At 38.8% G+C, this 60948-nt stretch overlaps 6 protein-coding genes across 6 annotated transcripts; 2 read left to right on the forward strand and 4 right to left on the reverse strand.

Annotated features, from left to right (window-relative positions):
* The first annotated feature begins 21353 nt into the window (after window positions 1–21353).
* On the forward strand, window positions 21354–22637 carry LOC128197828 (uncharacterized). Its single transcript, XM_052880649.1, has 3 exons — window positions 21354–21467; window positions 21798–21932; window positions 22026–22637. Exons 1-3 carry the CDS (start codon window positions 21354–21356, stop codon window positions 22635–22637), a joined length of 861 nt encoding a protein of 286 aa, XP_052736609.1.
* Window positions 22638–30993: 8356 nt separating this feature from the next.
* Window positions 30994–31758, reverse strand: LOC128197829 (protein FAR-RED IMPAIRED RESPONSE 1-like). Its single transcript, XM_052880650.1, has one exon. The coding sequence runs from the start codon at window positions 31756–31758 to the stop codon at window positions 30994–30996; it is 765 nt and encodes a 254-aa protein (XP_052736610.1).
* Window positions 31759–31764: 6 nt separating this feature from the next.
* Window positions 31765–32916, reverse strand: LOC108344614 (protein FAR1-RELATED SEQUENCE 5-like). Its single transcript, XM_017583044.2, has one exon. It carries the CDS (start codon window positions 32914–32916, stop codon window positions 31765–31767), a length of 1152 nt encoding a protein of 383 aa, XP_017438533.2.
* Window positions 32917–42607: 9691 nt separating this feature from the next.
* On the reverse strand, window positions 42608–43009 carry LOC108330217 (uncharacterized). The gene has a single exon (XM_017564718.1). It carries the CDS (start codon window positions 43007–43009, stop codon window positions 42608–42610), a length of 402 nt encoding a protein of 133 aa, XP_017420207.1.
* Window positions 43010–48518: 5509 nt separating this feature from the next.
* Window positions 48519–49253, reverse strand: LOC108330224 (uncharacterized). Its single transcript, XM_017564727.2, has one exon. The coding sequence runs from the start codon at window positions 49251–49253 to the stop codon at window positions 48519–48521; it is 735 nt and encodes a 244-aa protein (XP_017420216.2).
* An 11056-nt stretch (window positions 49254–60309) lies between these two features.
* LOC108330231 (nifU-like protein 2, chloroplastic) lies at window positions 60310–60699 on the forward strand (the record flags this gene model as incomplete). The annotated part of the gene is made up of 1 exon (XM_017564732.2): window positions 60310–60699. A coding segment is annotated over one exon (375 nt), but the record flags the coding sequence as incomplete, so codon positions are not given.
* Window positions 60700–60948: the final 249 nt, after the last annotated feature.

Genomic DNA, 60948 nt, shown 5'->3' on the forward strand with positions numbered 1-60948 from the left:
CCGACCGGACAAAAATAAACTTAAAAGGAAACAAAAACACATAAAGAAAACACTGAAAAAACCTTTTGTTTTATGCTTTTGTTATGTTTTTGTTCTTTTTATTTTTTATTATTTTTTGTTTTAGAAAACTTAGAGAAGAAAAATGAACGAGATGGAGATGGAGAGGTACACCAGTCAGCGGTGGAGACCTACTGACGATCAGGTCAAGATGATGACCAGAATCTACAACTTTGGGGTCACACACCCAAGCAGAGCGCAAGTTGTCGAGATCGCGTCTCGACTAAGGACCTTCGCAGATGCCAGCGAATACAACGTGCACTGCTGGTTCAACAATCACGGCAATCGGGTCAGGCGCTGGCAAGCGGAGATAGACCCCACTGGCACTCAGTTTTCACAACTGCCGTTATACATGTATGGTAAGCATCCCGATCACCTCCACCCCCTTTTTTTTTGAAAATTTTCTCCTCATCTTATTATTGACATTTTTGTTTTTTTTTTTTGTTTTATTTTTGGAAAGAATACGACTGGGTGATCATGAGGGCGCCGAGGCTGCTGGACTTGTTCCCCGTTCCGATCATCATTGACGACGACAGGGACACACGACAAATCCCTCCACCCATGCTTCTCACATTCCGGACCCGAGCTCCCTCGACGGAGCTCTCCCTCAGACCACCGCAACCAGCTCGGGAATTTTTTCGCTGAATTGTTGTTGTTTTTTTTTTTTTAATGGTTTGTAATATTAACGATCACCAGTGATCGAACCCTGAACACTGTTTATTTGCTTTTGTTATCTGCTTTATTTGCCTTTTTTTTTGTTTTTATTGTTTTTATTTGAAATTGTGACTTTGCACTTTTTTTTGTTATATCTGCTTTTTCTTTTTTTTTTTGGATTTTTATCTTATTTATCAAATGTTAAGATCGTTTCAGTATATTCAGAATGATGTCTTTGTTCAAAATCAACTCTCCGACCTTACTGTAAATCTTGCTCTGATGATGAAATAAAATTAGATTTTTATGGTTTTTCTTTTTATTTGGTTTCAGTCTAAACAAAATTTCTAATCTAAACAAAATGATGGAAAACTGGGTTCCAAAAGAAAATAAAATATTTACAAAGAAAAAAAAAACGGAAAAAAGACTTCGAAAGAAATGAAAACCAAAGCGAACGCCATGAGCATGAAAAACAAAATTTTGAAATCATTATGCATATGAGACAATACAGAAATGGGAAGAGAGGAACAATGAACTTGTAAACAAAATTTGCACAATTTGAGATTTCGACAAAACTCTTTTTTTTTATATCGTCATTTTTTTTGTTTGGCGACACCCTATTAGGACATGATTTCCAGTAAACCTTGGAGATACCAAGTAATGAAAGTTCACATTAAAAGCTCATGGATGAAAGCGTGACATCAATGAGCATAAACCTCATAGGAAGACAAATTAAAGCTCGAGCAAAACAACATCAGTTCCAACATTAGAGTCCTCTTCACTCGTCCATGGCATTTGTAGAGGTGAACTCACGCTTTGCCACAATGCTGGATTAACTTTCTTCAAACTTTAATTATCTTGAATGAATCAAAGTTTGCCTTCGCGCTTGAACCACCAGCACTTTTGGAACGATCAATGGCCACTCCGTGGTAATCACCTTTTGTGTATGTTGTATCATGAGTCTTGAGGTATTGAGGCTTTATAGGCTTCATGTAACAAGTAACGACCAAGCTTTTTATGTAGGAGATTTGGAAGAAACGTTGCATAATTCAGAAGGTTAGGAGTGAAACTCATAAGCCTTTTCTCTTGATCAAACATTTTTCTACCTGACAGCTTGGTGGGAAGTTGAGTTTGGGTCGAGTCCAGTTTTGTCTCAGAGCGGTTTCCAAAGGGTAGGCCAACGGTATTTGAGTAGTGGGATGTGATTGGGCTCTTTCTTCTCTCTTTATCCTAGGCTTAGACCGAACTTGTTAACATTTGCCATCATGGTAGGACCTTGAGCGATCTTTTCAGTCTTCACACAAATCTCAAGTCTTTCTCTGATTATCACCAAGTTTGCAAAGTTTTAGGGAAATACTGCTCACCATGGTCTCACAGAAGGGTGATTACAAAGTATTCAAGAATAGGGCCCGCATCTCCTTATCAGTCATAGGAGGCTTTTCTTGAGCAACAATCTTTTTCCTCTTATAAGCATATTCTTTGAACGAATCTGACTCCTTCTTCACCATGCTCGACAGTTGTAGTCAACCAGGCGCTACATCCAGGTTATATTTATAGTGCTTCCAAATGCCTCTACCAGATCCTCCCAAGACTAGACGTGTGAAGGTTCAAGATAAGCATAATAATCAGTGCCATGCTAGCCAAACTACCTTAGAAGAAATGACTTGACAACTTTTCATCTCATGTGTGCACAACCATTTTCTTGCCATACACCCTGAGATGGCTCCTAGGAGAAACGATTCCCCATGTTTCTCACATCGGGGTAATTTAGACTTTGTGGGACCTGGGACTAAGCATAGTCGTGCGACATTTACACTTGTCGACCTCAACATCCACTGGTGCAACGACATGAGGAGAAGATTTCAACTCGGGTTGCCTTGTCATTGTCTTGCTTATTACACTGGGCTGAATCATTTCTGTAGGGACCATGAAAGTGGTTGCCCTAAGCTTGTTTCTTCCTTCAACTGCGTTATTTTCTGCCTTTTGAGTGCGAAATTGTCTCGAGTCCACTTCCAAGGATGTAGTGTCATTCTAGGGAAGACCATAAGGAGGGAAAGTTTGTGCTCTTGGAACTCTTCGTTGCGCTCATGCACGCGAATCTACACGGCTTTGCAAGGCATTCAGAAGCTCTAGAATTCAACTCATTTGCTCATTCAATTGTTGGACACCTACTTTCATCCCTTCTTGAACCTTTCCTTGGTTCTCCAAGATTCTGTAACTGGTTCAAGTCCTTTAGGGTATCTTGGATGTTTAGCCGCATTTTAGTTTTTTTTTTTAGTTTTTTTTTTTAAAAGAAATTAAAAAAAGGAAAAAAATAAAAAAAAAGAAAAGAACAGACAACGCAGTTCAAAATCTCTAGTCAGAAATTATAAAGCTGTGAAAATAATTGCCCCAGTATAACTTTGGAAATTAACACGAAACAGAGTCAATAAGGTGATTCATCATTCAGAAGTTCCCAAAATGCGAGACATAGGAATTCTTGGTCAACCATCGCAGGCTTTAGTCATCACATTCTTCATTGGTCTGATCAGTTTCTCGCAGCAATTGAGGAATGTTTCAATCCCCTTAGGCGGGTTGATGATTGACATTACAGACCCAGCACCAGCTAATAGCTTAGGAACATTTTCAATGACTTCATTGATGAAGAAAGCTAATTGTGAGTGACTTGTCCTTCTTCAACGACATATTCCTTCATCTGACTCATTCAATCTTTATGTCCCCTTTTAGCTGAATGGCAACATTCCTTCTAATTTTGTCACTGCTGCTTCTATCCACTGCTCATCATTTTGAAATTTCTTTTCGCAATTTGGGTAAGGGAAATTAATGTGAATTACAACTTGATTGTCTTAACCCTTTCTGTGATTCATTGGCTAAGGGAAACTTTCATTAACAGCTCATGATCTTGGGCCTTTCATTGAAGCGAACAACATTGCCCCCAATTGTCTTTAACTTGATGGAGCATTTCAGCGAAAATTCATTCCTCATATGATCTGCAATGTGGCGAGAGATGCAGGTGTTAGCGATCCTCTCAGGATACTCAAATTATTTTTTGCGCTAACACAGGATTGCAATTAATACAACATCTAATACCCATGAGGGGTACATTAGGATACCTCCTGCAATGATATGTAATCTGCAATCTATGCTCCCAAGGGACACACCATTTAACTTGTTCTTCATTTAAACTTGCACAAAGTTGCGCCCATTCATTTACTCTTTTCACATGTGGTTCACAAGGAACAGCCTAAGACAAGCGCAAAAGTGCCTAAAAGTCACTTCTTTTTCCAATGGTGACCCATGTTCACCTGACTGAGTACCTGTGATGGATTTTTTGTACAAAATCCAATTTTCTCTCGGGTAATCGTTTACAATGTCCTTGTAATCGATTACATACTACAATAATTCGTCCATGGGGTACAGGGAATTTAAGGCGTCTTCAGTCTCACGGGAAATGAACCACAAATACACCACTGGTAGACAACATAACATCTTTCCCTCTTTAAGTTCGTAACAACGATTAAGGGTCCCATAAACTTCAGCCAGGATGGCACTGACTAGATTCTCATAGCGCTCTTTGTCTCCCACAAATGCATTCATAGCGGCATAATCGACGAGGTTCCTGACATTTAGGAGAAAGCATGACACCATAGAGGAGAAGAGCTAATACATCCGTAAACATTTCCCAATTTTCCTTTTAAGCCAAACGATGTAGGTATTCCTATAAGTATCTTTGAGGAAGGCCCCTCACTTTGCCCTTGATTGTGAACTCGCTTTCCAACTTCATTGGGTGTACTTTCCTGATCCTCGCTAACTACAAGACAAGGATATACTGCTCAAGGTAGCTGTATGGAGTCTTTTCCATATTTAAGACTTGCTCGAATTCTTCCACTGGTGGCACTAGTTGGAAATCTTGGAAAGTGAAGCACCTTAGTGATGGATCATAGTACTGGGCTAAAGTAGTAATTGCTGATGTTTGGACCTCCACCTCTAACAGACTCAACAAATTCTTATACCCCACCAATATTATCCTCCTTTACTTGACGTGCATCTTTTCGTCAAAATGTATGAACTTGAATACCTCTTGACTCAAAATTCCATGTTAATTCCCCTTTTTTAGCTTAAGGCCTTAATCACAACTTTATAATTTTTGACTAGAATCCACAAAACGTGACAAGACTAAGAAGAAAAACAATGAGCGAAAAAAGGAAAAAGCAAAAGAAAGGAAAAAAGATAAAGAGATATGAGGATATGTACAAGGTGCGTGATTTTTATTAAGCGAACATGAGGGTTATAAGAATACACATTTCTCCCTTTTGTGCCTTATCAAAGGTTGGATGACAAAAGTTCTAAGGCCAAATATATGCACTCACAAGGATAGCTTCCTAATGCTTAAATCAGGCCACCAGAGCTATGGCTCTTTTCACTGTTTCTCCACAACAGTCAGAGTAATCAACTAGATGTGGAGACACAAATGAAAAGAACAGACTCTGGCTGGGGTTCTCACGATAGCCAAACAGGAAGTACATCCCAGAGTGACACCGCTACACAACCCCTCTATTTCTAAGTTGCGCTCAGACCCGGGTATAGGGCCTCACTCATGATATGCATATGATGTGTGTGTGTGAAGGGAGGAAGCAATCGTACACCCCAAACCCTCACCTGCAAAACAACCAGAAAATTCCCAGGCAGATATAACATGTTTTCTATCCTAGGGTTCAATGTAATCAAAACAAACACATATACAATTATGACAAATATCAAACAAAGATAAAGAAAAAGAAAGGAAAGAAAAACACAAAGAAAAACCACATTGAATTCGCACATCTAATTAAATGGCCTGACTCTCTGGTGTCCCCAGTGGAGTCGCCATCTGTCGCAACCGGAATCGCGACGGGACGACGATCCAATAAAAAGATAGAATATTAATTTTGAAAAAGTTTCGAAAAAGAGATTTGGAGTCGCCACCATAGTTTATTCTGGAAAACTACGGAAAAACCATAAAATGACAAGGCATGGTCAAATAGAACCAGATTCTTGGTTCGGGAGTCGATTACGTGTAGGGAAGGTATCAGCACCCTACAACGCCTGCCCTAAGGCAGTACCTTTAACTAAATGCGCGAATGTGGATGTGGTTTTTCAAAGTGTTTAACATTCCCTTGAAAATAAAACTCAAAAGAAACAAACAATATTTTTTAGCTTTTTTGGCCCGACAAGGATTAACCTTGCTCCTACGTATTCTCATGTGAGAAATCAGGGTTACGTAGTTATTTGAAAACTGCTTTGGAAATTTGTTTGAAAATTGTTTGAGAATTTGTTTTGGATAAATTTTGGATTTTTGGGAAAGTGAGCCTGACAAGGACTGGCCTTGCTCCTACGTATCTCCACTTTTAGTGGAGAATCAAGGATCACGTAGATCTGGCAAGGCGATATTGATTGTTATTTGAAAATGTTGATGTTTTTGGTTTTTGAGGATTTTTATATTTTTTTTTGGTATTTTTGAAGAAAGAGAAAAGGTTTTTGGCGCAAGGACGATGCGTGCGATCACACATGTGCCTAAACCTTTAAAACATATTTTTTGGTATTTTTAATTTTAGAAAAGAGAAAAGGTTTTTAGCACAAGGACGATGCGTGCGATCACACATGTGCCTAAACCTTTGAAACATATTTTTTGCGTAATGAGTACTAGGCTGATGCGTACGATCGCACGAGCACTCACACGGCTTTTATTTTTTTTGTTTTGCGTAATGAGTACTAGGCTGATGCGTACGATCGCACGAGCACTCACACGGCTTTTATTTGTTTTATATTTGGGCAATAAGTACTAGGCTGATGCGTACGATCGCACGAGTACTCATACCGAAATTTATTACATTAAATGTTTTTTAAAGTTTTACATATTTTTTTATTATTTTTTTATTTTCCCTTTTTTGAAATAAAATGAAATGAACAAATTCACTAAAACAAAGGGGTGTGGGGTATCTTACAAGGGGATACATCAGTAAAAAAACTAATAACCAAACAAATAATAAAAATAAAGATACAAAAGCGTAAAAATAAAACAAGAGAAACAAAACAGGGATGTAGAGATAAAACCAGGAGTGCCAAGTGAAATTGAAGCTCCTTTGTCTGTCAGGGGTGTAGAGATGAAAAAGGGGTGCATCCTGAAATGTATGCCCAAGTCCAATTCTTTTTTCCTTTTTTTTTTTATTTTTGTTTAGGGTTCGAAGCCCCATTCTAACCTAATTAGAATCGCTTAGGGGTTCTATTCCCTTCTCCATTCCGAACATCCAGTTGCGGACAACTTCTCTTCCAACGAGCCTTGCCTCTTTCTCCAACTTACGCATCCAGCCGCCGCTATCTACAAGCCAAAACGTTGCCCGGCCATGGCCGCCGCTGCTGCCACCTCTTCTTTGTGCGCGAGGCCAAGATGCTCGCCTTCTGCCTATCGCATCACTGCTTCCAGCCGCCGTCGCACACGCACCAATAAGCCGCGAACCAGACCAAACACTGCTGCACACGATTCGGCCACCCAGGGAGGGGTTCGCTTCTGCCACCAGATCCAGACCCCTCCTCCCTTCTCTTCTCTTCGCGCGTGACGGTGTTATTGGCTGCCAGCTGAAGGAACGGCTTCTCCCCCCTTGTTCCTGTACTTTGATTGGGTTTGATTCTTGGGGTTTTTAGTGGTTGATGGGTGAAGTTGGACTGGATGTTGATTTGGCCGTGTGTGAGTGTTACGGAAGAAGATATTGAAACTTTTGGGTGATGGGTTCTTGTGACGTGCGTGATGGAGGGTGATGTTTTACTGTCTAAAAAAAAAAATGAAAATGATTTTGGTTTCTTTGACAATTGAAAGATGAAGTTGAAGTAGGGTGGTTATGGGTATATCCGTGGGTGTGTGAGTTGGAGTTAGGCCGTGGGGAATGAAGATTGATGGAAAGGTATTCCTAATAACCGTTGGCCGTGATAAAGTGTTGGAGATGGTATAAGAATGGAGGTGTGGAATTTCCAGTGAACACAAGTGAGTAGTGTGAGGGGTGGAGAATTGAATTTTCAGAGAAGCTTAGAAGTGAGGGGAATGTGGTTAGGAGTGATGAGTTGAGGAAAGTGAAAGTTGTTGAAGGGGAAGGCCCGTGAGGTAAGGTGAAGATGATGAGGTTGTATGGCCGTGGGATAAGGTTGGTCGTGGCAGTGGGTTTTGGATCAAATGTTGGGGTTGAAAAGGAAGAAGAAAGGGATGTTGGAATGGAGATGAGGGTGGCTTTGGTAGCTGACCCGTAAGGAAAACAGATTTGAAGATGATGATGTTGGTTGATGGAGAGTGGTCAGAGGTGAATGATGAATGAAGATGATAATCTTCGGGTTTTGATTGGAGATGATGGATGTTGAAAGTGAAATGGAATGGTTGTTGGGATGGTTACGGGTGAAGGTCGTGAGAGGCAAAGGCCCTGGTCAGAGGTTGAGAGAGTCAGCCGAAGATGATGGCTTCCCAGTAGCCGTGGTATCCATTGTTGGAGGTGAATCTGAAGAAGAAAGGGATGGAGGTAATGGGTGGGTGAAGATCAAGCGTTGGAGGTGAATGAATAGATGAAGATGATGGGCTGTTGGACATAAAGGCTCCTTCAGAGTTTAAAGTTCGGCTCTGGTCTCATCATCTCAGCTGTCCTCCTCCTTTCCTGATGGTAAGTGTTGGTCATAAAAAATGAATATCAACCCCCTTCCCCCGAGACCTTCATCAAGTGGAATTATTAGTGGAAACCAAGTGGGGATTAGTGGGAATGGAGGTGGAAGCTGTTGGTGGTGGTGAGTGGAGAACAGTAGTGGAAGTTTGTTATGGTGGGGAATAATGGGGAACAGTAGTGGAAGTTTGTTATGGTGGGGAATAATGGGGAACAGTAGTGGAAGTTTGTTATGGTGGGGAATAATGGGGAACAGTAGTGGAAGTTGGTGATGGTGGGGAATAATGGGGAACAGTAGTGGAAGTTGGTGATGGTGGAAGCTGACGATGGCCAGGACGAGCGGCAGAGGATGGGAGTGATTAGGACGAACGCCTTACCACTTTCTTTGACGAATGATGTTTGCTGCTGGGCCGAACGCTAGACGAACGAACGCTGAAGACAAACACATGGAGACCGAACGTTCAAATGAGACCGAGCGTTCAAGTGAAGACCGAACGCTCATTAAACAATATAAACCGAACGCTCAAAATCAAACGTACACCAATAACGAGCCCCCAAAACCGAACGCTAATAATCAATCACACACCAAAAACGAACGTTCAAATGAGTGTAAATAACTTCAAAACCGAACGTTCACTAACACAAAACCGAACGGTAACAAATATGACCGAATGCTTGATGAGGAGGACGAACGTCCAAAATGATAAAACGGCCGAACGGTCGAATAGTGAACGTTTGATGACCGAACGGTTGAAAATGAGGACGAACGTCCTAAAAGAAACGAAATGCCGAACGGTCAAACAGTGCAAAGGACGAACGGTCGAATCAGTGCAAAGGACGAACGGTCGAACAGTGCAAAAAGACGAACGGTCACTGTTCGGACGAACGGCAACAGCAACAAATGGGGAAGGACGAACGGTTACTGTTTGGACGAACGTCCACAGTATCAGAGGACGAACGTCTGAACAACAGTTGGGAAGGACGAACGTTTACTGTTTGGACGAACGGTTGAACAATGGGGAAGGACGAACGGTTCAACAGTGGGCAAGGACGAACGGTTCAACAGTGGGGAAGGACGAACGTCACAACAGTGGGGAAGGACGAACGGTTGAACAATGGGGAAGGACGAACGGTTCAACAGTAGGGAAGGACGAACGTCACAACAGTGGGGAAGGACGAACGTCACAACAGTGGGGAAGGACGAACGGTTCAACAATGGGGAAGGACGAACGTCACAACAGCGGGGAATGAACGAACGGTTCAACAGTTGGGGAAGGACGAACGCTCACTGTTTGGACGAACGTCTGATCTCTTTTTTTTTATTTTATTTTATTTTTTTATTTTTTCATTTATATACTTTTTTTTTCTTTTTATGAGGAGAAAACAACAAAACAAATTATTTAGTCAATCCGGACGAAATTGAGTGTTGACAAAGGGATATTAGTTTTTCTTTCAATACATTCTTAGAAAATTCATATTTTTTATATGTAAAGTTTATAATTATAAGTTAAATATATCTTTATTTCATAAATTTTAATATAAATTTCATTACGTTTTAAATTTTGATATATTTTAATTTTTAAACTTTAAAAATTAATAGATATAATTTTTTAATCCAATCATATTAAATTTTTTTATATTATATTATATTTAAAACTGACATTTTAAAATGGAACATATTAATTATTTTATTTGTATCTTTTATTTGGCTAATTAATTCTAGAAATAACATATTTATTTAATGTTTCATAAAAAAAGTTAATGAAATAAAAAATATATAGACAAATTATATATTAGATAAAAATTGTGGATTTTCTAAAATACATGTTTATATCTTAAAAGAATGAAAAAAATATATTCAATTGAAAGAAAAATGTTTATGTGGATAGTTGTAACTTGTAATATTGAGTTCTTGGACATTTGAAGGCTGAATTGGTCCTAAAATTGCTTCTGACGTGATTGGTTACATTCAAATAAATGAAAAAAAAAAGTTCGAAAACGTGCTTTTAATTACTTTGTTTTTGTTGCTTATAATCCGAATTGGCGCCAGTTAAGACCTGAAGGACTTATTTGGCAGAAATCCATTTGGCATAGGGTGTCATGCAAGACACAACCTTCTTGGAAAGATATGTATTTAATGTACACATCAAAAGTTTATTTGGCCGGATTAGGAAAAGTTTCTTCAGAAACAATCACGGTTGTGGCGTTGACTAAAGTGCTTTTGTGTTTTAGGTTGTGTTCCTTTGCATTGATTTCACTGTTTAAGTGAATTAGCGAGGACTGATTTATAAAGTGATGGTTGTTCTTTTGGATAGATTTGCGTGGATTTGCTCGGACGTAAAAGCGGGGATTTGCGCACTGTTCAACCCATCTCGCCTTAAATGCGCGGATTTGCTATGAAATGCGTTCAAAATACTGATATGCCCTTACGGAATTTCAAAATACCTGTTATAAACCATATTCGGTTATCATTTTGAATAACCGATTACAGAGATATAAATCGTAATAAAAATAAATCCATGCACTGTGCTTTCACGTGAAAAGAAGAAGCCATTTACTTTGGTTTGAATAGTCAACGTGAAAAGAAGCCATTTACTTTGGTTTGAATAGTAAAGTGCACTGTGTACATGTGAAGGCCAGTTTGCAGTGTCCTGAGAAAGCATATTTTCAATTCAAAAATTGCTTTTTGCAGCAGAGATTCCCTGTTTGATTCCCTGGTGGACACTATCATTCACTGCCTTTGACTGCAAAGGAGAGAATCGAGGGGAAGTTGTTTGAATTTGAACACATTAACCATGTACGCCATCGCCATTAATAAGTTGGTTGTTGGTAGATAAACAACCAAGTTTGAAGAGTTCTGCAGATTTCCAGCTTTGGCCGAGTGTGTGTGGTGAAGTATTGAAGTCAAAGCATCTGTGTGGAGGAGAGGTAATGTTTGTTTCCGATTTCATGTGGTTGTTGCAGGTAGAAGCATTGTGGTCTACTTCAAGAGAGAGACAGTGTTGAACGGAAGAGTTTGAATGTTGTTGACGAGGACGAGGAAGATAGTTGTTGATGATGATGAGTGACGGGATGCAGGTCGCAAAGGTGGAAGCAGTGGTTGAAGAGCTGTGGTTGTTCACAGCAGTGTATTGGGAAAGGAGACCAAGCATGCACACCAATGGTTCGTTGTTTGGGCAGGAGAAGCAGACGCAGATTACAGAGTTGGAGGTTGTGCGTATTCGGTTACAGCGAGCGTAACCGGTTACATTTTGATGCAGAAGTTGGCGTTGAGCGTATTCGGTTACAGCTTCTTTGAAAACGTGAGCTAGGTTGCACAGTCTTCTCCGGTTGCATGGACGGTGTGTGCGTGTACGTTGATTTGGGAGTGTCGTGGTTTGAGGTTGATGAAGTTGCGGTATGTGACCTATTTGAGCTTCCGTTCCGGTTGATGAGGTTGCGGTATCGTGGTTGAGGTTGATGGCACCGTTCCGGTTACAAAAAAAAGACATGAACAATGTGAGGAACATGAAGAATGGGAGGAGGGAGAGCAAGGAGATGTGTTACATGGAGAAGAAGATCAAAGTTGGTCCGGTCGAAGACAGGTTGATGGGGATGGAAGTCGACAGAGGACATGGACGTTTGTGTTACAGTTATTTGGCAAAATTTTGAACGTGTACATGCAAAGTTTTGAACGTCTACATGCAGGATAAGCCCGAGAATGAATTTGTTTTTCTTAAGCAACAGCCTAACCATTTAACCATTTGTATGTGTTGCAGGTGTATGTAATTATAAGGTGAAATTGGTCAGCCATACGGAGGTGCATAGGATTGGTAAGTTACGGAGAAGTTTACAGATTGTGTCCACTTTCATGATATTATATCACAGAACGTTGTTTGATTTATATTGTTGTTGTTAGACACTTTCTCTGGCCACAAGAACACCATTTTTCACATCTGGAGAAGTATCAGAGAACGTTTGTTTTGTGGATTGTGTAGCTGTTGATTTTTGAGAGCTGGACACGTATTGGTATAAAGAAATAGTTTGGTTATCTTAATTTCTTTTTCGTTGATGAGGACTACTGTGTCAATGTTTCAAAGTTTTTCTTTGTAATTAATTGCAGGTGTAGTCCGAAAAATCACATGTACCAGAGAGGCTCACCATCTATGATACCTTGAAGGAAAAGTTTGTTGTGTCCATTTGGTATAGGAAAATGATACTCGAACAACCAAATTGGACAACATTTCGACACAGCACACGTGTCAGCGTTTGAGAGGGCCACGTTTTAAATGAAAAAAGCTGCTGCAATCTGAAGAAATCTGATCAACCTGCTTCAAATGTGACGTGGCGAGGACGGGCACGGGCAGTTTAGGGTGTGCGTTTCAAATTTGAATTTTATTTTATCACTTCGTAGAGAGAGAAGAGGCGCGAACAACCAAAACGTTTGGAGAAAAGGGTGCACGAGCGACAGAGAGAGAAGCGGCGCGAAGACGAGAGAGTTGGAGAAAAGGGTGCACGAGCGAGAGAGAGAGAACGAGTCCTAGCCGGATACCGTTCTGCCAGCCAAGCGTTCGACCGTGCGTCCTCGCAGATTGAACGTTCGGATGTTTATTCTCAAACTGAACGTTTGGTCTCATAGTGTTACCGTTCGACATAGGCGGTGCTGTGTTTTAAAATGGTCTGAGGACGCTCCTCCTCATCTACCGCTCGTCCGGCGTTCGGTTTTGAACGATCGGCCAAACAGTAAGTTTTGATTACGATCGTTCCGCTCGTCCTGTTCGTTCCTCCTCATCTACCGCTCGTCCTTCTCTTCAGCCGTTCGTCCTTTGCCTTATTCGACCGTTCGTCCATTCAACCGCTAGGACGTTCGGCTATTCTCAGTTCAAACGTTTGACCCTTCGTCCCCACAGCTTTACCGTTCGGTCATAGTGTTTTGATGAACGTTCGGTCTCCATGATATTTGTCTTCAGCGTTCGTACTATTTGTGCTTATTTTCTCCAGCGTTCGGTTTTGAACGTTCGGCCTATTGTGGTGTTCAGCAAATAGCGTTCGGTCATTTTCTTATGTTAGTTGAACCTTCGGTCTTGATGAGTTTATTCTCCATTGAACGTTCGGTCTTGTTACGTTTTTTCGTGTCCATAGTGAACGGCCGTTCTAGATGTTTTCTAGTACTCGTCATAGGCGTTTGGTGTTTTCGAGGCGTTCGTCCAACAGTGGGGCGTGCGTCTTTTATTTCGTTACACTTTATTTGTTTTAATAAAAAATATATAATAATAAAAATAATAAAAATATATAAAAATAGAAATAATAAAAAAAATAAATAAAAAAACAAAAAAAATCTGGAATCAGGAATATGTCTCCGAATTCCTGGAAAGTTGTCGAAAAAAAAAAAAGGAAAAGAAGAGAAGACAAAACAGATCAGGGAATGTGTTTCAGTGTCGGGAACTCCTAGAAAGCAGTGAGGAGTTGGTTTTTCTTCAAAAGGGTTTTAAACTGCCCGTGCCCGTCCTCGCCACGTCACATTTGAAGCAGGTTTGATCAGATTTCCTCAGATTGCAGCAGCTTTTTTCATTTAAAACGTGACCCTCTCAAACGCTGACACGTGTGCTGTGTCGAAATGTTGTCAAATTTGGTTGTTCGAGTATCATTTTCCTTTGGTATATAGTTGTAGTGTTAAAGACAACTATTAGCTTCTCATAACATGTGTAGGTTATTAATGAACTTCCTCTTATAATTTTATTAGAGAAATTTGCGGTGGAAATAAGTTGGTGGGTGTATGTCAATGCGTACTTGATCTTGGTTGAAGTCTTAAGTGTAGTTGAATATTCTTGGTTTACAGCATCTGAAGTGTCTTCAAGGGGTATGTTTCATATTATTATTGTTTGTTGGTTTAAAGCATCTGAAGTGTCTTGTTTCATATTATTATTTGTTTGTTTAATATGCATGAATTTGGTTTATTCACTGAATAAATATGATGTACTTTGTTTATTTATGATATGAATATTTGTATGTTTTTGAAATATTACATTACTTATTAATGCTATTGTCCTTAACATCAACTCTGCTAGTTTTTTTAATTCTGTTCTTTCTCATCTACAAATTAGATGGACTCTCGAATCATTGATGAAGAACAAAAAAATATTAATCTATCAAGAAGACTATATGCTGTTCTTGAACGACATACACAGGCCATGGAGCGTCGAATATTCCTGGTAAATGCTAGGATTCAATCATCTAATCCAACTACAGAAGAAATTGAAAACTTGTTACGGACTATGAACATTGGAGATCAAAATTTATTCAGACAGTGCTTCGACTTTTTATCTTCACATTCATCCCATACAAGACGTCTAATAGGGATGCCAATACAATATCGTTTCAATGCATTGCAACGATACCTTGCTGAATCAACGTGATGATGAACTATTAAAAGAATATTTGTATGTTCAGTTGTTGCCACTTTTTTTTAGCTCATGTAATATTATAACTTCCTACTTAATTATTTCTTTGTTTAATGTTAATCATTCTCACTTCGGTAACAAATAAATTGAAATCACTTCGTAGTAAATTATATTACAAGCAAATACTACATTTTAAAAATAAATTCATTTTAATACTTTATAAATTTTATAATTTATAAACATTAATTTTATAAATTATTCATAATTTTTTTCTCTTTATAAACATTTTTACAATTAAATATAACATTAAAAAATTACATTTTATATTACTTTTATAACTAGGGGCATTTTGGTAATCTTCAATTTCTACCAATTAAACTAATTTTTAAAATCTATCACATTAATCAAATCTTACACTAATTCTCACAAACTTTACCTCCAAATCCACTCTCAATTACCCACAAATCCACTCAAAATAACAATAAAAAAATTACCCTCAAATCCATTCAAATCATCTCCCCCAAATACAATACCGTAAATGTTGCAAGAAATGCATTAATGGAGTCGCAGCAAATAAAATTGATGGTCTATCACTATCAAAGTATCACAGAATCAAACAAACATCATTCTTGTCTTATCACATCGGTCAGATGAAAAAAACATCATTTAGATATGGATATTTCTATCTATTCTCTTCATTTTGGTATTTTAGTTTTTATTTTAGATATAATATTTTAAATCGTTCAAGGTAAAAGATAAATATTTATTCTATATAAATACACGTATCATAAATAGTTTAATAGAAATTGTATTATAATTCAAACTTGTTATAAAATATGTTGAATACATAAGTTGTATTTTAAATTTAAATTGTAATATGTGAATTAAGTTTTGAACACTTGAAGTTTATTAAAATTCATTTTAGAAATAGATATAAGTTAATAATGATTTACTTCTGTGTTGTAAGAGATAAATATTTATATTTGTATATTTAAAATTATCATTATAAATAGTTTTTAATAATTAAAATTCATCATAAAATATTTTGAATATTTAAGTTATTTTTTATTTTGAATTGTAGGATTTACTTTTCTAACTATTTATTTTATTTTAAATTTGATTTTAGAAATAGAAATAAGAAAGGGCAGTTGGAGATGATCGATATAGATTGCTTTAAATAATATACGAAATGTAATTCTAAAAGAGAAGAAGAAAAATAGGCAGAACATTTAATTGAGAGTATAACTTTGTGAAATTATTATAAAAAAAAAAGTAACTTTCTGTAATTTTACCATCAATGATGATTTTTTTTTAGGTTTAATTATTTACTAAGTCCCTATTTTCGCATGGAATCTCAATTTCGTCCCTTTCTTTCTGAAAATCTTAATTGGGTCCCAATTTTATGAAAATTGCAACAAATCGATCCTTTCCGTTAATTTGGCTGGACGACGTTAAAAAAATTGATGAGTGAATTCTGAGATGACGAACGAGCGCTCGTCCAGCAGCGAACGAGCGCTCGTCCAGCAGCGAACGAACGCTCGTCCAGCAGCGAACGAGCGCTCGACCACCGAACGAACGGTCGTCCAGTGTGGAACGAACGGTTGTCCAGCAGTAAGAGGTCGACGAGCGTCCGTTCTCTGGTGGACAACCGTTCGTTCCACACTGGACGACCGTTCGTTCGGTGGTCGAGCGCTCGTTCGCTGCTGGACGAGCGCTCGTTCGTCATCTCAGAATTCACTCATCAATTTTTTTAATGCCGTTTGACACTATTTAACGGAAAGGATCGATTTGTTGCAATTTTCATAAAATTGGGACCCAATTGAGATTTTCAGAAAAAAAAGGGACGAAATTGAGATTCCATGCGAAAATAGGGACTTAGTGAATGATTAAACCTTTTTTTTACGATATAATAACACATAGGTGAAAGATTAATTTTTTTTAAAGGTGTAAAAGAAAGAAAAAAGAAAGCTGAAAGACAGTAAAACTTGGGAAATATTTATTTGAAATAATGGCAGATTTAGGAACTTAAGTATAATTTAATAAATTTACAACTCAGACTCCTTAAAATTATTGGTTTATAATCAATTTCAATCAATAATAAAAGACTATTACAAAGAAAAAACTCCCGCGATTTTTCAATAAAAAAATGTTAAAATGGATTATTCGTTAATATGATAATTAATTGATATTTAATGTAACAACTATTTTCATTAACTTATGTTGTGTTGCCTTAACTCCTCTAATTATATCACGTTAACTACTAGTATGACTCAGGCCAAACTTAAAGTTTATGATATTTATAATAAAAAATGTCATTTCTTCACTTTTTAATGGTTCAAATAACATTAATTACTCTTTTATCTAGTACACGGTATATTTTGATTATTATGTTTTGTTGGACGAAGAGAATAAAATAAAGTGTGGAAAAGTAAAACAAATTAAAAAGAGATGAAACACAATGAAAATGTATCTGTTAATTAAAAAATCGTGAAAATGAAGAAATGTTAACATTTTAAAAAACAATAAATTAATTAATTAAAACCAAGTAACTATATCTAAATGAAAATAAAAATGTTAGAAATCAAGGAGGAGCAACATCTTTCTCTCACACTTAATTTGTTATGTAAAGGAAAGTTCTTTTCAGATTTTTATATGATTGTTTCTTACTATGATAAAGACAACATAGAAATAATGGTAAATTTGATTATCTTATTTCACAATATGCGTTTCAATATAACTTGATTAATCGACTTTAATGGTATGATCGAGATGTCTCCAACTCAAAACTAATGAAATCGAGAGAGTTACTCACTTGATGGGAAAGGGACCAAATACAATATTTCCAGGTGAGCCAATTTAATGAACTGACTCTTCAGATTTCAAACGAGCCAATTTAATGAATTGACTCTTGAGATTTCAAACCGAACCCGGGTGGACGAACGTCGTAGCTACACATAATTCATACAGTCCAGACACAGTGAGAGTCTAGTATTAAGTTTTACAGGAAAAAGTTAATGATTTTTGGTATGATCATTGACCGTTTGACCACATACAAACCAGAACTAACAGCTAAAAACTGCTATTTAAATTGAATAATTTAAAATATGATTAATGTATGATTAAAAAGATAAATTAAATAAAGACTAGTTTAGATAACTAATTACATGAATAGTCTATTCTAAATTAAAACCCATATATAAAAGAATAAATAACATACTTTACAAGGAAATTGTTAATATTCATTATTATATAATTTACTGTTATATGGTACATGTGACGTACTTGAACATGAGAAGAGTTTGAATACTTATTATTGCTTTTAAATTAAAAATTCATTTTCATACTTATTTTTATATTTAATGATTGAAAATTTCATCTCATTTCTATGTTTGTACTCGCATTCACACGCTCTTATTTGTTTTCAAATACACTAATTATTTTATAAAAGATAAAAAATATTATCAACACCAAAAAAAATAATCAAATATGATAAATGATACTCGTTCCCCGATTATCATATACAAATATCAAATAAAACACTAAAAGACAAATGGATAAATGTCAAATAAAAAAAAATAAATATAAACCTTAGAAATAAGTTGATAAACTAAGAATTAATGAAAAATTAATATAATATTTTAGATGGCTTAAAAAATTTAAAATATTTTAATGATTAAAAAAAGATGAATACAAAGACGAAACATACACAAGGATATGTGAGCACTTTATTTATCACAACAATGATTTTATAATTAAAATTACAAATATTATTCAACTATAAAATGGTTTTTAATCATTAAAATAAAAATTAATATTAAATTATAAATTAAATTTTTATAATTTTATTATTGGTATTATTTTGTTATATAAACATTTTTTTATTATGAGTACTTATTTAATTTTTAAGAAATAATTATTTAAAATAAAAAATAATATATATATATATATATATATATATATATATATATATATATATATATATATATATATATATATATAGGTTTAATCCTTTTCGACATCCCTATTTATGGACGAATGTCTCAATTGGGTCCTCGTTTTTTAAAGTGTATCAAAATGGTCCCTAATTTTGAAAATTGATATCAATTGAGTCCTTTCCGTTAAGTTGGCTGGACGGCGTTAAAAAAAATTAATGAGTGGATGCTGAGATGACGAACGAACGCTCGTCCACCAGCGAACGAACGCTCGTCCACCAGAGAATGAACGCTCGTCCACCAGAGAACGAACGCTCGTCGACCTCTTACTGCTGGACGACCGTTCGTTCTACACTGGACGACCGTTCGTTCGGTGGTCGACGAGCGTTCGTTCGCTGATGGACGAGCGTTCGTTCGCTGGTGGACGAGCGTTCGTTCGTCATCTCAGCATCCACTCATCAATTTTTTTAACGTCGTCCAGCCAACTTAACGGAAAGGACTCAATTGATATCAATTTTCAAAATTAGGGACCATTTTGATACACTTTAGAAAACGAGGACCCAATTGAGACATTCGTACATAAATAGGGATGTCGAAAAGGATTAAACCATATATATATATATATATATATATTTATATATACATCATGGTGTTACTTCGTCAATCAACAATGGAGTGATTAAGATTTTAAATTTTAAAATTTAAAAAAAACGATAATATATAATATTCAAATTTTTTCAACTCTAAGAGATAAAGATTTTGTACATAAGAGAGTAAGTATACGTTTTAGTATCTTTTTATCGAATATACAAAATTATCTACAAGGTATGAGAGTCGTATATATAATTTATATTGTTTGAATAAGGAAAATATAAGACAAATTATTACATATAACTGTTTAAAGGATAATAAAATTGTAGAAACTATAATAAGAGACACTAATCGGGCTTAATGGGTCGTCTCGCGGTCAATTTAGACTGCGTATGTATTACGTTTAATAGTCTTTCGATCATTTACTGAAACAAAAATGATTCTTTGACACGGTTAAAGCAAATTACATTCATTTGACACGCGGTGGGACCCGATAATTGTCAACATCATGAAGGATAGCTTGGTCATTTCAGTTTATGGGCTGGTGCTGAGTTGGCTTATAAAAAAGTAAATGAAACGTTGTGTTTCACTTGCTGCGTTAGGATCGTGTGTGGGATTTGAAATTTTGAAAGTTGGAGCTAGGGTTAGGATTGAGAGAGAACGAGAGATAACGAGAGAACGAGAGAGATCGAGGGAGAAAAAAAAAGGAGAACTCCATTGCTGCCACCGGAGGTTGGACGTGATCGGAAAAGTGAGTACCAGCGAAGGTGAAGCCGAAGGAAAAGTTCGTACCGGACGTCATCGATGTGGAGCGCGGAAGGTTTGTCCCCTTTCTAATTTCTCCCCTTTGTACCGTTTGAAGAATATAAAGTATGAGTTTCTTCTTCCTTTCTTCTTTTCTCATAATTTGTCTATCTTTCTTTATATTTTTGGTTTATTTTCGGAAACCCTAGACTAAAGGGGGAAATGTCGTGAGAGATAAAATTCTGGATTGGGTAAACCTGTAGGATTATTTACTGTCCTTAGTGTTTTTGGGCTTGCTTTGCTTATTTGCAAAAGGGAATATTGCAATAAATGGATAAAGTGTGAGATGATTAGAAGAAATGGAAAAAGGGTAGTGGCGATGGAGAGCTAGAGAGTGAAAAAGTTGCAAAATGGCACCCACCCAGCACGGTTTAACTGCTCAGCAGCAGCACGAAATGCAACGCAAACGTTTCTAACTACTCAGTGATAAATTTGCTTTGGAATCCATCACATATATTTTATTTCTATCACTACTAGGTTGCCCTTTCTTGGTCGGTTGTATTAGCATTGTGCATTGTGCCCTCTTTGCCCCTAGATATATTGCGTGATTAATTGTTTTGCATGTATTACCGTATGACAATTGATGCAGGAGTTAGATTTGACAAATGTTCGTGAACTTGAAGATTGCATGTATTACCCTATGACAAATGTATGTATTCCCTTCCAGAGAGTATTTAATGCTTTCCTACTATCCACACAATCATTATTACCACTATTTTATTTTTTATCTTGTGTTTTTGTAGAATGTTTGATATAATTACGTTAATAAATTGGTTGGTTGAAAAGATATTTGATGAATGACAGAGAAGATTTTTAATTTTCTAGCTTTTATGGCTTGAAGTCTAACTTGTTTATTTGATGGACATTCAGTACAAACCACAGAGATAGTTGGAAGAGTCATTATGGAGAAACATGTTTGAATACACATGATGATTTATTATGTTTTTAAAATTAATTTGGTGAAATGCTTTGTCTGACTTATTCAATTGTATACTTTGATGTATAGGTTTATGTACGACATTCATGCAGGACAAAATACTTGGCACATGTGAACACATTATTAACAAATGTGCAAAAGACATTGATACAAACAACTCCTTTTGCATGGCTATTGTCCATTGATGTGGATGCCAAAATGAGTAGGACACTACTTTTAGAATTGTGTAGTAGATGGTCAGAGAGGAGGGGCGGGTTTGAAGTTAGGTCTGTCTTTATTCCATTCACCAAGTTAGACCTTTGTTTAGGTTTAGGGGTTAGGGTTAATGGCGTTGTTTAAAGATGAAGTTGATTGTCATACTAGGAGATTGTTTGACACAATTGATGTAAGTGTTCATAATGTTTATGAAGAAATTCAAAAGCATATAAAAGGGGATGAAGTAAGTGATGTTTGTAGATTATATTTATTGTTAGGGTTGAGTGAGTTTTTCTTCCCAAATAGAGGTGGAAAAGTTCACTTAGGTTTATTTGAATTATTAGATGATTTATCCTGTATTGGAAAATATAACTGGGGGCGTGTTATTTATGAGTATTTGGTTTCTAGTTTGTGTGATGCTGCATTGTGTGTGGGAAAGAGACAAAACAGATCACACTGTCATGTGGTTGGTTGTGTATTTGCATTACAGGTATATTTTGATGTTAGTTACAAAAGTTATTGTGTTATAACTTACAATTGTAACTTTTTTGAAATTGAAGTTTGTATGTAACAGATCTGGGCAATGGAACATGTTTTATTTGGTCAGAAGAAGTTGGTTAAAACAAATAGTTGTTTACCTAGAATCCTTCATTGGATACATGTTAAAGTTGGTGAAGCAGAAATTGAGAAAGCCTTCCTGTGTAATGAAGTGAGATTAAATTAATATGTGTTATACCAATTGGATGTTTTGTAATTTGTATTGATTTTAATATGTTTTTTGTGGTTATTTTGTTTTGTATAGGTGATTACCGAGGTATATGTAAGCAATGAAGAGATGTGTACTGAAATAGTCAAAGAAGGCTTAGATGGTCATCATAATGCTGGATTGAAGGAGAACTTGCAAAGGCGATCTATGGCTGATATTGTGGCAGAAAATGAAGCTTTGGTTGCTATCATTGTTGACCAAGAGGCATCCATTGGCAAGCTGGAGAAAATGGTTGACAACCTGTCAATGTTTGTTGCACAAAAGCGGCAACATGTTGATGATGTTACGAATTCAAATTCGAATAAAAAGTGTGACATGTTAGTTCATGAATTTGGGACCAGTAGTTCACAGGAACATTATGAGGTAGTAGTATCATCTATTGGGAAGTCAAATTCAAAGAAAGAGTCAGAGATTGAAGGTGATCGTGTGGAGAAGTCCAATTCTGAGAATGTTTTTGATGTTACACCTGCTGTTGGAAAAAGTTTCAATGAAAATGGTGGTGATGTTTTAGGTCATGCAGAGATGGATATTGAAAAATCTGACATGTACACGCGTTTAAAAGCTCAACCTAGGAAGCGTGTTAGAAGTGTTCTTCTGAAAACCCCTTGGACAAGATTAGATAGGACAAATCATAGGCGCATTGTATAGTTTATGAACTTGTTTATGTTACAATATTAGGTTGAAATGATAAATATTGTTACCAAACTGAAATGTTATTTTGAATTATGTTAACTGTTGTATTTTTTGATGAATAGATGTTGAATATATGAAGCATTTGTAATTGTTATTGAGATGTTATTTTTCCTGGTTGATTGAATTTGATTTGGGAATACATAACTTTTTATGTTGTTTTTGTTGATAAGGGCAATTGAATTAACCATGTGCTTCATTAGAGATAAGCAATAACTCAAACAGTTTTGTAGTCAACACTGTAGATTAGTAGATTTTTTGCTGCAGTACGTGGTTATTTGTTTGAAAAGTTGTGGTTGGTTGTAACAGATATTATGTACAAGAATAAAATGATATCAATGATTTCAAGTGGTTTGATAGCAACAGTTGACTAAGAAGTTAATGTGGTTCCCAATATTTTGGTACCAGGAATGGTATTATGCAGAATAATAATTTGGTCATTTTAAATGGTCAGCCTTTTTGCAGCAGTTAGTGGTTATTTGTTTGAAAAGTTGTGGTTGGTTGTAACAGATATTATGTACAAGAATAAAATGATATCACTGATTTCAAGGGGTTTGATAGCAACAGTTGACTAAGAAGTTAATGTGGTTCCCAATATTTTGGTACCAGGAATGGTATTATGCAGAATAATAATTTGGTCATTTTAAATGGTCAGCCTTTTTGCAGCAGTTAGTGGTTATTTGATTGAAAACTTGTGGTTGGTCCTCACACATATTTCGTTCAACAATAAATTTATCAACCTCATTTCAATGCGTTTGATATTAAGGTTTGATGAAGTAGTTAATGTGCATCGCGTCATATGGTCAAATGGAGTGGTATTTGGCAGAATAGTTATTTGATCATTTTAACTGGTTTGATTATTTTGGTTCAGTAAGTGGTTATTGACGTACAATTTTCTGGTTAGTTTTCTCAGACATTTTGTACAAAAGCAGAATACTTGAAATCGATATCACTAGCAAAGTATAAATAGAACATTTGTGTGCAATGATTGTAAATATGTTGTTCACCACATATTTCAAATGACATCACCCAAAAAATGTAACAACATACATGTCAGGAATTGAATCGTAAATGTGAATATTGTATTTCAAAATACATTGTCAATATTAGTTGTGGACGACTGTGTGTTTTGCATGTCATTGTGTAATGATGTCAGCAGTGACATGAACCCAGTGGATTGCACACCTGATACCTGCATGACAGAACAAGAGTATAAAATGCCATCTAAATATATGCAGGACTTACTAAATGTGAAATCAATAAATTATAAAATCAGAATTGAATCTTACCGGTCCAATTGAGTTGGATGTTGTGTAATGTGTGTTGACTGTGACATCACTGTTGTTTCTCAATGTTGTATATGGTACGTCCGTCATTGTGTCCTTTATGAGTAGTCGATATGAAGTTAGTTTAACTTGCATTAGTTTGGGAATTTTTACATAACAAAATGATTATTGCAACTAAACACAGTAAAAATTAATAACATAATTACTTACACCAATAGCATTGGATGTTTGATTAGTGCCTTTTGTTGATGGTTTCTTTCTTTTGATTGTCTCAGTTGTTGACTTCAACCTTCTTGTCTTAGGTCGACCCTTTCGCTTCACACTTTTGGGGCTTTGGATTTGAGTAGTGTTTGTAGTGGTGTCTACATCATGGACTATGTTACTATCATACAGGTGTTCTTCTTGTATGTGGCTATTGTTGTCGACGTATGGTGAAGATGAAATTTGTAGGTTGATGACCCAAAACTTGTTAGCCGTTGCTAGGACTCGGGTTCAATCCCCAAATCCCCGGCAACGGCGCCAAAAACTTGTTAGTCCAAAAACTTGTTGGGCTCGATTTCGGCAAGCGTACCGAATCGTTCAAGTAATAAACCGGTAAGACCGGGTATCGTTTTCCCAAGAGACTCGTAATACTAGAGAATTGTGCGATTAACAACTCATATAGACTCAAGAACATAACATCAATTTACAGAACAAGTGCAGAAACATAAATTCACACATAATTACAAGGTTGGACTTTGGTATTGAAGGCACTTGGAAATGAAAAAGACTAGAAATGGTAAGAAATGACATTGCTAAGGCTAGTTTTCACCAATGCACTCTTGTGTATAACCAATTTTATCTCCTCTCTATCAATTTACTAAAGTCAATCCACTAAAACACTCTAGCCCTAATTCCTTAGGTGAAAGGCCTAGGTTTTCCTTATCAAACCCCAATTCCTTGGCAATCTAACAAGCAAAACCCGCATTAAAGAGCTGGGATCTAAGACAACATGTGAATCATCTTCCATTCCTAGAATCAATGACCCACAAGGATTCTTATTTCAGTTCAAGATTTCATCTTACGTTCGCATAATCCATAAAACCCCAAAATCAAGTCATGAACGTTCCCATTACATGCAAGCTTTAAGATCGGAAACAAGAATACTAGCAATTGATAGAAAAGGCATATATATATTCAAATCATTCAACAATTACACAAGAATTCAAAGGCTACAACTAATCCCAACAAGATGGGTTTGGTTCTCCAATTCCATGGAGAACCCTAAAGCTTACAAAATGGCCATGGAAGAAGATGAAGAACCTAAGAGGAAGAAGGGAGTGTTCCCACAAACCCTAGCAGCCCTCCAAGCTCTCTTCTGAGTGAAATCGCGCCTCCAAAGAACCAAAGACCGTTTCCCCTTCGCGTTTTAGGGTTAAATAGACTTTGTATGCCACATTAGTAAAAATCGCGCCCGGCGCCCTCTGTCAGTCGCGCCCGGGCGCGAGGCTCTCGCAAAAAGTCGAAAACTCGCGAAAAGTCGCGCCCGGCGCCCTCTCTGTTTCGCGCCCGGGCGCGAGCCTCTCGCAAAAAGTCGCGCCCGGCGCCCCGTCACGCCCGGCGCGGACCATCTGGAAAAATTAAAATCTGACGAGCGTCCTCTTCTCTGGCCTGGACGAGCGTCCTATATCTTGGACGAGCGTCTATATCTTGGACGAGCGTCCTCTTAGGACGAGCGTCCTCTTAGCTCCTCGACGAGCGTCCACTCTGCTAGCTGGACGAACGTCCAATTCTGCTCTGGACGAGCGTCCTCTGCTCTCTTCGCTGGACGAGCGTCCTGCCTGGCTGGACGAGCGTCCACTGCGTGTCTCCACTTTGGACGAGCGTCCGCTCTTCTGCCTTCTGGACGAGCGTCCGCTCTTCTGCCTTCTGGACGAGCGTCCGCTCTTCTGCCTTCTGGACGAGCGTCCGCTCTTCCTGGGACGAGCGTTCTCTATCCTGGCTTTTGGACGAGCGTCCTAGTCTTGTCTGGACGAACGTCCTCCATGAGCTCCTGGCCGAGCGTGCTCTTAGCTGCTGATGGCATTTCTGCGTGCTAACTTCTTGGTTCAGTTCTATACATTGTTGGAGACTCTTCCAAGCTCATTTTTAGCTACAAAATAAGGGATTATTATGAAAGTATATCAAAGTAGCCAAAAACACAATTATTCAGAAAACAAGACAAAAGAAGAGGATTTAACAAGTTATAAGTTAGAAAGGAGTTGATTTTGCCACTAAAATGATGCTTAAAATATGGTAAAATTTAGCATTATCAAATACCCCCAAATTACAACTTTGCTTGTCCTCAAGCAAAAGTACTTCTCCTAGCAAACAATTCAATCACAATGGTCTAGCAACTCAAGCATAGTTTCAATCAAATAAACAAAATCAATCATGCTTGCTCAACTTATAAATCACATTCAAGAGACAATATAGTCTTAGCAAGCTAAACTTCAATCATGGTGCTAACAGTTCAAAATCACATGATAGATGCAATTGATAGATCAACAAACATGGCAAGTTGTTTTCAATGAGTGCATGGAACCAATCCTCACCAAAGAAAGTGTTTCACTCAAGCACAATGGTGTATAAGGATGGATGTCTAACTCTCAAATATCACAATGTTACACAAATCAACTTTGCCTTTTGTTTCAACAATATCAAACACATTAACAAGCAAGTTACATCACAAGGACTTTTTGAAGCTTGTATTGTGGCTGGGCTAAGAAGAAAAATTGGTTTTTCTGGACAACAAAGTACCTTGAGCCAAGAGATCAAACACTTTGATTCATGATGTATCATAGTCTCTTTTTTTTGCTCCAAAATTGAATAAACCACTCTCAACTTATTTCCCAACTCTTTTTCATTGAATTCATGTTTTTGTCTTTCTTCTTCTTTCTTCTTTTTCTTTCTTTTTAACTCTACTTATTGTTTTCTCAATGCTCTCCTTTTGATAAGAACTCCCCCAAACTTAGACCATTCTCCTCACTCTAACATATATGTTCATCTCAACTCAAGGTAAGGAGGTTAGGGATTTTTCAATAAGCTTAAGGTTTCAGGAATGAGAAAGTTTTCGTTTTAAGGTTCAAAGGTTTAGCATTGGCTTTTAGGCTCAAAATGTAGAAGAGGTGGAAGAACAAGATGGCCTTGATCATTTGTAACATGCAAGTAACTAGTTCAAATAGAGAAACTTAGGCAAAATCAACTGTGATTCCAAAGTAATAACATTCAGCAATAAACTCTGAGGCACAACATCTCACAGGTTTACACAGGGTTCCAAAATTTGATAAACATCATGCCAAGAATATTGATCACAATTAAAAACAAGCATCTATCTAAACAGATACAAGCAACCACAATTTTTGTTCAACAAGCTCAACCACATAATCTCAATCAGATTTTCAAAACAATTCTCATGGATAAAGAGCAAGCACAACAGATTTGTATTCAATTCAAGCATAACAAATGATTCACTCAAATCACCAGACCAATTGCACAAGAACTATCCACAAGGCAAGTCAAAAAAGAAATCAAAAACACAAATACTAAAAGTAAATAAAACTTGAAATTAAAACGGAAAAACCGATTAAAATGGACTCTTTGCATCTCCAGCAGTGTAGGACACTAGCTTCACTTTCATCTGAAACATCTTCCTCCAACAGTAGAGTATACTCCGCAACTGCTCCACCTCCCCCATCAGTAGGGGCCTGACCCCCAGGCCATGCTACACGAGCATCAAAATCTTCAAGTCACAGGGTGTTCAACTCACGCATGCCTCAAAGGATGACCACTGGTGATTTTAACTCTTTAATTCCTAAGGAAGATCTTATCCTGTAACAGGAAAGCTCAAAGCAAACTTAGTATCCCATAGTCAATTGAAGAGAAAGAATCCATAAACACACTAAAAGAAATCTGCAAAAGAAAGCAGCAAAACAATCAAAAACAAAAAAAAAACAAGCAAAAAATTTTTGTGCTTAAACCAGTGCTGCTGGGGCCGGGCGCCTACCGAGCAGGAGGCGCCGGGCGTGAACCGAGCCAGGTGCTACTTGAGCCGGGCACCTGCTGAGCAGAGGTCTGCTTGAGCCGGGCGCCAACTAAGCCAGGTGCTGCTTGCGCCGGGCGCCTATTGATCAGGAGGCGCCGGGCGTGAATTATGCAGAAAACTGCAGAATTCTGCAGTTTTCGAAATTAAGCTTCCCAACTTGTGATTTTTGGTATATGACCCTTATTCACACTCAAATCAATCCAGAATATCATGTTTTCATCATTGAAACTTGTCTAAACTATAAGGAATGAAATTGAATGCATGAATGGGTGAATTGAATGCCATTTCCAAAGCTTTTTACTCTACAACTCAAAACTGCACTTATGCATCCAAATCATATTTAAGCACTTAAGATCACACCAAAACATCCTAGAGCAACCTGTAACATGTCATAACAGATTTAAGCACTTGAAAACACACCAAACAAACCACAAAAACACATTACAACTCAAAAATCACAACAATTCAAAACTACACAAACATGCAAAACATAAGCTACTAATGCACATAACACAAAAATCATACAAACACAAGTAAAAAGGGTAAGAAAACTGGGTTGCCTCCCAAAAGCGCTTGTTTAATGTCATTAGCTTGACGGATTACTCAATGAAGTGCAAACTTTGTTGTTGGTGTGCTCCTTTCACCAACTCCTCTTGAACCACATTCTAGCCACCAAATCAACTCTCACAGCCTGAATTCTTCTTTTTAGCCCTTCCGCTACCTTGACATCTTTAAATACTCAATCCTCTTGATCAACTTTGGCTTGCTAGGCTTGAGTTCCTTGTCTCTCATCAAAGGGTGGTGGTGACTAGTCTTTCTCTTTTCCTTCTCCCTTTCTTCTTCATCTTTCACTTACCACTTGGAGCATCTTCAAGGGAGAAGAATTTGGGGCAGCTTGTGATGCTCAACATAGTTGTCTCCATGTGTCCTATAATTTCCTTCAATCTCAGGGTCTTCATGATGCTTTTGAGGCTTCAGTCCTCCATGTATGAACATCTCCCTGCATATACACTTAGACACAACTAGGCTAAAGCCACAAATTAGCCCAAGTAAAATTGAAAATCTATTTACAACAAAAAAGTTAGTTCTATATACAAAATCAAGTCTACATAAGTTAGAAACCTCACAAAAGTCTAGTATTGACACGAGTCCCCGGCAACGGCGCCAAAAACTTGATAGGCGCTGTCGGGACTCGTGTTCGAATCCCCGAATCCCCGGCAACGGCGCCAAAAACTTGTTAGTCCAAAAACTTGTTGGGCTCGATTTCGGCAAGCGTACCGAATCGTTCAAGTAATAAACCGGTAAGACCGGGTATCGTTTTCCCAAGAGACTCGTAATACTAGAGAATTGTGCGATTAACAACTCATATAGACTCAAGAACATAACATCAATTTACAGAACAAGTGCAGAAACATAAATTCACACATAATTACAAGGTTGGACTTTGGTATTGAAGGCACTTGGAAATGAAAAAAGACTAGAAATGGTAAGAAATGACATTGCTAAGGCTAGTTTTCACCAATGCACTCTTGTGTATAACCAATTTTATCTCCTCTCTATCAATTTACTAAAGTCAATCCACTAAAACACTCTAGCCCTAATTCCTTAGGTGAAAGGCCTAGGTTTTCCTTATCAAACCCCAATTCCTTGGCAATCTAACAAGCAAAACCCGCATTAAAGAGCTGGGATCTAAGACAACATGTGAATCATCTTCCATTCCTAGAATCAATGACCCACAAGGATTCTTATTTCAGTTCAAGATTTCATCTTACGTTCGCATAATCCATAAAACCCCAAAATCAAGTCATGAACGTTCCCATTACATGCAAGCTTTAAGATCGGAAACAAGAATACTAGCAATTGATAGAAAAGGCATATATATATTCAAATCATTCAACAATTACACAAGAATTCAAAGGCTACAACTAATCCCAACAAGATGGGTTTGGTTCTCCATTTCCATAGAGAACCCTAAAGCATACAAAATGGCCATGGAAGAAGATGAAGAACCTAAGAGGAAGAAGGGAGTGTTCCCACGAACCCTAGCAGCCCTCCAAGCTCTCCTCTGAGTGAAATCGCGCCTCCAAAGAACCAAAGACCGTTTCCCCTTCGCGTTTTAGGGTTAAATAGACTATGTATGCCACATCAGTAAAAATCGCGCCCGGCGCCCTCTGTCAGTCGCGCCCGGGCGCGAGGCTCTCGCAAAAAGTCGAAAACTCGCGAAAAGTCGCGCCCGGCGCCCCGTCACGCCCGGCGCGGACCATCTGGAAAAATTAAAATCTGACGAGCGTCCTCTTCTCTGGACTGGACGAGCGTCCTCTATCTTGGACGAGCGTCTATATCTTGGACGAGCGTCCTCTTAGCTCCTCGACGAGCGTCCACTCTGCTAGCTGGACGAACGTCCAATTCTGCTCTGGACGAGCGTCCTCTGCTCTCTTCGCTGGACGAGCGTCCTGCCTGGCTGGACGAGCGTCCACTGCGTGTCTCCACTTTGGACGAGCGTCCGCTCTTCTGCCTTCTGGACGAGCGTCCGCTCTTCTGCCTTCTGGACGAGCGTCCGCTCTTCTGCCTTCTGGACGAGCGTCCGCTCTTCCTGGGACGAGCGTTCTCTATCCTGGCTTTTGGACGAGCGTCCTAGTCTTGTCTGGACGAACGTCCTCCATGAGCTCCTGGCCGAGCGTGCTCTTAGCTGCTGATGGCATTTCTGCGTGCTAACTTCTTGGTTCAGTTCTATACATTGTTGGAGACTCTTCCAAGCTCATTTTTAGCTACAAAATAAGGGATTATTGATGAAAGTACATCAAAGTAGCCAAAAACACAATTATTCAGAAAACAAGACAAAAGAAGAGGATTTAACAAGTTATAAGTTAGAAAGGAGTTGATTTTGCCACTAAAATGATGCTTAAAATATGGTAAAATTTAGCATTATCATAGGTCATGCTTGTTTACAAATGAACTAAGGTTGTCAACCAATAATTATGTCATGTACTGAGTCACAAGCAATCTCAGCAATATTTCCAAAAGTCTTCATTAACTCATCATACCGTTCAATATGTGGGTCCTTTTCCTTGTTGTTGTATGTTGCTCTAATATACGTGTGCTTTCTGCGGACACTTTTACACCATCTTGTGAGTATGTACTTAGCTGGAACCTGTATCACTCGCTCTTGGGCCAAAACACAAACACAATGTCTACATATAATGCCCCTAAACTCAAAAAGCAAACAACTACAATTAACATCCATTGTGTCTCGCTGAAATGTAACCATGAATGCCCTCTCTTCCCTTATTTCATTATGAATGAAGTCCTCCATGACCTTGTACAGTGACGAATTATCTTGTACCACAACGCCATCAACGAAACAATTAATTTTACCTCTAAATTCTGACTGTATTTCTGTAAACTTAGCATGTGTGTAATGCTTTTGGAATTGCCGCTCTATGAGTGATTGTGAACCGCATGGAAGAGTTGTGTTTAATGATGTGAAGTCAGCTTGGGTCTCTTTCTCTGTCTTGTGTTGTAGTGCATTGTCATATTGTTTAACAAATTCTTGAAGAGTAGTGCGTGAGTTAATATATCCATCAAAGAATGCATTCATGCTCTCGCTTCTTTGAGTTGTTGACATGCCAGCCCAAAAACTGTTTCTCAAGTAACAAGGAACCCACCTATGACGTTCTTCGTAAAGTGAAGAAAGCCATTCATTCTTGTGAAGTGAAAAGGTTGTTATCATCCTGTCTCATCCATAAACAAAATTATCAACTGAATCAGAATTGTACACAACTTGCTTAAGTTCGCGCTTGATATCTTTGTAAGCTGCATAACTCTGTAACTTCTCAGGTATTTTTTTCATTATATGCCATAAGCACCACCTATGACGAGTGTTAGGAAACACTAAAGAAATGGCTTTCTTCTTTGCTTTGCACTGATCCGTAACAATTCCTTCGGGTGGTCTATTGGACATGCACCGAAGCCATGAATTAAATAGCCAAACAAATGAATTTGTGTCCTCTGAACATAACAAACCACAACCTAACAATATAGATTGGCCATGATGGTTAACACCAACGAAAGGAGCAAATGGCATGTCGTACTTATTCGTTAAGTATGTTGTGTCAAAAGAAATGACATCACCAAAATACTCACAAGCTGCCCTACTTCGTGCATCAGCCCAAAACACATTAAGTATGCAGTTGTCGTCATCCACATCAATGTCGTAAAAAAAATCCTTATTTAATTCTCTCATGGAAGAGAAATGATTTAAGAGTGTCTTAGCATCACCATCTTTTGATAAGGCTCTTCTTTGTTTGGCCACATAATTTCTAACATCGTGTTCGACAAACTCCATGTTCTCATAACCTCCAGTTGCACAAACCAAGGAACGAAAACTCTTGTTAATCCTAACTCCTGCTTCGGCATTCAAGTCTAGAGTTCTTTTGACGTTGAGATTCATTCTTTTATTGCCTCGAAACAATTTGGACTTTGTTGGACTAAGATCATGAGTATGTACATCATCAAATCCTGAAATGTACCATTTATCATCTCTTTTTGATACAATCATTCGAGCTGAACAGTCATTAGCACATGTTGGACGTCCAGTCATTTCATTTTGAATGGCGGAGACATATTTTCCAGCCCTAGAACACACCATCATGAAGTAACATAATTCGTTCTTGTTGTTCTTCCTTGAACTCCTTGTACGAATTCCAAAACCCTTTGATATTGCATATTGTCTATAAAATAACTTCACTTCATTTACAGTTTCAAAAACCATTCCTATTGTTGGAGCGATTGAGAGAGGTTGAACATTGTTCTCATTTAATTCTTCTTGTGTTTGTTCGTGTTGTTCATCAATTTGAATATCATCCAAAGATGTATTTGTATGATCCATGTACCTGATTTTCCTACATTTAATTAATAAAAAAATGATTACTACTCACTGCACTAATTAGTATGGTTCTTCATATTGAAGAAAATGAAATTTTTATATGTACATAACCAGTAGAGGAAATAACCAGATAGAAATGACAAAATAACCATTTACTGCACATTAAATGTTGATCATCAATGTGATTATCATCCAAATATGCATGTATAATGTCCATGGACTTTGTTTAAGCACATTAATTCAGTAAACCTTTTATTGTTCATTATTGGACTACTTAATATCGTCTTCATTAATTTAAGTTAGTACTTTTCTATATGTCCATAACCAGTTTAACAAATAACCACGTACCAATGAGGAAACAACCATTTACTGTAACGTTAAATCTTTTGAAACGTACACTATGCAATGATTTCTGTCACACCGAACATTACACACCATTGTACCATGTCTATGCATTCAAAGGGGTATAAATTCAAAGATGACACTAAGAACAATATCACAAACACAAAGAAAATGACAAATATAATTTCCCAACAATAAAGGCAGTGAACAACCTTCTGGCCAACTGTAAATGTATCTTACTTTGAATGGAAAGTTGTAATAACTTACCTATTCAATAAAACTGCAATGGTTGTTGAGATTAATGCACTTCAATAAATGAGTATGAGCTCTCTCCATTCGGTCATCTCCTCTCCTACCAATATTAGGGTTTACGGTTGGGTTTGAACTTCATTGTGTTGGAAACAACATTGTCTCTACCTTTTATTTCAATCATAAAACGAAAAAAGTGTGTGGGTCATTAAGTTTTGGCAGAGGCATTAAATAGACAGTGATTGCATGACTTCTACCACAAGCAATCACATTTAATGTTTCATAAGGGCATTTATGTAATTGCAGAATTCTCTTATTAAAACCTCTGGTTGGGTAGGAATACGAAACATTTCACTGGAACGGACGCACAATATCTGCGCTTCCTGGTATGCCCAATTTGAAGGTTTCATTTCCGTCACCCCCAACTAATTCTTTGGTTATGGATTATATTTGGTTATGGCCACATCCTTTTCATTTTATAATTTTTAGAAGAACAACACCGACCTTCGTTATTGTCTCCCCGATTTTGAAATTTCCCCCCATTGTTAGGGTTACTTTTGCTGCATACATCCTCTGAAATTGTGTTTTTCTCATGCACACGTCATAGGATTTAGGGAATACATCGTTTTAGTTTGGTGAACTTGATTTTTTTGTTCAATTTTATTTGTGTCAACAGCAACCGAGAGCAATGGAGCCATGGGAAGAACTTGATATTGATGAAAGTGATCTTGATAGTTTTATTCGCCGTTGCAATTCTAATGACACTGTCATCCCGGGCCCTGCTGGTGTCATTGAGGCAGCTATGCTTAACCGACAAGTGAATGAAAACATTCCAACACAAGAATTTTTGAGTGACATAGCTAAAGCTAGTTTTGATCGTGACTTCACTTCCAATGCTTGGTTATGGGCTGAAAAATTCATTGACATCCACGGTAAATACCCTAATTAGGAGTTGATGTTGATAGATTTTTTGTAATTTGCTATTTTAGGAAGATTATCGAAATAGTAATTTCATTTGCAGGATTGTTGATTAAACATGAGGTTGAGCATATCTCAACCCTTGATTCATTGAGAGGAACTTCTAAGTTATCTTTGTTGCAATGTATTGTTAAAGCTTGTGAACATAACGGATTGGGTGACATGAAAATAACAATTCGGGTAGGTTGATGTATATTTACTTTGACGACCATCTTCAAATATTATTGTGATAAATGAACCTCTTTCTTAACAGGATCCAACAGGGACTGTAAAAGCAAGTGTTCACCACAAGGCCATTGATCATCCTGAAATAGGTGTACACTTAAAAGTTGGAAGTGTGATAATCCTACAAGATGTAAGTATATTTCATTTTCATAAACACTTAGCTATTGACCTTATATTCCCACATCAAAATATGGATTCCACCAATAATATTTCTACAGGTTTCAATTTTTTCACCAATACGTGAAACATACTATCTTAACATAACTCTGAGGAATATTGTCAAGGTAAAGATTTTTGTGAACAATTTTCTATTGTACTGTTATATATGTTTGTCAACACTCAATTTCGTCCGGATTGACTAAATAATTTTGTTTTATTGTATTTTCCTCATAAAAAAAAAATAAAAAAAAAATATAAAACAGCGTTCGTCTTAAACTGTAGCTTTAGGACGAGCGTTCGTGATCGTTTTCGAGGATCGTTCGTCCTCTACATGGCGTGACCGATCGTCCTCTGCCCTGACTGACCGTTCGGTTTCTTCAACTATGCAACCGTCCGTCCTCTATTGACGTTCGTCCTCACCTGTTCACACTCGACCGTTCGACCTTCGTTCTTGACCAGATGGTCTCAAGATCATATCCGGACGTTCTGTCACTTACGTATTAGTGGCGTTCGTTCTTGATATGGCTTTGTTCTCGGTTTAGCGAGCGTCCATGGTCACCGTTCGGTCTTTTTTTTTTCGGTTTGAATCTTAAGCGTTCGGTCTTTGTGGTAGTGTCTGTGAGCGCTCGGTTTTCTCAGGTTTACCTTGTGAGCGTTCGGTCTTATTTTGATATGAGTCTTAAGCGTTCGTTCTTGTATGTTTAGTGATCGCAGGCGTTCGTCCTTATTTTGGTTTTCTCGGAAAGTGAGTTTTAACGTTCGATCTTTTTCTGTATTAACAATTGTGAGCGTTCGGTATTCTTTGGTTGACCTTGTGAACGTTCGTTCTTGGCTACTGTTTGCGTTCGGCCTGTATCAGATGTTTCACCTCGTGAGCGCTCGGTCTGAGCGTTCGTTCATGTAATATGAACGGTCGTTCGTTTTCTGTTTGACCGAGCGTCCAAATAGTGGTGGCTGCGTTTTAAATTTGGTCTGAGTTTTCCACCGAGAATTCCCACCTTCATCTGCCGCTGTCCGCCATTAATCATCCGAATAGCTACTGGCAGTATGGGTTCCTGCAAGAAGAGAGTATTTTTTTGGCTGGCTTTCGCTTTTGAAAGATAGATGCATGGCTGGAAGCAGACACAATTGGAGGCACGGGCAGCTGAGTTGAATAATAAAATTGAAGAGAAGCTCATGGCATTTTCAGTTTTCACATGGACAGAGTGGTGGAGCAGAATTTTGGTCAACAAAAACATGATGGGAATGAGTGGAGCAGGAGGTCACGGCATTGATACAAGAAAAACTGGAAGCACATGATGGTGATGAGTGGAGTGTTCAGAGAATATGTTTTGAAATGGAAGTTGTCACACCTCAGAAAATAACGTGCGTAGTGGAGTCCACGTGGCAGCAGCAGGACGAGCCACCTCAGCGATGCACATGGGCGACAGCAGCGCCTGACAGCCACTAACGGACGCCAGGTGCCGCACGTGGAGGTGAGTCAGGAATGTTGGTGGAAAGCTGACTGGCATGGTGCGAACGTGCGTTGCAGAAGGGGCGTCCGGCATGGGCAATCAAGAAGAACGTGCGTCGACGGTAGTGGAAGACGCGTGGCAATTGCAGAGTGGTCGACCGTCCGGCGTGGGCTGTCAGAAGCGTGGTGGAGTGCGCTGGCGGGGAACGTGGCAGCCAGGCTGAGAACGTGCGTCCGACTGGAATGGGAAAGGAAAAGCTGAACTTCAGAAATACTCCAGTCCCTCTGTGCGCACCACTTGGTTTCATTTCTGAAGACTCCTTACTCTCCCTCTCTGCATTCTCTCCTCCTTCTCTCTTCATTCTCTGCACTCTCTCTAGAAACCACTGTTTCATCTCCTCCAATTCTGGGTTCCGGCAGCGTGGAAGGACGCACGACATCCAGGGCTTCCAGAGAGGACGTTCGGTTGGCGAAGCTGGACTGTTGGAGTGACGAGCGTTGACAGTAGGAGAACCAGTGTTTGATAGGTCGTGTCTCTGTGGTTGTGGACGTTCGGTCATTTCCAGGTAAGGGAAGCTTATTTAATTTAACTGGTTTGATGTATGCTATGTGAACGTTCGTTATTTGGCTGCATGAAAGTAATGCATGATGTATGAATGAATGGCATGAACGTCCGTCATTTTTACTGTATGATGTCTCTATGATTGGCTTACGTGGACGTTCGTTATTTGTTGAATGGAAATGATTAAGTTTATGAATGATGTATGAAATATATATGAAATTTGATGATCTGGATCGTATGAAATGTGGAAGTTGATGTTGATATGAACGCTTGAAATAATGAGATTTGCATAATGAGAGATGAACTGGAATGTAAAAGAAACTTGAATATAGAACTCTCCCTATGATCACATACGTTCGTTTGCTGAACGGTCTTAGAACGGGGATCCTCCATTTTGCACACAGCCAAGATCATCACCACCTCTGCATATCCATCTTGAACACCAATACCTTATACACAGCCCACACTCTGGACCCCTCTTCAATTATCTCCAAGACCTGGGGGAACTGACTTCACCTGATCTTCATTTTTCAATCACCAAGACACACTGCTGGAGACCCACGGCCTACACTCCCGACCCTTCATCATTCATCAGCTAACGACACGAAGAAGGAGTACAGGCTATGTTCAGAAAGGAGGATAAGTGAGGAGCATTGACCGACGACTACAAGCGATAGCAGAGTGCGAAATCGGTCCATAGAGATCAATCCAAGGAAGAAAGGGGGAGCGGACTAGGAGAAGGATTATCCATTGTTGGGGGCAAACCTTACAGATCAGTGGAGACCTGATGGGAGAGGCGCATAGAGTTCAACAACAGAGGAAGGAGCTCCAAGAGGTAAGTAACATCCAATTTTCCAATTTACAATCACTGTTGAAATAACTTGCTTTTCTTGTGTGTGCTGTGTTATGCTTGTGTGTGATTTGTTGCTTGAATATTCCAAACCGCGTATGTATGTATCACGGTCATTTTATTGTCTCCACCATGTTTCGACACCTGCAATGAATAAACCATCCACTCATTTTTTCGACTTCAAGAGTTTCTTCCTTTCCCTCATCCAATGCAGCGCTAGATTAAGAAGCAAACTTCCCCCTACTTTCTTTAGCCACCATCAACCGCTCGGATTCTCCACTCCTCTGATCACCGTGAACCACACCAAACCGGGGTCACCTCCAATTCTTCCTTCCTCTTTATTCACCTCTTCACCCAGTGCCACAACCAAGGCCTTCACCTCAGACCATCACACCCATCATCTTCACCCCGTTTTTCTTCTCCATCATCTTGACGTCCACGGCCACCGTTAACACTTCGCGGCCACTACCTATCTTCACCCAATCATCAACCATATTCACTTGCCACCCCTCGGCTCAGCACTCCCAATCACACACCCTGCCAAGGCCATTCTCTTCTCCGTTCATCACCCTCGCCTTCATCCAGATACCATAGGCATTCATCTCCATTAATCTTCCTTCATTCTCATTCACCTCGGACTATCATCTCCACACCTTATACACAGACCTCACAACCATCCCAATCTGCATCCAACACCACCTCCAACAGGGGGACCTTGATCTGGAACAACCGTGACGAACAGGGGCTTTCGCCTCTTTACCCGTAATCACCTCCAACTTCCATTCCTCCATCCATTCTCCTCCACCCCTCGGCTCATCATTCTCAACCACACTCCCCTCACTTCCAACACCATTATCATTCACCCTCACACGGCTCTGAGAATCCAACTCCCCACCTGTGACATCCCAAAAATACAGCCAAAACTATATATTCAGAATATCACATTTAACAATAATCCAAAACAGTTTTTCCAAAAAAAAACAAAATTCCAAAATGAGAACGAACGCTCAAGGACGAACGTCCTTGAGTACAGTTCAATAGTTAAGGACGAGCGCGCAAAGCCGCACGTCCACACAAGGGTTTACAAGATAAAACCGAACGTACAAGAAACCTGACCGAACGGTTTACACAAGACAAATACCGAACGGTCGAAAACAACTTAAACGAAAACAAGGGATGGTCGAACGACCACTCAATTCAACAACTACACTACTGGCCGAGCGGTCTCACTGCTCGGTCTTCACTTCCACATCAACCAGATTCTCTTCTTCCAGCAACTCTTCCAAACGCTCGTCTCCCTCTGCTCACATCCACACGGATGATCATTGCAATGACAAGACGGACATACAAGAACAATGGACAACACAAGGAAAACGAAAGGGTAAGCTTACGTAATTTAACTCATGCATCAATATATAAATTCCAGCAAACAGTTCATTTCACACATACATATCAACGTACGCATTCATCATACATCACATAATTTAACGCATGTACAAAATAAAACTCAACACGACTGATTGTCCGGACTGTATGAATACTGCGTAGTTACAGGCGTTCACGCACCCGGGTGGTGTGGTAACTGGCATTCTCATCAGCTGCCACCCGAGGTTAGTCCGTTCTTACGTTGCCCATGTTAACTTATGGACTAAGGACCTCCTGCCGTTCCCACGCATGACGTGCGTCCTCTACTTGAGAACGAGCACTCACGGAACATCAGGATCGAACAGCCAGCATTAACTATCCACAGTCATACTTTACAACTTTCAACATTCAACCATGAGTCGTTCCTGCCTGGAACGCTCGTTCAATATTCATAACTTTCATACCATCTCAAATACTGTTCATCATTCACTATTCATCAATCCATAATCATTTTCATCATTCATAACAAAATCACCAAAAGCCGAACGTTCTGTCCCCAAAGACCGAGGACGAACGCTGTAAGTGAGACCAAAAGGACGCTCGTTCGAATCAAAGAACGAACGGTTTAAGTTCAGAAATGTCCAAGTCTAATACTGTTCATTGGACGAACGCTATTTAGTGGGAAAAGAGAACGAGCGCTCAAAATAATACCGAGCGTCATTTAGGACGAACGTTCATTTCAAAATCGAGCACTATTAGGACGACCGCTGAGTGTGATACCGAGCACTATTAGGACGAACGCTCAGTTGGAGACCGAGCACTATTAGGATGACCGCTCAGTGTGATACCGAGCACTATTAGGACGAACGCTCAGTTGGAGACCGAGCACTATTAGGACGAACGATCATTTCGAAACCGAGCATTATTAGGACGAACGCTCGACATAAGACCGAACGTCCCTTTGAACGTACGTTCAGTGTAAGACCGAACGCTTCCCAGTACGATCGTCCGGTGTAAGACCGAACGCTATTCTGGACGAACGTCAGGTGTAAGACCGAACGTTCAGTAACTCAGATTGATAAATCTTGAAAATAAACTAAGAGAAGTTTGGAGGAGTAATACGAACGGGAATATGCACTGTTTCATATATATATACAAGTACAAAAAGAAAGAAGTTTATCAAAGGTACAGGATTTAACAGTGTCAAACCGAACGCTCAAACAGAGCATTCTAGGATGAGGACGTTCGTCCTCAACCACAGATTTAGTCAAATGACAGAATCAATATTTCAACCATATCACTAAAGAAAAACCGAACGGTTAATGACCGTCCAGAACGAACGTACAATGTCTCATGGAAGGTTCATTTCTCATCAAAATCATATCATTTCATAAAAACGAACGTTCATATAATCAAGCATAACAACATCATACAATCAACATAACGAACGTTCATGCAAATCAGCCATAGCAACATCATACAATGAAATAACGAACGTTAATACCATCATCATATCATCCATCATGCATTTCCTTATACAGTAAAATAACGAACGTTCACACACACGCATACATCAAAATAGTTAAATTAAGTAAGCTTCCCTTACCTGGAAATGACCGAACGTCCACTGACGCACCACACTCTTCTCCACTATTTTTCCCTTTCCCACGCTCGTAAACGCTCGTTAACCAAACTACAATGAACGAGCCCCAACCAAATCAGATCTAATCAATTCTACGAAGGGCAACGTACGTACACAAAACTGGTTTCGTATACCAGTAAGACGAACGACCGAGAGGGAGAACGAACTTACCAGTTCAGTTTCTCCAGACGAACGTTTCCTCTGGAATCTTTGACGCCGAGCGTCCTTCAACAGTGCCGGAAAAATAGAACGGAGGAGATGAAACAGTGGTATCTTAGAGAGAAAAACAGAGAGTGTAGAGAGAAAGAGGAGAGAATGCAGAGAGCAAGGGAAGAGAAGGAATTCTCAGAAATGAAGCAAAGAGATGCGTGAAGGGAGGAGTGGAGAATAAGTTCAAAAATCTCAGACTTGCTTTCTTCTCCGCCAGCGCACGTCCGCACTCGCCAGCGCACTCCACCACGCCTCTGCCAGCCCATACCGGACGGTCGATCACTCTACAGTTGCCACGCGTCTTCCACTACCGTCGACGCACGTTCTACCTGACTGCCCATGCCGGACGTCCACTCTCAGGCGGACACGTGTACCCCACTACCGTTGGACGCACGTTCACAGTCTGGCAGCCGGCGCTCCACCGATGCTGCTGACTCACCTCCACGTGCGGCAGTCTGGCGTCCGTTAGTGGGGCGTCAGACGCTGCTGTCGCCCATGTGCACGGCTGAGGTGGCGCGTTCTCCGGTTGCCACGTGGACTCCACTATGCATGCTATTTTCTGAGTCCTAACATTCCCCCAACTACAAAATTTTCGTCCTCGAAAATTAGGACTGAGTCTCGAACAGATGGGGATACAAATCCTGCATGGTATCTTCCACTTCCCATGTAGAGTCACCCGTCTTCTCATCCCACACGACTCTCACCAATCTGACTGCTTTCCTCTTGTAGTATTTGGTGTTGCTATCTTCAATGTGTACCGGCTGCATTTCCAGCGTACGGTCTTGACGAAGACGAATATCTTCTAACTCCAATATGTGAGAAGGGTCGGCTACGTACTTTCGGAGTTTGAGAAATGTGAAAGACTGGATGAAGATTGGATAGATGAGGTGGCAAAAACAACTCGTACGCAACTGGTCCGATCTTCCTCAAGACCTGATAATGTCCGATAAACTAGGGAGACAACTTCTTGGGTCGAATAGCTCTCCCTACACCAGTGGTCGATGTAGTCTAAGGAAAACATGATCTCCTGCATCAAACTCCAAGGGTCTTCTCCTCTTGTCAGCGTAAGATTTTTGTCGACTCCTGGACGTCTTCAACCTTTCCTGAATTAACTTCACTTTCTCAGTCGTCTGCTGAATGAGCCCTGGTCTAGTTAACACTTTTTCCCCTTCCTGAAACCAACACAAGGGCGTTCTGCACTTCCTCCCGTACAGAGTTTCAAAAGGAGCCATTCCTATGCTGGCTTGAAAACTGTTGTTGTAGGTGAACTCCACTAAAGGCAAGACTTCATCCCAGACGCCCATGTGATTTAGGACACACGTCCTCAATAAGTCTTCAAGCATCTGAATGGTTCTCTCGGACTGACCGTCTGTCTGAGGATGATAGGCCGAACTCATTTGAAGTTTGCTACCGAGCTCACTTTGTAAAGATCGCCAAAACCGAGAAGTAAACCTCGTGTCTCGGTCTGAAACAATGCTAGACGGAACTCCATGTAGACGAACGATCTCCTTGATGTAAAGCTTAGCCAGGTCGTCATAGACATCTTCAGGTTGACCGCTAGGAAAATGAGCACTCTTCGTCAGTCGACCCATTATTACCCATACGAAATCATAATTCCTGACTGTTCCAGTGTTGAAATGTTTAGATTGATCTGATAAACTACTTATCCATCAACTCTTCAATCTGCTCCTTGAGTTCAGCTAACTCTGTTGGCGACATCCGATAGGGTGCCATAGAGATGGATCCAGTGTTCGACACTAAGTCGATAGTAGATTCCACTTCGCGCGGAGGAGATAATCCAGGCACTTCATCAGGAATTACGTCCAGGAATTCATCCACGACTGATCGTCCTCCATTCAGTTTACTGGACGATCGCTCGTGACTCAAACTTTCAAATCGTTCGTCCGAATGCGTCATGATCAGAAACCAACTAGCGCCATCCACGATGTCTTCCTTTAGTTGACCGAGCGTCACGGATGGTTCTACTTCATACTTGTCCGGGAACACCAATTCCTTTGCCCCACAGTCAATGAGAATGCGATTGGCGGTCAGGTAATCCATTCCTAAGATCACTTCTAATTCCTTTAAGGGTAGACAGATGAGATTCACCTTATAACTGTTACCAATAAGGAGTATTGGTAAATCTTGAAGAAATTTGTTTTGATGATGCTACAAGAAGTTTTAGTTGAAGAAGATATTAGAATTAGTTAAAAGCAATTTGTAGAAATTAAATGTAGTAGGAAATTCTTGTAAACCTTGTAAACTTGCATTTTTAACTGCAATAATCGATTATGGAATGGCAATAATCGATTATCACAAAGTCATACAGGAATAATCAATTATCTCTTCATATAATCGATTATCACATTTTGAAAACCCTGTAACGGACTTGAATAATCGATTATCACTTACAATAATCGATTATTCATGGCAGTTGGGAGCTGACCTTTGGCATTCAGTGTACTTGGCTATATATTTTGATTTGGAGAAATCAGAAAAAAAAGTTGTTGAACAGAAGCTCTTGCAGAATACTGTTTGTCAGAGGAAGTTCTCAGAAGCTATAGTTCAAGTTCCCTTGCTTGGTCTCGTGAACAGGAGAGGCTCGTGTGTCGTGTGTCGATAGTCGGAGCAAGCTCTCTTCGAGTTAGCAAGGTGCTTTGCCTGGTCTCGTGAATAGGAGAAGCTCGCGTTTCGTTTGTCGATAGTCGGAGCGGTTCTCTTCGAGTTGGCAGAGTGTTCTTCTTCCGGTTCGTTCGTCGAAGGAAGGTTTATTTATCTGCTTTATTCACTATTTGTTGTAATCTGTGAAACCATTTTTAGTGAAAAAGGTTAATCACTATTTATAGTGATTAACGACTGGACGTAGAATCTTTTGATTCGAACCAGGATAAAAATTATGTGTTGATCTTCTTATTCCCTACATTCATTTTATTGTACGTACATCAACTGTTTGATAAATTTTCTCTAAGAAAATTGTTTTTCTAAAATGGACCATTAAACTTGATTTGTGACCGTAACACGCTTTCTAAGTATTTTATTCCGCTGCGCGACTCTATAACGGTACCGATTGTTCCAACAATTGGTATCAGAGCTTGCTTTGATATTTTTTCAAATTTTTTTTCGAAAATGGCCGGTCATCAAACTCAAGTATATGCCGAGGGTGCTTCAATCAACAGACCACCACTCTTTACTGGTGATAACTATGCATTCTGGAAAGTCAGAATGGAAATTTTTATGGGGTCTGTTGACAGAGGCATCTGGGAAGCTGTACTAAATGGTCCCTATATTCCAAAAAGAACTATTGATGGTGTAGAAGTAGAAAAACCATACTTTAACTGGACTCCAGAGGAAAATAGAAGAGCTCAATTTGATATTAAGGCTCGTAATATTATTTCATCTGCTGTTGTGCTTGATGAATTTTATAGAATTTCTATGTGTAAGACAGCACAGGAAATGTGGGAAGTTCTGAGAGTCACACATGAAGGAACAGAGGATGTGAAACGTGCAAGGAAGAACACTCTCATTCAGGAATATGAGATGTTCAGAATGCAACCTGGAGAAACAATTTCTGATGTCCAAAAGCGTTTCACTCACATAGTGAACCACTTGACAGGGTTGGGTAAGACTTTTGATACTGATGAATTGAATGTAAAAATTTTGAAATCATTGGACAGGTCGTGGCAACCAAAGGTAACTGCCATCTCTGAGTCTCAAAATCTCACTCAAATGTCAATGCCAATTTTGTTTGGGAAACTCCGTGAGCATGAGCTTGAGTTGAGAAGATTGACGGCTGAAGAAGATCAAGGCAAAAGAAAGACACTAGCCTTCAAGTCCGAAATCTCCAAAGTAAAGAAATCTAATAGGATTGAAGATGATGATTCTGATGATGAGGAGAACATGAGCCTCATGATAAAGAAATTTGCCAAGTTTATGAAGGCAAAAGGTAAGGACAAATTTCATAAAGAAAGGAGAGAAAATCAAGAATCTTCTTCAAGTGTTAAATGCTATGGATGTGGAGAAAAAGGACACATGAAAACTGAATGTCCAAAGAACAAGAAAAGTGAAGAAAAGAAAGAAAGGAAATTCCCAAAGAAGAAGAAAGCTTACATAGCTTGGGAAGACAATGCATCTAGCTCAACAAGCTCAAGTGATTCAGATGAAGAAGCCAATATTTGTCTAATGGCTGAATCAGAAGATACTGGAAGCCAAGTAAGTGATTCCAGCTTTGAATCTAGTGAATTTGATGTACAAAAGGCTTTTCTTGAATTGCTTGATGAATCTGAAAAATTGAATGTTGATCATAAAAATTTGAAAAAGGAATTTAAACAATTGCAACTTAAGTATGATAATGCATTAGATGAGGAAGTCATATTAAGAAACAAAGTTAGTAATCTTGAAACAAAATTGTCTGAATCTAATTCAAAAGAAAAACCTGTTGAGTGTTTATCTTGTAAAAGTCACATGTTTGACATTGACATATTGGAAAATTTACTTTCTAAAGAAATCAAGCCTATCTCACATGTTCAAAATGTTTTTAGGAAGAGCAATCTTAGAAATATAAACATGCATCTTCATAAAAAGTCTAAAGTTAAGAGAACTCGTAGAGTTTGGGTTGAGAAAGGGACTTTTGTGAAAAACAAGGTGCATGATGTTTGTTGTTTTTATTGTATGAAAAAGGGACATACTTCTAACAAATGTAAAATTAAACATTTTGATGTTCCAAATGGAAAATATGCTTGGATTCCTGTTATAAAGTAAATTGTCTCTAACCTCAAAGGACCCAAATGAGATTATGGGGACCAAAACTCTATTGTTTTTACTTTGCAGGTTAAGTTTTCAAAAGGATAAGAGAGCTCTATGGTATTATGCTCTTTGAAGTGATGCTACAAACCAGGATGTAACTCCATCAAGTGGTATCCAAAAGCCTTCATTCAAGCACCAAGTAATTGAGCTAAGTGTTGTTTAAACTGTGGTGTTGCATCCTGTATTTACTTGATCTTCCATTATTTAGTTACTGTTATATTCATGCCTGGTTGAGAAAATGATATGTTGATCACTATTTCATTCATCCTGTGGTATGTTCGTGTCTGTTTACACATTTTGATCAAGTGAATTCATTTATTTAAAATATTCAGGTGTTGAATTTCATTCATGTCATGTAAAGCCATGTGCATTGTTATTTCAGTGCTTTGTTGATAATTATCTATTGAATTTGTGTTTAACTGGCTTAGTATTCAATTTCATGAGTACTTTGAAGTTACTTTGGTGTAATCTCTGTCAAGCATCAAAAACTATGAAAAAGTCATTTAAATGAGTTGGCCGATAGATTTTCATTAGCAATTTTTAATGATTAAGATATGTGAAAATTAAATTGTCATTTCTATTTCAAAGTTGGTTCTGTGGAGATTTATTTTTAAGTTCAAATGCATAACGAATGAGCTATGATAATATACATTGAGAGCCTGGATGCAGAAAATGAACTTATCAAATTTGCATAATTTTGATGTAAATTATTTTGTTTAAAAAATGTTGAAAGATAGCACCTGAATCAGCTCTTGTGATTGAATTTTTTCATATGTTGTTTTGATATGCATAGTTGAATATATGAAGTTGAACAAATTGGGATATGAGAGTGCATGAATCATAGTTGGTGTTTGGGAAGTTGAAATTTGTGTTGTCAAAATTAGTTTCTGAACTGATTGTGCTAGCTGAAATGCTTTCTTGTTAAACCTGGAGATAGATTTTTTGAGCTTAGAAGAGAGTTAGGAGTGTTAGACATATCTTAGAATCAAAATCTATGCAAATTTTTGCATTTTTCGTAAACTTAACGCTTCATAATCGATTATCACTAAGTTATAATCGATTATTCATGCATTAAAATCAATTCTGGAAAATCTTGAGCAGATAATCGATTATCATTATGCATAATCGATTATCATGCAATTCTGGGCAGTAATTATTGAACTGATAATCGATTATCACAAGCCATAATCGATTATCACGCTGACAGGTTCAAAAATAGAGCCGTTGAAGCATCCCATAACAGCTATAAACGACCATAAACGGCTAGTTTGTCCATTCTTCTTATAATGTAATATTTATTTTCATAAATAAAATGATCTCTTGATTATATGCATCCTTTGATTAATTGAGGGGGAGATCATATTTAGGGGGAGCCTTCAACATCCGATCTTTTTGCTTCTGATCAAAAAGGGGGAGAAGAATAATACAAGGGGAGAAATATAAATTATTACAGGTATTGCTAACCTTGTTGTTGTTTGTTAGCTTGTATGTTTTGCAGGTAAGCCAAACTTGCTTTTAAAATTGAATTTTTGATCATCATCAAAAAGGGGGAGATTGTTACCAATAAGGAGTATTGGTAAATCTTGAAGAAATTTGTTTTGATGATGCTACAAGAAGTTTTAGTTGAAGAAGATATTAGAATTAGTTAAAAGCAATTTGTAGAAATTAAATGTAGTAGGAAATTCTTGTAAACCTTGTAAACTTGCATTTTTAACTGCAATAATCGATTATGGAATGGCAATAATCGATTATCTCAAAGTCATACAGGAATAATCGATTATCTCTTCATATAATCGATTATCACATTTTGAAAACCCTGTAACGGACTTGAATAATCGATTATCACTTACAATAATCGATTATTCATGGCAGTTGGGAGCTGACCTTTGGCATTCAGTGTACTTGGCTATATATTTTGATTTGGAGAAATCAGAAAAAAAAGTTGTTGAACAGAAGCTCTTGCAGAATACTGTTTGTCAGAGGAAGTTCTCAGAAGCTATAGTTCAAGTTCCCTTGCTTGGTCTCGTGAACAGGAGAGGCTCGTGTGTCGTGTGTCGATAGTCGGAGCAAGCTCTCTTCGAGTTAGCAAGGTGCTTTGCCTGGTCTCGTGAATAGGAGAAGCTCGCGTTTCGTTTGTCGATAGTCGGAGCGGTTCTCTTCGAGTTGGCAGAGTGTTCTTCTTCCGGTTCGTTCGTCGAAGGAAGGTTTATTTATCTGCTTTATTCACTATTTGTTGTAATCTGTGAAACCATTTTTAGTGAAAAAGGTTAATCACTATTTATAGTGATTAACGACTGGACGTAGAATCTTTTGATTCGAACCAGGATAAAAATTATGTGTTGATCTTCTTATTCCCTACACTCATTTTATTGTACGTACATCAACTGTTTGATAAATTTTCTCTAAGAAAATTGTTTTTCTAAAACGGACCATTAAACTTGATTTGTGACCGTAACACGCTTTCTAAGTATTTTATTCCGCTGCGCGACTCTATAACGGTACCGATTGTTCCAACAATAACTACACCCTTCACTCTCGATAGGACATTTGAAGCATACTGTAGACGTCCTAACCTCACCAGCTGCTGGGGTTGACACTACCAAGTCGAACTGCATCTCGCGTTCGACTATACCCAATTCCCCAACGCACGCCTTCGAAATGAAGGAGTGTATTGCCCCCGAATCATACAACACACAAACATGGCTTTCCAAATAATAAAAACAGATATTGGTGACGAACGTACCTGAACGTGATATTCCAGCGCCCGTTATGGCATCACTCGATCGTCCGCCTGTGCTTGGCCACCACTCCCTGGTTGATTTCTCCAAGTATTTGATGGCTTCGTCACCGTTTGTCCTCCCATATTACACTCGCGCTTTAGGTGTCCGTTCCTCCCACAATGAATACAGGTCTTTACCCCTAACAACTGCGGACACGATGATCGGAAGTGTGGTCCTCCACACTTAAAACATTTTACGTCCTTTTTCTGTCCAGACCGACCGGCAGTCACCAAACATTGTGATAGCAACCCACCAGAAGCAGATGGTGATACTGAACGATCGTAAGGTGTCCTTCTTGGATCATCATTGTTCCTTGAAGATATGGCTTCTCTTATTGTCTGTTGTTGTTGCTCCTTGTGTTGTTCCAATTCCGTCACACTCTTCTCGAATACTTGAGTCCTTTCCACTTCATCAGGGAGATACTTCTCAGTCAACTTAGCTGGATGATGATGACGGAAACACTCCAAACTCAACTCGGTCCTGTGATCCCCGGAGGAAGTGGATGCTCCGATAATGTTCCTAGTGATTTCTGTGATCTCCATCAGCTGTCTTTGGGTAGCTTCAGAGTGTGCCCTTATAGCCTCTAAACTCTGCAGGGCGGCCATGTTTTGCTGTACCAGAGCAGCGTTCAGCTGCTGAAGTGCCTTTATTACGGATCCCAGTAGTCTGATATGGTCAGACGAATCGCGCTCGATAGGTTGAGGGTGTGGTCTCGATGCCATTAGTTCTCTCTGATAAGTAGAGAAAACGAACGTTAGCCAAGCTTAAAGAGTTTAGAATACCCCATCAAACAATTATTGAGCACACAGCACAAGCATAGTATGCTCATAACCTACAGTGTTCCTTAAGGAATAAAACTGCTCTGATACCACTAATGTGACATCCCAAAAATACAGCCAAAACCATATATTCAGAATATCACATTTAACAATAATCCAAAACAGTTTTTCCAAAAAAAACAAAATTCCAAAATGAGAACGAACGCTCAAGGACGAACGTCCTTGAGTACAGTTCAATAGTTAAGGACGAGCGCGCAAAGCCGCACATCCACACAAGGGTTTACAAGATAAAACCGAACGTACAAGAAACCTGACCGAACGGTTTACACAAGACAAATATCGAACGGTCGAAAACAACTTAAACGAAAACAAGGGATGGTCGAACGACCACTCAATTCAACAACTACACTACTGGCCGAGCGGTCTCACTGCTCGGTCTTCACTTCCACATCAACCAGATTCTCTTCTTCCAGCAACTCTTCCAAACGCTCGTCTCCCTCTGCTCACATCCACACGGATGATCATTGCAATGACAAGACGGACATACAAGAACAATGGACAACACAAGGAAAACGAAAGGGTAAGCTTACGTAATTTAACTCATGCATCAATATATAAATTCCAGCAAACAGTTCATTTCACACATACATATCAACGTACGCATTCATCATACATCACATAATTTAACGCATGTACAAAATAAAACTCAACACGACTGATTGTCCGGACTGTATGAATACTGCGTAGTTACAGGCGTTCACGCACCCGGGTGGTGTGGTAACTGGCATTCTCATCAGCTGCCACCCGAGGTTAGTCCGTTCTTACGTTGCCCATGTTAACTTATGGACTAAGGACCTCCTGCCGTTCCCACGCATGACGTGCGTCCTCTACTTGAGAACGAGCACTCACGGAACATCAGGATCGAACAGCCAGCATTAACTATCCACAGTCATACTTTACAACTTTCAACATTCAACCATGAGTCGTTCCTGCCTGGAACGCTCGTTCAATATTCATAACTTTCATACCATCTCAAATACTGTTCATCATTCACTATTCATCAATCCATAATCATTTTCATCATTCATAACAAAATCACCAAAAGCCGAACGTTCTGTCCCCAAAGACCGAGGACGAACGCTGTAAGTGAGACCAAAAGGACGCTCGTTCGAATCAAAGAACGAACGGTTTAAGTTCAGAAATGTCCAAGTCTAATACTGTTCATTGGACGAACGCTATTTAGTGGGAAAAGAGAACGAGCGCTCAAAATAATACCGAGCGTCATTTAGGACGAACGTTCATTTCAAAACCGAGCACTATTAGGACGACCGCTCAGTGTGATACCGAGCACTATTAGGACGAACGCTCAGTTGGAGACCGAGCACTATTAGGATGACCGCTCAGTGTGATACCGAGCACTATTAGGACGAACGCTCAGTTGGAGACCGAGCACTATTAGGACGAACGCTCAGTTGGAGACCGAGCACTATTAGGACGAACGCTCATTTCGAAACCGAGCATTATTAGGACGAACGCTCGACATAAGACCGAACGTCCCTTTGAACGTACGTTCAGTGTAAGACCGAACGCTTCCCAATACGATCGTCCGGTGTAAGACCGAACGCTATTCTGGACGAACGTCAGGTGTAAGACCGAACGTTCAGTAACTCAGATTGATAAATCTTGAAAATAAACTAAGAGAAGTTTGGAGGAGTAATACGAACGGGAATATGCACTGTTTCATATATATATACAAGTACAAAAAGAAAGAAGTTTATCAAAGGTACAGGATTTAACAGTGTCAAACCGAACGCTCAAACAGAGCATTCTAGGATGAGGACGTTCGTCCTCAACCACAGATTTAGTCAAATGACAGAATCAATATTTCAACCATATCACTAAAGAAAAACCGAACGGTTAATGACCGTCCAGAACGAACGTACAATGTCTCATGGAAGGTTCATTTCTCATCAAAATCATATCATTTCATAAAAACGAACGTTCATATAATCAAGCATAACAACATCATACAATCAACATAACGAACGTTCATGCAAATCAGTCATAGCAACATCATACAATGAAATAACGAACGTTAATACCATCATCATATCATCCATCATGCATTTCCTTATACAGTAAAATAACGAACGTTCACACACACGCATACATCAAAACAGTTAAATTAAGTAAGCTTCCCTTACCTGGAAATGACCGAACGTCCACTGACGCACCACACTCTTCTCCACTACTTTTCCCTTTCCCACGCTCGTAAACGCTCGTTAACCAAACTACAATGAACGAGCCCCAACCAAATCAGATCTAATCAATTCTACGAAGGGCAACGTACGTACACAAAACTGGTTTCGTATACCAGTAAGACGAACGACCGAGAGGGAGAACGAACTTACCAGTTCAGTTTCTCCAAACGAACGTTTCCTCTGGAATCTTTGACGCCGAGCGTCCTTCAACAGTGCCGGAAAAATAGAACGGAGGAGATGAAACAGTGGTATCTTAGAGAGAAAAACAGAGAGTGTAGAGAGAAGGAGGAGAGAATGCAGAGAGCAAGGGAAGAGAAGGAATTCTCAGAAATGAAGCAAAGAGATGCGTGAAGGGAGGAGTGGAGAATAAGTTCAAAAATCTCAGACTTGCTTTCTTCTCCGCCAGCGCACGTCCGCACTCGCCAGCGCACTCCACCACGCCTCTGCCAGCCCATACCGGACGGTCGATCACTCTACAGTTGCCACGCGTCTTCCACTACCGTCGACGCACGTTCTACCTGACTGCCCATGCCGGACGTCCACTCTCAGGCGGACACGTGTACCCCACTACCGTTGGACGCACGTTCACAGTCTGGCAGCCGGCGCTCCACCGATGCTGCTGACTCACCTCCACGTGCGGCAGTCTGGCGTCCGTTAGTGGGGCGTCAGACGCTGCTGTCGCCCATGTGCACGGCTGAGGTGGCGCGTTCTCCGGTTGCCACGTGGACTCCACTGTGCATGCTATTTTCTGAGTCCTGACACCACCCCTCTCACTACTCACCTGTATTCACTGGAAACCATCAAGAACCACTTGGACAAACCCACCACCGAAACACCATTTATACCTCCGAACCTGTATATAACCATTATTACCTCATAACCATCTCCAGCGCCCATCTTCATCCTTACCTCACGGCCAACACCATCATCCTTATTCCTTCATCCTCCATATTCACCTCACAGCCATAAACCCTCCTACAAACCAACACGACTTTCATTCCTCCATTCACTCATTTGAACTATACCCTCCAAAGCCATCGGCGTCACGGTTGGGAACGGATCCGGTGGCGTTTGGGTTTGCCGCTGACGGCTCCTGGCGCGGCGCGGAGAAGAGAAATAGAGAGAAAGTGGTGACCCGCGGTCGGCAGCGGTCGCGGTGGTGCCTGAGGTGCTGAGAACGGTCGAGAGCGGTTCACAGTGGCTGGTTCGAAGCGGTAGCGAGGAAGTGGTTGGTCCAATTAGAGAAGGAGATCCTGAATTTGAGCCGAGTTAACTGTGAACGTAAAATGAGTATGAATTTGGAAACCCCTATTTTCTGAATACAACTCTTTGGACCTAACCCTTCGGGCCGCATCCCCTCTTCCTGGCACCCACAAATTTCACTTATGCACTCCCAGGGCTTAAGCCCATGTGTTCTTGCCAGAAGTAAAAAAGACAAGAAATGGGCCTCTTGGGCCAATATTCACCTGCGGCACCCCCAAAATTCATCAGTACACCCATACATTCGTTTGGGTTTGGGCTGGACGAGGCAAATCGTGTTGCAATACTGGTTTTATCTCTAACACTCTTATTTTCATTGGATGTTCTTTTACTTTTATTTTATTTTCATGTTTTTTTAGTTGTTTCATATTTTATTATGTATCCCCTTGTAAGATAACCCCATCCCTCTGTACTGTATTTGTTTCATTTATTTGTCAAACACTGCACACACTCTTTTTTATAATGAATAAAAATCACAAAAATAAGTAAATAGAATAATAATAATAATGAATTTGACAAAATTACAAAAATACGTTTTAAAGGTTTAGGCACATGTGTGATCGCACGCATCGTCCTTGTGCCAAAAACCTTTTCTCTTTCATCAAAAATGCCAAAAATATGTTTCAAAGGTTTAGGCACATGTGTGATCGCACGCATCGTCCTTGTGCCAAAAAACCTTTTCTCTTTCATCAAAAACGCCAAAAATATGTTTCAAAGGTTTAGGCACATGTGTGATCGCACGCATCGTCCTTGTGCCAAAAACCTTTTCTCTTTCATCAAAAACGCCAAAAATATGTTTCAAAGGTTTAGGCACATGTGTGATCGCACGCATCGTCCTTGTGCCAAAAACACCTTTTCTCTTTCATCAAAAACGCCAAAAATATGTTTCAAAGGTTTAGGCACATGTGTGATCGCACGCATCGTCCTTGTTCCAAAAACCTTTTCTCTTTCATCAAAAAATGCCAAAAATATGTTTCAAAGGTTTAGGCACATGTGTGATCGCACGCATCGTCCTTGTGCCAAAAACCTTTTCTCTTTCATCAAAAAATGCCAAAAATACGTTTTAAAGGTTTAGGCACATGTGTGATCGCACGCATCGTCCTTGTGCCAAAAACCTTTTCTCCTTCTTCAGAATCCCAAAAATATGTTTCAAAGGTTTAGGCACATGTGTGATCGCACTCATCGTCCTTGTGCTAAAAACCTTTTCTCTCTTTTAAATAAAATTACAAAAAAATATGTTTTAAAGGTTTAGGCACATGTGTGATCGCACGCATCGTCCTTGTGCTAAAAACCTTTTCTCTCTTTTAAATAAAATTACAAAAAATATGTTTTAAAGGTTTAGGCACATGTGTGATCGCACGCATCGTCCTTGTGCTAAAAACCTTTTCTCTCTTTTAAATAAAATTACAAAAAAATATGTTTTAAAGGTTTAGGCACATGTGTGATCGCACGCATCGTCCTTGTGTTAAAAACCTTTTCTCTCTTTTAAATAAAATTACAAAAAATATGTTTTAAAGGTTTAGGCACATGTGTGATCGCACGCATCGTCCTTGTGCTAAAAATCTTTACACTCTCCTAAATTAAAATACCAAAAACATATAAAATCATCAAAAAAACTAAAAAACATCTACTTTTCAAACTACAAACAATATCGCCTTGCCAGAACTACGTGATCCTTGATTCTCCACCAAAAGTGGAGATACGTAGGAGCAAGGCTAGTCCTTGTCAGGCTCACTCTCCCAAAAATCAAAATCATTTCAAAACAAAGTTCTCAACAAATTTCCAAACAAACTTCTCAAACAGTTTTCAAATGAACTACGGAACCTTGATTTCTCATTCTGAATGAGAATACGTAGGAGCAAGGTCAATCCTTGTCGGGCCCAAAAAACTAAAAAAATATTGTTTGTTTCTTTAGAGTTTTATTTTAAGGGAAAGTTAAACACTTTGAAAACCACATCCACATTCGCGCATTTAGTTAAAGGTACTGCCTTAGGGCAGGCGTTGTAGGGTGCTAATACCTTCCCTACACGTAACCGACTCCCGAACCAAGAATCTGGTTCTATTTGACCATGCCTTATCATTTTATGGTTTTTCCGTAGTTTTCCAGAATAAACTATGGTGGCGACTCCAAAATCTCTTTTCAATATTTCTTCTTTTATTGGATCGTCGTCCCGTCGCGATTCCGGTTGCGACAATGTTGTAAACTTTTCTATGACTTTAAATGATACTCTCGGATTGTGCAGGTTTTTGGAAGTGATATTGGGGGCCCAACTGATGACCTAGTACGTCTATCAATACCAATTGATACCAACAAGCCTCCAACACGCTCCGTTGCTGACATTCTATCGAAATTGATTCCACCTCTTCACAAACTTGAAGGCACTGGATGAAAGAAGAACAATATAAATGCAACAACTTTAAAACTTTCATAATTTCCTTTCCTGTATTTCAGATTTATCGTTGTTGTTTGTAGTCGAATATTGTGCGTGGTTACATGGATGTGTTATTTAGAAAAATTTGTGAACTACTTAACTTATGTTGAACAATTTGTTGTTGCATTAAGTGCTTATGTAATGTTCGTTATGTTATAAGTTTTATATGAAGTTCATTTGGTGAAAATTAAAAGTGTTTAACTTTATGGACAACTTTATTCGATTATTTATTGAATTGGTTTTCTACAACAATACAAGTGGTTATTTATTGAATTGGTTTTCTACACCACCACGGCTGCAGCGTCCTCTGGTTTCCTCCCTGTCAGAACTCTCTGGTTCTGGACTCGAGATCTGGTTTTTAAAGACAAGGGTCCAATTATTGAGTCACGGCTGTCTCGCTGGACCAACATCCAATTTTCTGGACGAGCGTCCACTTCTGGACGAGAGTCTGGACGAGCGTCCTTCTGGATGAGCGTCTGGACGAGCGTCCACTTCTGGACGACCGTCCTTCTGGATGAGCGTCTGGACGAGCGTCCATCTGGTCCAGCGTCTGCACGAGCGTCTGGACGAGCGTCCTTCTTGATGAGCGTCTGGACGAGCGTCCACTTCTGGACGACCGTCCTTCTGGATGAGCGTCTGGACGAGCGTCCATCTGGTCCAGCGTCTGCACGAGCGCTAGACGAGCGTCCATGTGCCAGCGACGAACGTATGGACGAGCGTCCACTAGCAGATCGAGCGTCGACTTGATATTCTGTGGACGAGCGTCCTCTTGTGCGTGCAGGGGGCGACGAGCGTCAGCTTCCTATGAAATGTTCGTGCGCTCGCTATGTGACGAGCGTCCTGGGCGACACGGTGATGTGCTGAAACGCTGGACGCTCGGTTAGCTGGACAGAGCGAACGCTCGGTCACGTGTAGAGAGCGCTCGGTCACGTCATGCATAGGCGCTGATTTGGTTACAATAACTGGTTATGTTGTTAGACCTATGTGGTTATTTCTGAATTTTATTTTGTACAACAATATTACTCGTTAAATTTAATATCAAAGTTTTAATTCTTTGATGCAGTAACTGTATATATGGACAACTTTATTCAGTTATTTACTGAATAGGTTATGTACAACAATACAAGTGTTCAACTTCAATTTCAAGACCAAATATTTTTCGTACAGTAACTGGTTATCTGTTAAGTTTTATATGATTATTTGCTCAATAACTTTTGTTCACTGCATGTTCTGCTAATTTAGTTAATAGCTTATGTACACAAAATGGACATTGGTCATTTAACACCTCCTGGAACTACATTGGACATTGGTGATACTAATGCATAAGTAATGCAATTTGTGATCCTTCATTATACATAGTAAACAACTTAAAAAACGATAACAAAAATTGTTTCATATTCTATCATATTCCACCAACATCATTACAAGTTATATCCTACTTCATGACTTCTTCATTTGCTATAGCATTCCACAGTTCTTCATTACTGTACTTCTATGCATATTTCCTTCATGTAATACCCAATCACAAACCGTTTGTTGTCGAATAAGTTGTAATTGCTCCTGCATTGATATTACAGTTGTGAAATATTATAATTAATAACCTGTTTTCAAAAACCATATAAAACAATACAAACATATACTTAAAGAAGACCAACCGTTGTGTAATCGGGCATTTTTTTGCCATCAAATTTAGGTTGGTTGTCCCATAACTCCATATATTTCATCACCAACAAACCACAATCATACCTACACATTAAACTAATATTAGAAGGATCACATATGAGACAACCTAATACATTGGTTATGGATAAGGTCACTAACGTATTTGGTTGAATTGGCAAATCTTCTTTAATGACCTTCAATTGTCGCTCCTTACAATTTGCTTCATTATCTATCATATTGAATAACTCTTGCAAACAACCGACCTTGGAAATTTGTATTCAACACATTCATTATTATTGTACACCTTTTACTCTAAAATAATACTTCCATCAAAATAACAAGTCTACAAAACAACTTCTCTTACCATTGCCTTGTCAATACCATATCTGGTCCGCCTCTTATGACCAAGAGAATCTAAAATGAAAAATTCCCTTGATTGGCAATTGACACAATAGCACCACCAATGGTCATCACTCACAGTAGGCACAAACAACTACAGAACCACAACCACAAACATCAATATAGTGAACAACACATGTTATGATAAAGGTATAGGTTGAAGTACTTACAAATTCATAAATTAACAAATGATTTAATGAACAACTCTGAGGTTGGAAGAAATTATGGTAATCTATTGCTTCCAATAATTCTCTCTTTTTTTTAGGAATCTTCATTCTTTCAATGATCGTTGTCTACAAAAATTGCATCAGTAACATTAGTTCAAACATACGTACTTCACCAAGGTCAAACATCAATGAATAATTAATGTACCGCAAAAAATGGATTGAAACAACATCGACTGATCATTCCTGATTTATGCAATTGATTTAACACAAGCATCGCAGTCGCAAACAGCATAACCTACACCAAAAGTTCATAACCAATCACTGAATATCCTTTTCACATTTATATTTCATTATAATAAAATAATGTAGCATTTTTCAATCTTAACCGTTCTATATACTCCTCACATAGTACTTCTACACAACAACTTTCGGGTATTTGAACTTACGATGTTATCAATTTTTGCACGAGGTCGAAAGCATTGCAAGTCTCCTCTAGTTAAGATGTTGTTAGACACCTCCACAAGCGCTCTATATACAAAACAAATTCCTCATAAATTTCAATCATAAAAACATTTATACATAATTTTTTGAATTTTTGGTTCCATTGAGTTATGTATAACTTACACATCAGCATCATTACAAAGTGATGAAGTGCAGGTGGTGTAAACACTTCTAAAATCAATGTTGTCCTGTCTGGAAGCTCCCTCTATTCCCACATCGACAAAATTGACAATAGCTAAATCATTCATTTTGTCAACTGTGGATGGTCCCTCCATACCATCATTAAAAGATGGCATTTCATTCTGTACTTGTTCTTCAAGACGTCTTATTTTCATTTGTAACTCATCAAGCCGTTCTGCATGCTTGTCAAGTCTTCTCCTCAATACTCTCTGCTCTTCCACAAGTCTAGCAAACTCTACGTTCTCATCATTTGACTCAGGATTACTTTTCCCACCATAAGTTTGTGATTCCTTCATTTCATCATTTTGTAATTGCTCTTCAGACAAGTTGCATTCCCACAATATCTTCAAAACAAAATAGAAATTTTAACAACGCTAATAAATCATATTAATCAAAATAACACAACAAATGTAAGCATTATATAAAAAAGTATGGAATTACCTCTGTTTGTTGAAAAGTTAATTTGATTTTTTTCCTTTTATCTTTAATAACAACCCAATGAAGAAATCGGGGATAAATACATTGTCAATCAAGATGATACAAACTGATGTGTTCAACAACCCACAACTGTAAAGTTCATTACAATAGTTATATCTCTTTCAAAAAATATCATTATTTATTTTGTAACAGTTAAATAAATGAATGTATAAACATACCTGCAAAACTGTTGCACACCCAGCCATGTGTATAACTTCGTGGTAAGATCTGCTATTGTATTTATTGCATGCCCGATTCAAACTACTTACTATCAAACCATGTACAGCATCACCCCAATTGTATATATTTAGATCATTAATGTTATCTAGTTTACTAAAAGGGACACTGTTTATCACATTACTATTCCTAGGAAAATAAAATGCTCCAAAACCTAACAAAATATACAACCTGCAAAACATGTCAACACTTCTTTTGGATTTAAATGTCTTATGCTTCATCTTTTCCATTATACTTAAAATTGTGATGTCCTCATCCTTAAACAAGTCATTGACAATGCCACCGACATCATTCTCTAAATTAACACTCTCACCAACATTAGGTAAACCTAAAAAAAAACAAACTTCATCAACTCTAAAAGGCACTAAATTCTCCCTAATCCTAAACGCCTTATGAACCACGTCCCACCTACTGATTAACTCTATAAGAATAGGGCTAGAAATAACCATATCATCAACCATATCCACCAACCACTTGAAAGGTGTTGACTTTAAACGTTCCTTTTGAAAGGATGATAGGCAACCGTTCACCTGAACTATATGTTGTGTCTGGACTCAATGCCTAACTCTAAGTGAGGCCTGCAAGTATAAATCAAACCATATGTTACTTAATTCAATACAACAATGTGCATATTTAATAGTAAATTAATAAAAATACACCATACTTACCATTTCACTGACTTCTTTGTCCATATCACTATATCCTGCAAATTTAACAAAACAAAATAAAATTGATTGTATAATACTATGTATCTCACTTGACAGTCACATGTTCAAATTAATAAATTGGTTAAATACAATTTATCAAACTAATGCATGCATAAAGTGGAATCGTGATATTAAAATTTGAACATTGACCACTTACTGTACCAAAAAATACAATGTATCTAACTAATGCATGCATAACTAACCATAACACCACTTATTGCACTTTAAAATGTGGACATTGATATTGTATATAAAAACTGCTACAGATGTACAAAAACCGATTTACAAATAACCACATCCGACTAACAAGATAACCAGCTACTGCAGGGAGAATATTGCAATCTGATTTCGTTTGGGAGTGGAAGAAAAGGTTGTCCTGCAAGCTCACTGGCTTAGCAGGTTGTGAAGGGTCTCATTGTTTCTAAGGCTCTCATTGTCTCATTGAATATAAAAAACTTCTACGGCAGTACAAAACCAGATTTACAAATAACCACATAGGATTAACAACATAACCACTTACTGCAGCTCATTACTCAACTCATGCATGCATAAAGGGTCTTAAAAACCCACCTCAGTCAACGGCATAGCGACAAAAACAAACTCAAAAGTGTAAAAAACCACCTCCCCAATTTTAAACCAAATGGACCCCGTATCTCGCCTACACCCTAGGGTCAAAATGAAACTCAAAAGTCTCAACCTTTTTACTCCGATGTTAACTTTATCCTCGTACAGCAGTAAAGTGTGTTGCTACTCCGAATCCAGCTGTGGAACTGCCATTAACTGCTGAAAATGTAGAAAGTGTATTGGATGAAATTCGACCGTATCTCATTGCAGATGGTGGAAATGTGGCTTTACATGAAATTGATGGCAATGTTGTGCGGTTGAAGCTACAGGGAGCATGTGGTTCGTGTCCAAGCTCTGTTACAACAATGAAATTGGGCATTGAGCGTCGACTGATGGAGAAGATCCCTGAAATAGTGGCGGTTGAACCGATAGCTGATGAAGAAACTGGTCTTGAACTAAATGAAGAAAACATAGAGAAGGTTAGTTCTGTGTTCATCATTTACTCTTCATCATGTACTATTCATTAATACATAATCATTTTCACCATTCATAAGAAAACAACCAAGACCGAACGTTCTGTCCCCAAAGACCGAGGACGAACGCTGTAAATGAGACCCAAAAGACGCTCGTTCGTATCAGAGTACGAACGGCAGAGAAACAGTTACGTTCAGGAATGGTCGAGTAAGGTACTGTTAATTGGACGGACGCTATTTTGCAGGAGAAGAGTACGAGCGCTCAAAATAATACCGAGCGTCATTTAGGACGAACGCTCAGCATATGACCGAGCCTCA

Source organism: Vigna angularis, chromosome 7, assembly GCF_016808095.1.
Source record: "Vigna angularis cultivar LongXiaoDou No.4 chromosome 7, ASM1680809v1, whole genome shotgun sequence".
In the NCBI taxonomy this organism is placed as follows: Eukaryota; Viridiplantae; Streptophyta; class Magnoliopsida; order Fabales; family Fabaceae; genus Vigna; species Vigna angularis.

Excerpts from the sequence above, each read along its gene's own strand:
- LOC128197829 (XM_052880650.1), bottom strand. The coding sequence starts at position 31,758 with ATGATAACAACCTTTTCACTTCACAAGAATGAATGGCTTTCTTCACTT.
- LOC128197828 (XM_052880649.1), top strand. The coding sequence starts at position 21,354 with ATGGCGTTGTTTAAAGATGAAGTTGATTGTCATACTAGGAGATTGTTT. Across the intron at positions 21,468-21,797 it reads AGCATATAAAAGGGGATGAA|ATCTGGGCAATGGAACATGT; the intron begins GTAAGTGATGTT and ends TGTATGTAACAG. Across the intron at positions 21,933-22,025 it reads AAGCCTTCCTGTGTAATGAA|GTGATTACCGAGGTATATGT; the intron begins GTGAGATTAAAT and ends TGTTTTGTATAG.
- LOC108330224 (XM_017564727.2), bottom strand. The coding sequence starts at position 49,253 with ATGGCATCGAGACCACACCCTCAACCTATCGAGCGCGATTCGTCTGAC.
- LOC108330217 (XM_017564718.1), bottom strand. The coding sequence starts at position 43,009 with ATGGATTACCTGACCGCCAATCGCATTCTCATTGACTGTGGGGCAAAG.
- LOC108344614 (XM_017583044.2), bottom strand. The coding sequence starts at position 32,916 with ATGGATCATACAAATACATCTTTGGATGATATTCAAATTGATGAACAA.